The 69,722-nt window shown below is 31.3% G+C and overlaps 7 protein-coding genes and 1 non-coding gene across 11 annotated transcripts; 5 read left to right on the top strand and 3 right to left on the bottom strand.

Moving 5' to 3' along the window:
• Positions 9,046 to 32,447, top strand: LOC109349439 (LAG1 longevity assurance homolog 2-like). 4 transcript variants are annotated; one of them, XM_019590240.1, is made up of 8 exons: positions 9,046 to 9,052; positions 23,597 to 23,603; positions 25,618 to 25,748; positions 29,325 to 29,533; positions 30,179 to 30,334; positions 31,187 to 31,372; positions 31,461 to 31,639; positions 32,159 to 32,447. In XM_019590240.1, the coding sequence occupies exons 3-8, from the start codon at positions 25,632 to 25,634 to the stop codon at positions 32,173 to 32,175; spliced, it is 864 nt and encodes a 287-aa protein (XP_019445785.1). In that variant the 5' UTR covers positions 9,046 to 9,052; positions 23,597 to 23,603; positions 25,618 to 25,631; the 3' UTR covers positions 32,176 to 32,447. The 4 variants fall into 4 exon arrangements, with proteins under 4 accessions (XP_019445785.1, XP_019445786.1, XP_019445784.1 ...); XM_019590241.1 differs by lacking the exons at positions 9,046 to 9,052; positions 23,597 to 23,603 and adding an exon at positions 25,393 to 25,522; XM_019590239.1 differs by lacking the exons at positions 9,046 to 9,052; positions 23,597 to 23,603 and adding an exon at positions 25,393 to 25,526 and having other exon boundaries at positions 25,612 to 25,748.
• Positions 10,944 to 13,708, top strand: LOC109349438 (abscisic acid 8'-hydroxylase 4-like). The gene is made up of 9 exons (XM_019590238.1): positions 10,944 to 11,181; positions 11,279 to 11,603; positions 11,947 to 12,096; positions 12,242 to 12,490; positions 12,606 to 12,695; positions 12,779 to 12,857; positions 12,968 to 13,074; positions 13,202 to 13,320; positions 13,441 to 13,708. Exons 1-9 carry the CDS (start codon positions 10,976 to 10,978, stop codon positions 13,553 to 13,555), a joined length of 1,440 nt encoding a protein of 479 aa, XP_019445783.1. The 5' UTR covers positions 10,944 to 10,975; the 3' UTR covers positions 13,556 to 13,708.
• Positions 34,294 to 35,408, top strand: LOC109349437 (ethylene-responsive transcription factor ERF109-like). The gene is given in 2 exon segments (XM_019590237.1): positions 34,294 to 34,774; positions 34,777 to 35,408. Coding segments are annotated over 2 exon segments (636 nt in total). The 5' UTR covers positions 34,294 to 34,353; the 3' UTR covers positions 34,992 to 35,408.
• Positions 38,069 to 39,232, top strand: LOC109350419 (ethylene-responsive transcription factor ERF109-like; the record flags this gene model as incomplete). Its single annotated transcript, XM_019591656.1, has 1 exon — positions 38,069 to 39,232. A coding segment is annotated over one exon (843 nt), but the record flags the coding sequence as incomplete, so codon positions are not given.
• Positions 41,047 to 43,979, top strand: LOC109349436 (probable LRR receptor-like serine/threonine-protein kinase At1g67720). The gene is made up of 9 exons (XM_019590236.1): positions 41,047 to 41,179; positions 41,606 to 42,146; positions 42,349 to 42,812; positions 42,914 to 43,052; positions 43,236 to 43,307; positions 43,397 to 43,465; positions 43,587 to 43,658; positions 43,766 to 43,829; positions 43,952 to 43,979. The coding sequence occupies exons 1-8, from the start codon at positions 41,098 to 41,100 to the stop codon at positions 43,827 to 43,829; spliced, it is 1,503 nt and encodes a 500-aa protein (XP_019445781.1). The 5' UTR covers positions 41,047 to 41,097; the 3' UTR covers positions 43,952 to 43,979.
• LOC109349435 (pentatricopeptide repeat-containing protein At2g15690-like) lies at positions 45,031 to 47,334 on the bottom strand. The gene has a single exon (XM_019590235.1). The coding sequence runs from the start codon at positions 47,114 to 47,116 to the stop codon at positions 45,296 to 45,298; it is 1,821 nt and encodes a 606-aa protein (XP_019445780.1). The 5' UTR covers positions 47,117 to 47,334; the 3' UTR covers positions 45,031 to 45,295.
• TRNAL-AAG lies at positions 54,063 to 54,143 on the bottom strand. The gene has a single exon. It is a non-coding gene; the product is annotated as a tRNA-Leu (tRNA).
• On the bottom strand, positions 59,082 to 60,478 carry LOC109349434 (cyclin-dependent kinase inhibitor 7-like). The gene is made up of 4 exons (XM_019590234.1): positions 60,143 to 60,478; positions 59,940 to 59,998; positions 59,714 to 59,842; positions 59,082 to 59,623 (listed from the first exon to the last, which is right to left on the bottom strand). Exons 1-4 carry the CDS (start codon positions 60,377 to 60,379, stop codon positions 59,557 to 59,559), a joined length of 492 nt encoding a protein of 163 aa, XP_019445779.1. The 5' UTR covers positions 60,380 to 60,478; the 3' UTR covers positions 59,082 to 59,556.

Here is a 69,722-nt window from a genome sequence, read left to right as displayed (position 1 = left end):
TACCTCGCTTGAGCTAGGACGCCTCGCTTGAGCGAAGATTCGTCGCTTGAGCGAGAAGCATTAGATCCGTCGCTTGAGCGAGAAGCATCAGGTATTTTGTTGCTTTTTCTCTTAGTTGTCGCTGGAGCGACTCTTTTCTCGCTTAAGCGAGACATGCACTCTTCAGAATCTTCATCTTTCTTCTTTTCTTCTCCTCTTTTCTTTATTTATTAACCTGAAACAACAAAAACGCAATAAATTCCTAGATAAAGCACAATTAACTAAGTTATCAGGAATTGTATACAATTATAACATAAATGCATACTAAGTGCCCCACAAATCATGTACAAATTTACTAATTTTTGGCACTTAACAACGACCTCTTCCACAACGCATATTTAACGTAGCGTTGTTGTGTCAACATCTTCAATAGCGCAGATTAAGGATTGATTGCGTATCCAGTTGTTTACTACTTATTTTCATTAACACATCAACAGCGCTACCGAGATGTAGCACTATTGATTAGAATCTAATTGACAGCGCTATCTGAATTATGCACTGTTGAATAGAATCTAATTGACAGCGCAACCGTAGTTATGCGCTGTTAAACTCATTTTCCAAATTAATAGAATATTCGTAGTTATGCGTTGTTAAATTAACATTTTACATAACATGAAAATATTTATACAACATGCATGAAGTTGTCATGAAGTAGATTATTACTATATAATTGTGTTTATTAATACGAAACTGGATAAAATATTAAACATTACATTTTGTTAATTTGTTTTATATTTATTAAATATTGATAATTTGTTTATTAATAATAAGGAATAGTGCAAAAATATTGATAAGTTGTAATAAGGAATGGTGCAAAAATATTAAAGAGACAAAGTACATTATAATGAACTAAATGATTTGGTACATACGAATATAATGAACTAAATGATTTGGTAGAATAGGAAATAATCTTGTCCACAATTTTTTCCTCTACTCCTCCGCACAGATCTTGTACAATAGTTCATTGATTTCCTTTTAAATCAAATGCAGGAAATCAATGAACTATTGTACTTAGGAATTGTTACAGATGATGAAGAAAAATAATTGAAAGAGATCAATGAACTAAATAATTCATTCACTTTTTCCTTTTATTTATTTTCAATTGCAAATCTTTATCTCACGCAAATCTTGTATGACAACTAATTTTCTTCTGAAATCTAGGTCTTTTTTATAAAATCAAAACTTGTTAAAGATCTCTTTGACATGATTCTGAAACAGAAACTCAATTTTTTCCTTAGGTCCTCTATACAATTCTGAGTGTTTTTTTTCTTTTTTACTCTCTGAAGTATTGCTCTTTTTTTCCTACTTTGTGTTTTCTTCCTCTATCTTCATGAATATACTCTTATGGAAACACATACTCTTAGACTCTTAGCTTATTGATGAATTTGAACATTGAGTGACCACAATATTTATAGATGAGCAACCATTAATATTTCAACAAACGAAGAGACGTATAACCACTCAACCATTAATATTTCAACAACTAAGAAATGCATAATTATTCAACCATTAATATTTCAATAACCAAGAAACGCATAATCACTCAACCATTCATATTTCAACAAATGAAAAGATGCATTACTACTCCACCATTCATATTTCAACAAACGAAGAGATGCATTACTATTCCACCATTAATTTCTCAGACGCTTAAAAAGTCGTAAAACATCAACAACGCATAATTAAGCAAGCGTGATTACTATGTCATTTTCAACAGTGTTTCCTTAAATATGCGTTGTTGCATATATTCACATCAACAGCGCTCCCTATCAAATGCGCTATTAAAAATAAATCATTCAAGTCAGTGCTAACGTTACTGATGTTCAACAGCACGTTGTCATAAATGAATGCGTTGTTGAAGTTACACAAATTGACAATGTCTACTTTATTATGCGATATTGATGTTCTTCCGCCTCATTTTCAAGAGTATCGTTCAAAATTGCGTTGTTAAATGACCGTTGTTTATTACGATATCTGGGATAGTAAATTCACTCTTAATGAAATATTTTTCGCATTGTTTTAATTGAAGTACTTCCCCTCTGCTTTAAAAATATATTGTCTAACCATAGAAGAATCATACGTGTCCCCTTACCTTCATGTGGATATAAAGTAAGACCCATATGTGATATGTCATTTTTTGTTCAATGGTTAAAGAATATGCACGTTAATTTATTAACAAAATATTTATCGTGAATAAACCATATTTCTAAACGTCTGCGTGCAATAGCTGGGCTGCTACTTGAATACATGTTTGGCCTCAAAGTAGCTGGTTTAGAGCAATCATATTGGTTGTTTTTAAGGTTCTATTTAATGAAATAAAAATATTTTTACTCTGTTTTTCACTGTGTCCTTCTTAATTCCTGACTTTTGTTCTTAAATAAGAACAATTCTTGGTTGTTTTTAACCAAAGGAAAATGAGGATAGAGGTATATGCTGTGGGGAAAAGGTAAATGTTGTGGGACCCAAACAAGAATAAAAATGATATTTGCCATTGTGAGAAGAAAATGGATGTTGTTTTTATTTTATGGAGAATTGTAATAAATTATAAAATAATGTGCATGACCCAAATAAGAATGATAAAGTTGTTTGCTATGGGAGATGTTGTTAGGCTGCGCATGATTTGCAATAGTTCTATGTTTGGTTTGAACTTTGAACAGCTGCTTTTATATATTTAGCAGTATGCTACTTGATATTGTACTAAGACATTAAGATAAAGTTTGGTTTGATATATTAGGGGCATGTAACGAAATCAGAATTAGAAATGCAAATTTTGAGATAAAATCAATTATAATTAATTAGTTCATGAAACAAATTGAGAGTGATGTATGAGTATAATAAATAGCATTTTTAATTTATATTTATATATATAATGCATTTTATATAGGTGTTCACATAGTCATAAATGTTCGCTAATATACTAGGGTTGGCCATAATTCCATTCAACAGTGATTGGGACATTGTTTGCAATTCTTTAAAATTAAGTTTTTTTGGGTACAATTCTTTAAAAGTAAGTTTGATAAATTGAATTTAACTTTTGATATTTTGTGATTAAAATTATTTTTGATAGTTGAATGAAGTTTGTAGTGTGCCATTCAAATTATTATACATGTAACTATCAAATGGTCATGCAATTTTATTATATTATTTATATTTCATTTAATTTATTATAAAAATGAATATTGATTATTCAATTTGTAAAAAAATAGTAAAATTAATAAATTATAAAAACATATTTCTCACTGAAAATATCACAATTTATATTAATAAAAATAAAACATTTTAAATTAGCACAATTACTAGATATTAAACATCCAATTATATATTAAAATCATAACAATGATTATAATGATAATTATAAGTGATCCCCACTCTAATTATAACGAGTCATAGTATACGAGAAATGATACTTTTCATGGGTGTTATGCGAAGGTTATTGAAAACTCAAACAACGTTTTATTAAATTTTAAGCAAACAATTTTTCACTTTCCTCAAGAAAGCATGGTTTTAAGTTCAAAATCAATTTCTACCAAAAAAAAGTTCAAAATCAATTTACAATGGGAGAACTTTTACAATGTCCAACATATTACAAATATTCTCATAGATGCAATGGGAGATTACTTTTGACCTCCCAACTATACGGCAAATACACACTTCTCTATATTGAAATATTTATGTATTGATATTGTAAATTTTATACACTATTACTTTTATTTAAGAGTTAATGATAATTAAAAATAAATGATGAATGTTATAGTGACGATATAAAAAACTCTTACATTGTCAGTGTATATATATTTTTTCTATTATACGTCCTATTCATTATTACTTTATCTTTTAATTATTATTTATATATTTTTTTAAAGGGAGAAAATTCACTTACTCCACATCTTAACCATTAATTATAGGGAAATTCAATAATTTAAATTAGTAAGTAAATCTAAACCATTGAATTTTTTTAGAATTTATAGATAAGATGTAGAGACTCTCTTATTCAAATATGTATTATTTGTAGGGGTGAAATATTTTAGTTTATACAATTATAAAAAAACAAATGAATGGTGCATGTTATCATTTATAAATATAATTTTTTCACGAGTAAATTACACCGACACCCTATGAGTTTTAGTGAAACTACACAAATCACCCTTTATTTTTCTACCCCTACACAGACTCCCTATTTTTTATACTTTCACTACACTAATCACCCTACATGAGAAATAAATGTAATTTTTTAAACAAAAAAATATGATAAATGCAATTAAGTTAAACAAAACATGGTATATTAGGGAGACAAGTCCAAATAATATATGAGTTGATACCTCTTTATTATTTTTGGTTCGTTACGATATAGTATAAGAGCAATTTAAACAATATTTCTTTAGAATTGTTGATGTATTTTATAAACAAAAATAATAAAGATACATTGATTTGTATATTATTTGGATTTTTCCTCACAATATATCATGTTTTGTTTAACATAATTGCATTTATCACATTTTTTTGTTTAAAATATTATGTTGATTTATCATGCAGGGTGGTCAGTATATGAAAGTATAAAAACTAGGGTAGGTTTATATAGGTGTAAAAAAATAAGGGATGATTTATATAATTTCACTAAAATTCAGGGAAGTGTCAGTGTAATTTACTCTTTTTTATTTCATCTTACATTTTATAAATTCAAAGATACTCATAAAGTGCACAGGTGAAATAGTGGCACATGGTTTGACATGTTATGATCACATGTACCGCTTCTTTAAGTTAGTTAGAAAATTTAATTTTCCGATAAAATAGTTAATTATTTAATTTGGTCAATTAAAAAATATATTTGTAAAATTTTTATATATTGTTAGCTTTTATTTATCATTCATCTTCAATTATGATTAACTTTAAAAAAGTATAAACAGATAATAAATGATGTACTGAATGTATATAAATATTCACTCTGATGATGTGTAAATATCATGTAAAATTTTTTTTTTAATTTTTAAATTATATGTGATAAATAATGTTTATAAAAAAGGTAATGACAATATAAATTATATAACCTATTATGCACTCCTTTCATTTAAAAAAATTATTAAATGAAAATATAATTATTTGAAATTAAAAATGTTCCTTTTATTTTTCTTCCAAAGCCATGTAGGATTATAATAGTTGATTGAAAATATAATGATTAAGGGTTTGACACCGGCATGAGTTATTATTATTCAGGTGCATAATTAGTAATATTATGAGTATGGGTGATGTTAGGACGAGTTAAGACTTGTCCTTATCCGACCATAAATATTATTCGGATCATTTTTTGAATTTGGACTTAACCCTATACCCAAAGCTAATTCAACTTTAATATCGACCGAATCTGTTTTTAAATTTGACATGACCCTAGACCCAATTAAATATAATGCATACTCGTTTTATATAAAATATTCTCAATGTTACTTATTATTATGAATATGTAATTTGACGTATAAAATGATATATATATATATATATATAATTAATAATGTATATATTTTGAGAATCAATGATATTTTCAACTAAAAATGTATCATTACTTTATACACAATTGAATAAAGATAAATACAAACATAATAAGTAAATGATCATGAAACGGATCGGAACGAGTCATGTTTGGTTCCTATTTAGACGCGATCATGATGATCGGGCTATACCAAATAAATGAGTAAGGTGAGGTCATATTCACCCCTAATGAACAAGTACTTGCCCACGGCTAGTGAGGTACCTAAGCACCACCTGCTTCTACATTAACATGTTGTCAATCAAGGAGTGGAAGACTAATATGTTGACACGTGCCGACATAAACCATTTGTAGGTCCACAACCACCTTATATTCCTCTCTCCAGAACCATCCAAGTTGGCATTCTTCATAGTTGTGGGTCCACGACAGAAGTGTCCATCGGATCTGGGAACTCAAACATAGAAACGGCTCTAATGTATGAACTGCAATGCACCGCAGTAGCAATGGTCCCTCTTTTTTCACAAATACAAAATAATCACTCTGCTTCTCCATTTACATTCTTATGCTCTACGTATTTATTTTTGTACATATATATATACTGACATATCTTTCTAGGATATAATAACTTATCATTGTCTCGTTCATGAGGTAGAGAAAAATATGTAATGCATTAATATTCCCCAAAATAAGTATATACATAATAAATCAAAACAGTGATGTATATATAATATAACGATTCTAAGAATGATGCTTCATTCACTAAACTTATTATGAAACAAATTCTAGGAGATAGGTAGATTGAAACCAGGTGTTCTTGTGGCCTCCAACATATGTGGTGTGGAATGGTTAGTGCATCCCTCTTCTTCATCAGAGGGTAGGTATGTCGGTTTGTCTTATCAGTTAAGTAGCCTTCAACTATCTCCACTGCCTTCGAGGCTTACCTAGAAGCATAGGCGGTGATGAACTTCCACAAAGTCATCAACTTGGTATCAGACAGAGATGTAATGCCTACCTCCTTAGAATTTCAAACATGTTTTAATTAAAATAATAGAAAAAATATGTATTAAATAACATAAGAGTTTTATATATATCATTGTTTATTCACTTTTACATTTAATTTTTATTTACTCTTAAAAATGGTAATATAAATGAATAGTGATTGATGTATAACATTGGCAACACATAAATATACACTTGTTGAGCATCCACTTAACACAAATTAAACTCATATTAGATCGAAAAATAAAGAAATAGTTAATGTATTCAAGATAATTATGTATTTACAAAATACCGTCTCAATTCATCCTATTTTATCAAACCCTGGATGTGATATGGTTCTGAAGGATGAACTGTCCCGTTCCAATAGGATTTTATTTTTGAATAAAAATCTGTTTTTTGGTTTATTTCATCTAGTGATACAAGACCTTGTTAGATTTATAAGATGATCAAAATGTCAAGAGTTTGATACCTGATAGGACATTTGTTTCGAGAGACAACTATACACTCCAAAGTAAATTAGTTTCTTACCTAAAAATGGTGGGGATACCCTTGGTACAACAAAAAAACTTACTTTTTTTATGTCACTTCCAATTAATATTCATTCACTGAACTAATCATTTTCGGTGTATATGGTACCCTTCATTTTCAGTGTACATGATGCCCCTTCTAACAAGTGTTGCTTCCAGAAATTGACCTCTTAATATTTTTGTATTTTAAGAACTAACAAATTCTTATATCATTAGACTATTGAATTGTTGGTACATAATAACATTACTTGACACATTATAACTCAGTCATAAAAGAAACGTAACATTTTTATAAAAATCAATTTTATCTATACAAATATACTAAAATTTCAACGTTTTAAAAATAATAATAATTTAAATAATAGAGATAATAGTTGACCTTTATGTTATAATACCATCAAAAAGGTCATATTAATTAAGCGATATAGTAAAAATTATATAAAATATAAGAAATTTTTTAGCGAACGGAATAAGAAGAAGAATTATATAAATAAATAAGGAGGACCTACTAGGTGAAAAGAAACACTGTGTACCATACCATATGATATGACATAAATGACATAGGTGTTGTTGGCTTTGTGCAATATGTGAAATTTACTTATGTAGTGCAATTTGCCAAAAATTTATCATAATAGTGTAAGTTTTGTATTTATGCATTTTTTTTTTATAAATTGGCAATTCCATGGTTGTTTTCCTTTTTTTTGTCTTGGACCCACATAACTCAACAATAGTGGTGGAGTTTCTTTTTTAATATTTCATTTGGAAATCGTCGATGTAGATAAAGTTTTAGGTCTTATTTTAATATATAACTGTTTAGAAAATCATCACTCCAGAAGAAGTATTTCACTTTGCCTTAGTTTTTTATAAATCGGCAATTGTGTTGGAGCTTATATATATATATATATATATATATATATATATATATATATATATATATATATATATATATATATATATATATATATATGAGGTTATACAAAGTGAAATGAATGATCATTAGCAAATACAGAGATTCCCTGATAAAAGTGAAATGAATGATAATATTCAATGTGAAAGAAATCAATGTGATTCCCTTGTTATTAATTGCAATAATAAACATAGAATAATAAACAGTGTGAAGTGCAAAAGATTATATGTATATATTATTAGAATAGAATCAGTCTTAGACATAGAACAAAAGTACAACATTAGACTTAGAACAAAAGATTATATGTATATATTATTAGAATAGAATGAGTTTTATAATGATATATTATTAAGTAAGAAGTGGTTAATTTGTTTAATTCGCACTGATAAGAAGGTTATGTTTAGAATAACAAATTGAGTTAAGAGAACTTATAAGAAGCTTCGTCAATAAGAACTTAAAATCGGCAACCTTATTGCCGATTTCTTTACAATATTTCCAAATTTTGCATTTATATTACTCACTCACTTAACGGTTGCAGATTACACATATATAAAAAAACTCTAACACAACTGCCGATTTATAAAAAAACTAGGACAAAGTGATAAACTCCTTCTGGAGTGACGATGTTTTAAACACTTATATATTAAAATAAGACCTAAAACTTCATCTATATTCACGATTTTTAAATGAAATATTAAAAAAAAAATTCACCACTGTTGCCAAATTATGTGGGTCCAAGAGAAAAAAAGAAGAAAAACAACAATGAGTTGCCGATTTACAAAAAAATGCACCACTTATGTAATAAATACAAAACTTACACTATTGTAATAAATTTCTGATCAAAATACATTACATAAGTAAATTTGCCGCGAATGAATATTTCTCTGTTGTCGTGTCTGGAAGAACACAAAACAAGAAAGTATACAAATACGTAAGAAAGTGAAGTGAGGTTGATTGAAGATTTATATTATATATAATAGGAATATAATAATAGTAATACTAATAAAAAATGAAAAGAGCAATGCTGTTAATTTTATACAAAATATATTACAATATAATTTTATAGAAAGAATAATATATATAATAGGAAAAAATTATCTAGTTATAGATAAAAGGATCAAAGGGGGAAAATGATAATAATATATCTAATTATAGATAAAAGGATCAAAGGGAAAAAACATATCTAGTACATAAATACTCACAAAAGATAACAATATTATGAATAAATTAATATAATAGTAAAATAATAACTAAAACCAAAAAAAATATTTAAAAAATATATTTGATAAAAAAGTCAAAAACCAGATATATATATATATATATATATATATATTGGTTCAGTTATAAAATAATTAATGGATAACTTTTTTAAAAAATAAAACAAAAATTATAAATTTATTACATAAATATTTAATGATTAATTAATCTAAAAGAATCATATCCACTCATACATTTTAAGATATGGGAAAATTCTACTATTATAAAATTAGTACGCACAAAAATTTTAAAAGACAAAAATATAAGGTTATTAATATTATAACATAATCACAACGTTCAAACACCAATATTGTGATACAACAGTTTAATCCATTGTTTACTACTTAAACAACATATTGGTGAAATTAAATACAAATATATATTATATTAACATTTTAGTTAAATTTAATAATTTCATTTTTATATAAAACTATTAGTATGGTTTAACTAAAAATTGATCGATCTTGATCAATTTTAATCAATTTTGATACACAAACTTATTGGTATACATATCGTATTTCTGTGAGGATTGATTCATCATTACAGTGGTCGAACCAGATAAAATTGTCCAGTGTTAGTAACATTGCTAAACCATGGTTTGAATCATTTATATATATTTCATGAAACAACTTTCCTCTTAATCATGATTAGGGGCAGAAATATGCATGGAAGGCCATATTCTGCCTTAAATCTATTTGACCTATATAACATACAGTAATCCTATGCCTAGACTTGACTCTGCATATTTAAACATTTCTAAAGTTTGGACCTAATTTATTTACATGTTTGGGTCTAATCAATAAATATATTTAGCAATAAAGTTTTTAAATAAGTTGACAATCATTTTTCAATAAACTTTATATTCAAATTTCACATATAATATTTTTAAGTATATTATAATTATACAATATAAATATTAATATATAATTAAATATGTCGGGCATATTAAATAATTAAAAGAGCCTTTCCATTTTAGATGTTCTGAAACTTTTTAAACTAAATAAAGTTCTAATCTTTTCAAAAAGTTTTACTCTAATCTAAGTAACAGTATGCCAGCCCACATGCATTACATCCGCTAACACATAAATTTGTATTACTATATAAATGGTTAAAAAAATTAAGTAAATTTTTATATTTAAATTAATAATTTAATAATTAAATATTTTTTGATTAATCATAAACCATATTGAATAATATATTTTTTAGGACAATGTTTAGCCCCGAGACATGTGTCAAGTAAGAGGTGTGACAGGCTGTTTTCACCGCTTATTGCCACATATGTTTTTCCATTGACTATTCTCGCAGTTATCCGTACAGTACTGCTCGATCAAAATCATCAGTAAAACTAAAACGTGGAGAATGATTTCGAAATAATCATTATTTTATATATTCCAATAATTCTTTATCACGTGATGTTTTTTTTATCTTTTTCGTTATTCTAATTTTACTAATGATGTTTTAAATACAAAATATATATTTATATTTTATTTTTATACTGTCAACATATTATTCATTACTTATATATTAATTATTATAGACTTTTAAATAAAAGTAAAACAAACTAATAATAAATAATATGTAACACTATAAAAAAATTTATACTCACCAAAGATAGATATTAAACTTATTAAAAAATATGGAAAGTAGATAAAGACATCTGCCCCATGCCCTTCTTGCCTCTATATAAATCAATCTAACACAGACTCATCACTCATTGACTTGATACTAACAACAACTAGCGAATTCCATCTTTCATTCATTTCCTTTATGGAGATCATTGCTATTCTACTATGCATATCCATCTTTTTCTTAACACTCCTTTGGTTCTACTCATTAGTAAAGAAACACAAGAAATCCCAACACATCACTAAGCCTAAGCTACCCCCTGGCTCAATGGGTTGGCCTTATATAGGAGAGACTCCTCAACTCTATTCTCAAGACCCTAATGTTTTCTTTGTTTCTAAGCAAAAAAGGTTCGTATTTTCTTATATATTTTTCTTTTGCATGGAACTTAATTAAACTTTGGTGGTGGTGCTAACTTAATCATTTTATGCATATGTCAATTACTAGATATGGGGAAATATTTAAAACCCATATACTAGGTTATCCATGTGTGATGCTGACTAGTCCAGAAGCTGCAAGGTTTGTGTTGGTGAGTCATGCTCACTTGTTCAAGCCTACATACCCCAAAAGCAAAGAGAAGCTTATAGGTCCTTCTGCATTGTTCTTTCACCAAGGAAACTACCACAGTCAAATAAGGAAGCTTGTTCAAAAATCACTTTCTCCTGAAACAATCAGAAAGCTCATTCCTGAATTCGAAACTGAAGTCAAATCATGTTTGGAATCGTGGGTTTCCAATGAAAAAGTCATTAACTCTTTGCATGAAATGAAAAAGGTTGGTGTAGTCTCACAAAACTGGTAAATCTTCTTGAAGCATGCATTGTTTGTTACTCGAATTGAAGATCATACTAGAAATTCTCTTACTGCAACCATAACAACAATTTTAAACTTAGTTTTGATATGTTTCTAAGTATGAACTTCATTTTGCGAGTGTCTTTTCTTTGTTACCTAATTAATATGGCAAGAAATGTATTGTGTTATTCAACACTTTTATAGCATGACGTTGAGTTTTGTTTTCATTTACTGGTGGTTCCCTCATAAATTTCTTGTCACTGGGTCCTCTGTTATTGTTGAGTAGTGATTTTTATAACTCATAGCTTCTTTTGACCCTGCAACAGTTCGCTTTCAATATTGGCATCATTTCTTTGTTTGGTCACTTGGACAACAACTATAGGGAGAAGCTTAAGGAGAACTACAACATAGTAGAGAAAGGCTACAATTCTTTCCCAACAAGGATACCAGGAACTGCATACCCCAAAGCACTCTCGGTATGCTAAAGCATCTGATTTAAATGATTTCAAAAACTATATTCTAAGAAAATCATGTGTATGTTAATTAAGTATATATATAAATATACTTTGGGTCTGATTTTATGTCTTTTGTCTGATGAATATTTTTCTAAATGATGTAAAGGCAAGGAAGAGAATTAGAGAGATTATAAGTGAAATAGTATGCAAGAGAAAGGAGCAGATATTAATGGAAAATGATCTATTGGGACACTTGTTGAACTACAAGGATGAAAGGGGACAAATGTTAAGGGATGACCAAATTGCTGATAATGTGATTGGAGTACTATTTGCAGCTCAAGACACTACAGCTAGTGTTCTAACATGGATTCTCAAGTATCTTCATGATGACCAGAAACTTCTTGAAGCAATAAAAGTAAGCTGTTTTTGTCCCAAAAAATAAGATTTCTCATATCCATGTAGGTCATAAGGGTTGAAAATTGAAAATCTGTAACCGTACTAATTAATGACTCATCTGCACTGTATTGCAGTCAGAGCAAACTGCAATATATGAAGCCAATCAAAGAGAGAAGATGCCATTGACTTGGAGTCAAACTAGAAATATGCCAATTACTTATAAGGTATGGTATATAGTACCAAAAAATGCAATGCAAACTTACAAATATTTCTAAAATGGATTTCTTAGAAGGATCTGATGTTGCAGGTAATATTGGAAAGCCTTAGGATGGCAAGCATCATATCTTTTACCTTTAGGGAAGCTGTGATTGATGTAGAATACAAGGGTAAGGATTTGAGACAGAATATTTTTTTAAATTTTTTGGAAGTTGAATTTTCAAAATGTTTTACTATTTCCTACACGATTTCTAAAATGTTCTATTGTCCCATTGTTCAGGATATCTCATACCAAAGGGTTGGAAAGTGATGCCACTATTCAGAAACATCCACCATAATCCAGAATTCTACCCTGCTCCTCACAATTTTGACCCATCAAGGTTTGAGGTAATAACTGCTTAACAAGTTAATGGAGTTGTCCACTATTTAGTCAACTAAATAATTAAATATATAGAAAATAATAGTAAACTGTGTGCTTCTAAGATAATAATATTTTAATTCTGTATGGCTTCAGAATGCTCCAAAGCCCAATACTTTTATGCCATTTGGCAATGGAGTTCACTCTTGTCCTGGAAACCAGCTTGCCAAGTTGAACATGCTGATTTTCATTCATCATTTAGTAACACAATTTAGGTAAAGATCATATCTACTTTCTATTTTTGGGTCAAATTTTGACATGGCTATTCTTTTTCATATTTTATTTTCATCATCAGAATACTCATTTGGTTTGTGTTTAATAATTTTGCTTCGTAGGTGGGAGGTAATGGAACATCAGAATGGAATTCAATATAGCCCATTCCCAGTTCCTCTTCATGGTTTACCAGCAAGATTTTGGAGAAATGAACAGACTCAAGAGATGCTAGGATAAAATTATCCTTCTATCATTTATAATATTAATATAAAAAGATATTGATATTTCTTGCCACCCCAACCTCCTTTTTTATATTGAGGTCAAATACTAGTTGTCTCTCTAGCTAATCTAAGTAACGTCATATTCATATCTATGATATTATTAATGAATCAGAGAGTGTCAGCGATTAAAATGAAGATGTAATCAACTGATGATTTTTGTTTGGGAACTCTATGCTAATGTTCCTATAATCTTTTGTAACTTTGGACTCCTGATTATTCAATAGGTAAAGTTGAAGTTGAAATTGTCATGGGGATCATTTTTATTCAATAGAAATTTGACATATAATTAGACAAAAGTATAAATAAAAAAATATAAAATAATATTTTTATATTATTTGATGGGATATTATTGACTTGAGATATCAAGATATGAAATTTTGGGAATAGATGATCCCCTTCTTTCCTTTGCCCCTCCATTTCAATTCTCAAGTGCCTGTTGGGGAGTTAAACTTGTAAATAATGTAATATTACATTGCAACTATAATATTAAAATGGATTTGGCATTTTGCGTCGTAATCCAACTTATCTAGGCTTAAAAACTAAGTTTCCATATGATCAACTTTTTAGAGCTGCATACCTCCACTCCTATATTTCTAAGTCATTTTTGAGGTTATAGGTTTGGGATAGTTTTCCAAGTTTGTTTATATTAATTGCTTTTATTGCCAAATATAATTATAATTAATTGAAAACACATAATCATTAACAAATTAATTAACTAGAAAATTTATCAATTTTAGAAAGAAAAAAATATAACTATTGAAAATTTTGGTGACACTAACAATATTAATTGTATTTCTTAATTCACATAAATCTGTCTAATGTTCTTATAAATATCATCTGATGTAGTAATTGATATGACACATTTTGCAACTCATTCATTTTCAGCAGGACAACCATAAGTTACTATACAATTTTCTGTTATCGTTGGTTTGTAAAAAGAGTTTAAAATTTGTGCACTGACGGTGTAAAGTTTTTTACACTGTCAGTGCATCATCCACCATTGATTTGTATTACTTTTCTTTGAGAGTCAATGATAATAAATAAATCAATGGTGGATGATTGACTAACAGTGTAAAAAACATTTACAATGTCAGTATATACATATTAAATCATGGAAAAAAAACTCAATTGCACCATAGAACTATGTGGTGTTGTGAAAATTTGATCATATTTGCTAATTCAATCAAAAAACTGGTGATGTCAAACTTGTATAGGACAATAATTATGTTGATCACTCAATCATATTGATCAAAACTATTAAACATAGTCATACCAAATGATATTCAATTGAACCGTACTGGTATACTGGTCGATTTTCATTTAAATTAATCTTTTAATAAAAATGACTTAATTTTTATCAAAATATTGTTATAGAAGATCAAACACACAACAACTACTTTTGTTTATACTTCTAAAATATGGTTTACCACCAAGGCATACATTTTATTCTACCAAATGGTGGTATAAATAAAAATAATTATTATTTAGTTTATTAATTTTTTCAACAGTATAATATTTTTTTATATTTAATTTCATTGACAATCTTTTTTATAATCATCGATATGTAATCTAACAAGTGAAACACTAATCTAACTAAGTGCCCTCACCAATTTGATGACATATTAGTAAGACTTATAAAAAGAAGAGAAAAAATGTATATACTAATAGTTTAAGAGATTTTTATGTTGTGACTACATTATATATCATTCATTTCTAATTATCATCGACTTTTAGATAAAAGTAATATAAATGGGTGATGGATGATGCATTGACTATATATAAATCTTTACATTGTTGGTGTATAGATTTTATACTCTACAACTAATGATTGTGTAATATGCAACTCCCAATGAAGATGCCCTAATAAAACGTGGCTCCATTTGCATGGTTGAATGTTCATATTTCCTCACGTAGGGGTCACGAGCTGTGACTATGAGAAACCCACGTGCTGTCAATTAATTGGGTAGCTAAAAAAGGAGATGCCCTGAGCCAGAGGCATCTGAAACCTTTCAAGGGCGTGAAGCTTGATCATGTTTGGTGGAGGACTGGGACCAAAATAGTACATCAAAATATGATCTGGTTGGAGAAATGAAGGTATTGCCACTTTGCCATGGAATCTAGTAGTGGACTTTCAGTAGTGATTTTCTCAAGGGTAGAGTTCGTGTACAATCAACTATGTCTTTATCATATTTTGTGGTTAAAGAAAACCCAGCGGTTAGTAGTGTTCGTGTGCAATCAACTGCCTTTATCACAGTTCATATTTTGATGCTATAAGTTTGATCCCTACTTGAATTTCTTTCCCTTTCCCTTTTCAAATTTGAAAAAGCTATCTCACAAAAAAAAATTGCACTATCACTAATACTGAACTGCATTAACCTATAATATTATAAAACATTAATACTTTGAAATAACTTCCCTGTTTACTCTCTCCAAGAGAAAAGAGTGCATAAAAAACAAAAAAAACATGATAATGTAATATTATTACCCCTATAAATATAATGATATGATATTTTTTCATTAAATGGAAACACAAAAATAACAACTTTAGTATCAAAGATGATTCTTTTCCATGATGGTTCAGCAATATGAAATAGTGGGAAGTAGCTGAAACACCCAGACTGTTTATGAACCTCCATTCATTATATTTCATTGAACATCTACAGTTTCTATAGAAGAAAGTTCAAAGATACAAGGTCATCTCTATTTTTTTTAAAAGGGAAAAGATGTTTGCCTATAAGATAAAATAATCAAAATGCAAGCTCCATAAGAGTAGAAAGATAAGTATGTTTTACATACATGTAGATGAGATATCCATAATATATGTGAGTTAGTGTAATTACTTAATTCATACACCAGTTACAAGGATCAAATGATACATCATCATTGACCAAAGCTCTTTCTTATTAGTTGGAATCAATAAACTGGATTAAATGACATCACCATAATCTGTCAAAAAATCAAATCCTCTTATAGTCCAATTAGGTTAGAATTACTCTTAATAGTTTCACCTAAAAAAATTCATGGTCTTCCTCTCTCTCATTATGAAATAGCTAAAAATTATAGTTGCCATGGAGAGGATATGATTATAAAATAATACTGATTTCAACATTAATGTTCATATTAGCTAAAATACGGGTTTTTATGATTTGCTACATCAAATAATCAATTTCATTCCAAAGCAGGTTATCCCTGTGAAATACAAATGAGACAACCAAATCTGGAATCACTTCATTATAGCACATGAAACAAGGCAAAATAGAAGACAAGAATCTTGCTTATTGCAGAGCAAAATAAATAAATAAAATCTTGGATGCATGTTCTGTCATCAATGCCCAAGCAGCATTTCATTAAGGTGAAATGACATGAGTTCAGAAAAGACACGAGTGGAAATGTGGAATGTAACACAACTTATCACTGTGCTTTTACATACACCAGATCAGTCTTCTTTCAACTTCATTACAATCAAAATTATTGTACAACCAAGCATTCGCATCGCACTATCGACATCATTCTATAGGATCAATATGTCACTCTTGCCATATCCGCCATTTAATGTTGATGCCATTGTCTCCATCCAACAAGATCAATAAAGGCTATTCATGTTCATAAACATTTCAGAGAAGGAATAGTTAATTGATTGCGGTATGACAAGCAATAATCCAAAATTTTCAACATAACGTTGACAACTTCAGGAACCTTCGAGTTTAATTGAAAACGAAAGGCCTATGAAATTACTAAAAAATGGGTATGATACAAGGCTACAACCCAGAATTACAGGGTTGATGGTACTAGCCCATTAAACAAAAGATGTAAAAGTCTAACTACATACATTACCAATGCTAATTTTAAACTATGACTTCTGAAGAGTAGACATGCACATAGCCCTAGAGGCTTACAATATATTACAAAATTTTCCTTATCTCATTAATTAATTTGTGGTATCTGCATTCTGTCTAAAATTAATGATAAGCATTTTCAATAAAAGTACCATTTCCCCACTAAAAATCAAGGATTAAAAAGTTTAATTTTTTTTAAATTAGCCAAAATTATATTTGCAAAATTATGTCACGGATGTCATATTCTATTGTCTAGGAAACATTCCAACAATACTACAGTAAAAAACTCGAACTGAGAACAAACCATCACATAGTCATGGTGCCAAGTAATCCATATAGCAAGTAAATGATCTGACTGGTTACTTTGAGTTGGAAGTGCAAGAAGATTTAGCAGAAAGGTAATAAAAAAACCATCAGTCTCGGAGATGCAAATAAGATGTTCCAGTTCATCACAGAAAATAAGTGTACAGTTTTCAAAATTTTAAACTGAAACCATGCATATATGTTTGCCATGATGAAGTCCAAAGGACACGGATATCTTCATCAAATGAATGGCAGTGGCTTTAATTTTAGAAATATTGACAATGAAGGCAAGTGAGACCTAAGAACAGGATGCATATATTTCATACAATGGTTTTAAAATATATTAGAGTGACATAAATGCAATTTTATATAACTAATGGTGAAAAATATTAATGTATAAAAAAATCTCAGTGTGTGCATGTGTATATCCCTAGCCATGAGTGGCTCCGCCACTGATGATGGCAGGTAGGTGGCGGTGATGGTTGGGTAGAGGAAGTGGTAGAACTAGAGACAACAACAGTAGTGGTAACATGTTTGTCTCAGCAATGGTGGTTAATTTATGATCATAACTCTTTTTTTACTCTTTAACCGAATATCCCTGAAATAGTTGTGAGAGAACAAGAGTGATAGTTACAAAGTGATGAGTGATGACTGTAGAAGTCAAAACCCTCACAGGCATGGCAAGTAATAACTTCTGTCACAATTAAAATCATTTGTATGTCCTAGTACTTAATTGATAATATATTTTTACTTCTCATTTTTCTATATCGTGACAAAAGAAATTAATGTTTAAATAGAAAAGTATTGAAGAAGAAAATATTTTTTTACCAAAAGTACATTTTTTCTTCTGATGGAGCCTTTCATTTAACATTTTGTTCTCCCAAAAAACCAATTGCCAAAAAAGCTAAAGGTTTCCAGAGAGTTCTCAATAATGTGTTTAATAGTTTGCCTTAGCAGTACTATATATTATTAAGGTTAATATATAGATAACTTAAGCTAATTTTTGCAAACCCATCACATCTGATGTTGAAAACAAACACAATATACACGGAATCAAGGAACAGGGAACAAAGATCAACAGAAAAATGTTTGCCACTAGAAACTACCAAGTACCAACCAACATAATGACTATCACAAAGCATTTATTACGAAAGATTTGGTGTCAACATTGTTCTGCTGTAGAAGCTACCACCAACTTCGAATAACGAGTATTTGACAGTGTTATTGTAGTTGAAGAAGTCATTGCACGAGGAAGAGATCCATCACTTTCGTATCCGACATCATAAATCGCAACTCAATTATACTCCGATTTCTTACGGGAGGAGACAAGGTTGCTTAAGAAAGATACAAAATAATTAAACTAACCTTGAAAATTTAAGCCTAACAATTTGTATTAAATGTTCACTTTTCAATATAGAATAATATCCCTGGTATAAATATTTAAAAGTTTTTTTTATCACTTTTAGAATGTATTTTATACCTTCAATACCAAAATTACATGAATAATAATAAGATTATATGATAATCTGTTATTAGAATTCAAGCAAAAAAGTTATTATGAAATAATAGTATAATAAATTATATATAATCCATACGTGATAAGAAATTATAAGATTTATTTAAAATAATTATAAACATAGTAGTATCCGCCAGACGAAAATATGATAATCATTCTCACGTGAAATTTATTATTTTGGGTATTCTTATAAATGAATTTTTTTTTTTATTCCTAACTTGGCCCATTAATTAATTTTTTTTCTTCCTCATTTGTTACTAATGATATGTTGTCCAATTAATATAGAATGTCGTAAAATATAGTTGGAATGATGAGAAAAGTACAATGGATCAATGGTATAATGTAGGAACAATTAATATGTCTTTAAAAATTAAAAAGGTGCATATATAGATGTTATGATATTAGAGTGAAATAGACATATTATTTTAATCTCTTATTTTATAATGGAAATAATCCTTCTAAGTCACCCTCAATTGTATAATCTCCCCCTTTAACAGTTTTAAGACCTCTCTTATTCTAGTGTGTAATCGATTTATTAATATACCCTTTCCCCTAAAACCTATTAGAAGCCACTTCTTGCTTGTGTATCTTACACCACTCCTCATATCCTGGTTATTCTTGAATGTCACACTAAGAACAGTTATTGATATTCTCATAATTTTAGTTAAAATTTGTTGACATATTTTTTCTTCAATTGATTAATCGAATTAAGAAGTTGGAAAGAAAGAGTTTGTTTACAAAAGTACAATATTTTTCCCAAACATTACAGGTAAGATTGATAGGTTGAGATGAAAAGGGCATATTTTTGTATTGGTCCTTAAATATTAATCAAATTGATTTATTTATTTATTTTAGATTTGTTCCTTGATGTGAAGAAATATGAAATCATACATGTCTAATTTAGACGAGACAACATAAAAACAGGTTTAGGTTAGTCCTAAACAAAAGTAACATCAAAAAATTTCCATTCCCCATTTTACCATATATAATATTACATTATTTAAGTAACTCAATTAATATTGTACTTTATCCTTATACCTCCTGAAGAAAATTCTTCCATGGACCCACAACTAGTTTCTTATATTTTATTTAGTTTCTCTTTATGGCATCCACCTCACCCTTTGTCGCTTACAGCTCTTTAGCATTGCATATTATTGAACATAAGGATAGTGATGCAAATGCTTTAAATGTGTTTGACAATATTATGGAGAAGGTTATAAATTACTCAGGTAATTGGAAAGCAATAGTTATGTTTTGAATCCTCCAATTTACCAACAAAAGAACTATACCATTTGATCCATTTATTTTATTAATAAATTTTTTGAAAGAGCTTAATCCATTTATTTTATTAATAAATTTTTTGAAAGAGTTTAATCCATTTATTTTATTAATAAATTTTTTGAAAGAGCTTAATCCATTTATTTTATTAATAAATTTTTTGAAAGAGCTTAATTGATAAGAACTAAGTAAATAACATTGTTTGGTTGGGTAGTTTTTATTATTATAAAAAACCCATAATAAGTCGTTTGAAGTAATTTATGATTGTCAAAGTCTTATAAGCTATCTCACATCATTACACTTTTGTTCAAATATCACCAACCAGTTTATCAATTGTAAGTTTTAACCTCTAACTTTTCAGTGTTTCAACATATAAGTTTTATCAAGACAACACGTTTATAATTGTATCATCATTTTCTATATCTCTCAGTTCTTTAATTAAGATTATTATAGTTTTAAAATGTTTAACATCATTTTTAAAATAAACTTAGTCGACCAAACATGATAATCAACCATATTACTCATCATATTATTTTGTCTCAGGCAAAATAATTCACTAAAATTTCAACAATTATTTTTCTAATATTATTCATGAGTTAAAGGACTAATTTAAATTATATATCATGAAATCTATATATTCCACAATTAATATTATAGCAAAATAAGATAAAAATACGTTGTACCATCTCATTACATACCAGTGCATTGGAATGTTATTAAAGTGACTGCCGTACATTATTACCCCTTATGAACTCATTGAAGCAAAAAATAATCCTGAACATTATTAAATATTAACCCAGGCACCTTTGGTTTACAAGTTTAAAACCAACGTTAAAACCAGTTGCCTAGTAGTTTCAATTAATTATATTAGAACGTTGCTCAATGTTATGTGCTTGTTGTTGGTTTTACAAATTGAGTTTCTACTCGTCAATGTTCAAAATTGGTCAAGTGCTTGGAATTTGATACTAAAGGAGTTATATTATACTTATACGCTTTTTTATACTCGTACTTATACTTATTTGTGAGTTTCTACTCTGGGCTTCTCATTCTAAATTCAACTCTGGGCTTCGAGGATCTATACCACGAGTCCATCCTTTAGAGGGAAAATAATAGTTTTTGCGATTTGTACTAATATTTTTAGTTGACTATAATTTGTTGGTAAATATAAAGAGACCACGGGTGTTATAAATAATTGTGAAAGGTTGAGCAAAAAGCACTATCGATAACGTCTTTCCTCTTATAAATATAGCTATTTGTATATTCTAAATTCCATCAATCTATATCCCAAACATGCGATGACCACACGAGAAGAGTTTGCTCAATATATTGGTTTCCTGATTAGAACATATTCAATTTTTTTTGTTAACAATATTACGTCGTCCTAAAACTCTAGATATGAAACACTCCCTATTGAATAAAGTAAATATTGGATAAAAATAAATAAAGAATGTTGGTGTTAGTGGCAATAATGGTGGTGTTGTGAGTGTGTTTATGGGAGTGGCTATGGTGATGCGATGATTATTAGTGACAGAGGTGTGAAAATGCATAGCCTACAAAAGCACAAAGTTTATCAGTTAAGGTATCATTTTAGTTACTTTTTATTGAATCCGAGATTTTTAACTCGACCTTATTGAGTTATATTAAAATTGTATTCGGGTAAGGCTTATCCGGACAGATTTGGGCTTCCCACTTCTTCTTATTTTGATCTTTTTTGTGACCTTTGGATTAATAATAAATCTCAAGTAAAAATTATATTCCAAAAAAACTTATAATAAATATTATTTCATGAACTTTGAATAAAAAATAGAGTAACATATAATAAAATGTTTATAAATTATAGTAATGTTATAAGGTTAAGTATTATATTGTTTTTTCTATTTTGCATAGTATTCTTTTAAGCACAGTAACAAACTAGTGTATCAAATCAAACAAAATATATTAAACTATATAGAATTCAGTTTTCATTTTTTAATTGTGTATTTAATTACATTTAACTTTTATAACAAAAACATCTAAAGAAAATAACTTTTACTATCCGGGCGGGTTCGGACTATCCACTTTTCTTTATTTTTTAATTTTTGGGACATTTGGCTTGTTAATAAACTTTAGGTAAAAATTATCTTCCAAAAAAACATAATAAATATTATGTTATGAACTTTGAATAACAAATAGAATATGTCTATAATATAAATATTTATAAATTATAATAATGTTATAAAGTTAAGTAATATATTGTTTTTCCTATTTTGTACAATATCTTTTTAAGCACAATAACAAAATACTAAAAATAGTGTATCAAATCAAACAAAAGACATTAAATCATATAGATTTTACTTTTCATTTCTTAACTGTGTATTTAATTACAATTAACTTCTATAACAAAAACATCTTAAGAAAATAACCTTTACAACAACAAAAGAAGATAACATAATTGTTTACCATAGAGAATTCATTCTAAACTTGAGTCTATATTACCATTATTATAAACCATAGTATAATACTTTGATAATATCCAAATGTCTATATATTAAAGTGAAGTTAGAAATTATATTGTGTTAGAGAGTGAGAGTTCAATAGAAATGAGAGATTTAGTATGAGTTATGTTAAAAATTATATACGTAGACTTGACATCACGTCTCAACTCAAACACAATGCATTATATTTATAAGTTTGGTTGCATTGGACATAACAAATGTGTTAAAAAAAGTTATACATTAATATCAAATAATATATATTTTAAATAAATTAAATATGTTAAAATTTAAATTAATATTTTCAGTAATATGCGGGTCAGGCTGCTACAACCCGCACTCGCTTAGATAGGGTTTGAGCTACAATTTGATGTGCATAAAATATATCCAAACTTTATAGTTCAATATAATTTCCGAACACAATGTGGGCTAGCCCGAATCCGTCCAGGTAGCCCATTTTGACACATTTAATTAGCCATAACAACGGTGATGTAGATTTGGGATGAGTAGGACCGGACCTTATCTGCTCACCCGTAATGATTCAATCATGATCAAATCTGAATATGGCTAGATTTCATTGAGTCTAGGTTCAGGTTCAAAGTAATAACACATCATTAGTTTGGGTCTCATCGGGTTGGGTCTCATTTGTCCTATGATCATTCACTTATTATATTTTTGTGTGTCTCAACTCAATTGTATTCAAAGTAATGATATCTCATTGGTCAAAAATATCATTGATTCTCTATTTTTTCGTGATACATACATGATGAACAAGATATATATATATATATATATATATATATATATATCATTTTATATGTCAAATTACATATTAATAATAATAATAATAATTAATAATGAATTTTTTTATCTAAAATATGTATGCATTATATTTAATTGAATCTAGAGATTGATCCGAATTCAAAGGTTGACCTACCATTATTTTGGGTCTAGAGTCGAATTCAAGTTTAAAAAATTACCCAATCAACATTTAGGACTGGTTAAAGGACAAATTTTTACTCAACCCATCCTATTCTCACCCCATAGTATCATAAGGGTAGTATATTGATAATGATGACAATTATTAGGGTGGTGCCACCTATGGTTTGTGAGTAGGTAATGTTGGTCATCCTAATCCTAATGAAAAAAATTACTTTATATATAGAGATGACAAAACATGTATTGTCTGTGGGTGTGCCCGTGTAGCCTATATTTTTTTGCGAAAAGGACATATAAATTTTACACATTTGCCTGATTCACTCGGCCCATTTTGTCCACCAAATTCACGGATATTTCCGTTGAGCATGCGGCCGGTCCATAAACATAATCTTTAAACTTAATATAAAATATCAATTTTTTTTGTTATTTTTATCTTCAACTACTTTATTTAATTTAGTTTCGTTTATTATATGAGTTTTTTTTTTTATAATTATTCAACAATGTCCGCGAACCTTCGCAAACCCGTTAGCCCATTTTAAAAAGAGTAAGACATTGAATTTTGTTCGTTAAACCAATGCGGTTATGCCCGTAATCCCTAAAAAAATGTAATCTAATATAATTTGTTAAACTTCATATAAAATATCAATTTTTTTTGTTATTTTTATTTTCAACTACTTTATTTAATTTAGTTTAATTTATTATATAATTTTTTTATTTTTTATAATTATTCAACAATGTCCGTGAACCGTTCGCAAGCCCGTTAACCCATTTTAAAAAGAGCAAGACATTGAATTTTGTCCATTAAACCAATGCGGTTATGCCCGCACCCGCTTAAATTTTTGCGGACATTTACAGGCATGGGCTAAATGTGTCGAACAACCCATTTTGTCATCTCTATTTACATATCTCATTCTTTATCCACGATTAATTAGATATTGGCATATACATAAAAAGAGATTTTTTTAAAAATAAAAAGTAAATTTTTTATGTTAATTATTAAAGTTTGATTGGTTCAAGACAAAGAATAATATATGTTTGAAGACATGTAATCTTTGTCTCATCTTTAATAATGATACCTTACTTTTTGTTTTACCAAACCATGTATTAAATGAAAGTAATTATATTTCCATCAAAAAATGGAAAACAAATATAGTTTCCTATTATGTGCCTCATGCCCTCATCCTTCTAAACAAGTGGTTTCTGAATAGGCAGCTTCATAACACCTTAAATATAAACTCCCTTCCTTAATAAATATTATAAAAAATCATTGAAAAATGCAATCTTTCTGATATGGAATAATATTTTGCTTCACGAAAAAAACTGCAATTGGTAGTTGGGAGCATAATATTGGCACGTGGCACGTGTGGGTTGACGAAAGGGTCCCACACAAGACCGGCCAAAGATCTCAGAAACAAAGAAAACTATAAATAAAGCGCAGGAAAGAAAATTATTAAAAACCATTTCTCTTTCTTTTCCAACCAATCTCTTTCTCACACTTTCCCTCCTTTCCTTTTTTCTCTCTCTCATTCAACGCATTCTCTCGTGCAAGAACTCACAAGCCCCATATCCTGAAAAATTAGGTAAAAACCAGATCTCAATGTAACCTCATTACATGAAAATTGTTTCATAACATTTCAATTGTGTGAAAATCTTTTTGTGCTTCTTGCTTTTGCAGTTCAGAATTGTAGCATGGATTCAATTTGGAGCAACGATGATAAACCAGACGCTTGGCATTACTCTATTGCGATCTACTTTGCTTTTGCCTGCTTCGGTGCCAGGTTCTTCCTTGACAGATTCGTCTTTCGCGTAAGATTCTTTGTTCTTGTTTCTTGTTTCTTGTTCACCATCTTTATTTTACTAGTTTACTGAAATTTGTTTAAATTAGTTGAAGGATCTTTAAGTTAACCTGTCAATAAAGCAATTGATGGAGGAAAGTGTTTAATGTAGCACAGTTCTTTGCACGATGGATGCATCAAAGAATCGGTTTATAAAGATTGTATAATGCAATACTGCTCATAATCCTGTATTGTCATATTGATTATGAGTTGTGTCTTCTGCTGATTATATATATATATGCATTTTTTTCAATTCTTGTAGAGAATGATTAATGACTAGCTTGTTTTGTGGTTTCATATTTTGTTAGCTTTAGCAAGAACCTTGCGATTTGGTTTGTTAGTGGACCTTAGTTTAAAATCTTACCAAGGGAACAAGGGGAAGCAAATCAAGAATGACGGTTATTTCCAAAGAATTTTAGAACAGTATATCCCTATTCTCTAACTTACGTGTAAGTCCTACATTGGTTACTAGTTAGTATGAGGTATGAACCATTTTAATAATTTGGGCAACCCCCCTCCCTCTTTGAGCCAGTATGTGAGGAAAGGTACTTTAAATCGTAATGTTTTGCTTTGTCTTGAAGAGACATTGTAACAAATGTGAAGATTTCTGTTCGCTGAATTTGGTTGGAACGAAATGCTGGGGATCTTGTTTGGTATCTTTCGTGAGTAGTGGGTTTGCCCCAATGGACTTACAAAAGCTCCCGAGTATCAATTACCTGGGGTTTGACTCTAGCAAAGACGCTAAAAAGGTTTGGCAATGTGCTCGATTCATGGTTAGTTGGTGCATCTGGTCTGAAAGGAATGCTAGAAACTTTCTAGGTCATTGGGTCTCTCTTGAGTTCATTTTGTATAGAATAGTTTTTGTAGCTTCTTTGCTGTGTTCTGCATATGGCCTTTTAGAGGGTGTCTTTGACTGGTCTACAAAGAGATTTGCATTCTTTGCTGGATGTTCTATGCTTTTAGTTTGTGTCTCTTTGTATTTTTGGATTGCAATTTTTTACCTCTAGTTCCTGAGGATTTCTTATACTCTTGCTTTTATATTGTTCTCTTCTCTCTTAATATTTTCTTTTTTTATCAAATATGAAGAGAAGAAGGATCTACCTTTGTCAATGTAGTGAGCGGAGTGTCAAAAAAGTCATCCAAGTTTCCTTCATTAATTCCTTCATGTACTGATGCAAGTACCATACGTAATGTGATCTCATATTGGCTTTTGAAAGAGCATTTTTGTGAGCTATGGAAAAAGTGTTTTTTGGATCCAATGATGAGTTTATGACTGATATTATTGTCAGAATTCTCACTATTGAAATAAGGAAGGTTGTTAGAACATGTACCCAGAGGCCATGGTATCCATTATCCCACTTTGTTTCCTATGATAGATTGTCCAATAATCATAGACGTTTCCTCATTCATCTAATCACCGTCAATATCCCAAAAGAACTGTTAGTGAGAGACGAGAAGCTATGAAGGTTGAAATGGATGCACCGGAAATGAACAAAACTTTGGAGTTGGTAGAACTGCATAGAGGGAAGATGCTTGTACAATGTAAGGGGTATTCAAGTCAAATATAAGGAAGATGGAACCTTAGAAAGGTATAAGCTATGGTTATTAGTATTAGCTAAGAGGAACACTCAAACATATGGAATTAACTACCTTGAGACTTTTCTCATGTTGCAAAAATGAGCATTGTTAGAATTTATTATTCTGGAAGCTCACTGTGATGGAGGTTGCAGCAATTAGATTTCAAAAATGCTTTCCTTAATGACAACCTTGATGAAGAAATGGAGGCCCCACACTTCCACCTAGGTTTAACTCAGAAAGGCAAGATTTGCAAACTAAGGAAGCGCTCTGTGGACTGAAACAGCCCTAGAGGGCCTGGTTTGGCATGATCTCTACAACGGTGAAGGCGGAGTACAAACAAAACCAAGGTGGTCATACATTCTTTATTAAGCATTCAGCTTCAGGGGGGTTACTGCACTAATTGTCTATGTGGATTACATAGTTGTAACAAGAAATGATTAAGATGGAATGGAGACCCTAAAAAGTTGTTTGTTTAGAGAATTTGAAATTATAGATCTTGGCATGATATTGAGGTTGCCCATTCTCGTAATGGCATTTTCATCTCTCTACAAAAGTATCCCTTGGAGGATATATTGTCCGAAACTGGAAAATTGGGATGTAAACCAGCCCATTGAGCTGAAACATGGGCTAAGTAGATGATGCAACTGTGGACATGGAATATTATTAAAACATAGTTGGGAAGTTAAACCATTTGTCTCATATTAGGCCAGATATAGCTTTATGTGGTGGGGGTGGTAAGTCAGTTCATGCATAGTCCTAAAGAAGCTCACTGTTCAGCTGTTTACAGCATTCTGTAGTAATTGAAAAGAACTCCTAGAAATGGAATTCTATTCGCAAGAGGGAACCTGATGACTTTGGAGGCATATAAAACGCTGACTAGGCTGGAATCTTCTTTACTTGGAGAAGCGAAAAAACAGAATGTTGTTGTAAGGTCAGCAGAATTCCGAGTTATGGCCTTGGGGAGCTCTGAACTCCTAGGCTGAAAATAGTTCTAGATGACCTGCGGATTGAGTGGAACAGACATATTGATATGTACTGTGATAGTCATTAGTCAGCACTCAGCAATACACATTGCTCATAATCTGGTGCAACACGATAGGACAATCATGCTGAAGTAGTAACATACTTAAAAAAGGAGGAGTTGGATAGTGGGACAACTTATACGCCATTTGGACCTTTAAGAAATCAACTTGCAGATGCATTGAGGAAAGTATTTAGTGGTGCTATGTTTCAATCATTTGTTAGCAAATTGGGAATGAATATTATCCACTTACCAACTTGAGGGTGAGTGTCAGAATCCCACTATACAGAATCTTTCCTTCTATAGGAGAGGACAGTGGGTACAATTATGAGCAGCAGTTTTGGAGTTTCCTAGTTTAGATTGCCTTGTACTATATTTAAGAGCACATGCTCTTTTAAAGAATTTATCAGGAAAACATTTTCTGGCAATTTGATTATCGAATTCATTTAATTAGAATATTAATGCACAACCTTAAGACCCGTAATGTTATATGAGACTGAAAATTGGACAGTAAAATATTAACAAGAGAAAAAACTCTATGTAGCGGAGATGATAATGTTGCATTGGATGAGTGGATACACTAAACAAGATAAGATTAGAAATGAATGCATTAGGGAGAAAATTAGAGTAGCTCCTATTGTAAAGAAATGGTGGAATTGCGTCTTAGGTGGTTTGGACATATATGGAGGAAACCATTGAAAGCCCATGTAAGGAAAGTAGATCAAAAGGAGGTTAGTTCAATTTCTAGAGAAAGGAGGAGGCCGGAAAAAATCATAGGTGAAACGATTAGGAACAATTTATAGATCAATATTTTGTCAATAAACATGATTTATGATAGAGCATTATAATTCATTTGATCCAAATACCTGACCTCACCTAGTGAGATTAAGGCTTGGTTGTTGTTTCTTTAGCATATTCCTAATCATTAAATATTTATGTTGCTTACAGAGGCTGGCCATCAGAATGTTGACAAGGGGTAGGACTGCAACGAGGATTACTAAGGAAATGCAAGTAAAGATTGGAAAATGCTCCGAGTCAATGTGGAAGCTGACATATTATGCTACAGCGGAATTTTTCATTCTTAAAACTATCTATCATGAACCCTGGTTCACTGATACGACCTTATACTTCAAAGACTGGCCAAATCATGAGTTGAAGTAAGTAACGTAATAATAATGCATATGTTTGTCATATAATGAATGATATGCATCTGTCTTGTTGACTTGATCTGTTTATTTTTCTTTTCTTAAGGAAGATCTCCTCATGCGCCTTTTTTCATCGTTGAATGTTCTTTACATTTTAAAATGTCTTATACAGTTCAAACCCAAACTGAATCTATAGTTTATAGACTTGGTTTTCTATGCAGCACCTTGTATGGAAGAGAGGAATTTTAGTGTAAGAGAGGTTATTAGAAACTGACAATTGTGCTTTGGTCCTTTTTGGTTTGGAAACTTCAAGAGACCTAAATTTAGTTTTTGGTTTTTATAGACAACCAAGTAAATTGACAATATAAAACAAATTTCAGGAGTTTTGAAGGTAACAAACGGATATATTAATTCCTTCATTAAGCATGTGCACCTGGGTTCAAACCCTGGCAACTATGCTCTCCTCCCTTTTAAAAAAAATGTGTATAAAAATATTAAAAATGAGAAAATATTTCTTCCTCATTTGATACATGCGTCTATACTTGCTTCTGTTAGGGAGGAAATTCCAAGACAATTGTACTCATGTTTGAGTTTTGCTATAAACAGAAGTTTGCAAATTAAAAGTTATATTGCATCCTGTTTCACTTCTTATTGCAGGAGTCCCTTAAAGATTTACTACATGTGTGAATGTGGATTTTACATCTATAGCATTGCTGCTATTCTCACATGGGAGACTCGAAGGAAGGATTTTGGTGTGATGTTTTCTCACCATGTAATTACTGTTTTCCTGATTGGGATCTCATACTTAACTAGGTAATTTCTTAGCCTTATTTTTTAGTTGAACGATTATACCATGCCAGCAACCTTAAATTTGGAACTTAATTACTTATTAGTTTACATAAACATGAAAATCTCATGTGCTGGCTCATATTTGATGCTGATAAGTGATAACTGATTAGTCAACTGAAATCAGTTTGAGTGTTTTTAACTTTTTATATCTGTTAGAGTTTAGGACAGTAATAATATTGTCTCCTAAGTAATATGCATAACTGTAGTTAGTGTGCTTCAAACCAATAAAGTTATAAGTCTGAGTTTGGAACTATTTTCTGTATGGTCCTTTAACCATTGTAGTTTTCTTCACTTCTGTTCTTCAAACTTCTTTAAATTAACTGATAGAGACCTGTTTATTCATGTTTTTCTACAGTGAGCTATGTGATTCAAATGACCACATTTTGTTCTATAGTAAACCTTGCCTTTAGAAAATCCATTTAAATCTAAGTCTTTTCTAATGGTTTCACATATAGTCTTTCTTGGTCTTCCTCTATCTCTAACTATACTATTGATCAATTTATAGAAAAATATGTATTCGGTAAATGTTGTTTCTTCTAACTTCTAGACACCCTTAATTATGTTAGAAACATGGATACAAGTTCTGCTAGTCTTGCGTACTTTTTATGCAAGTGCATGTATTACATTTATAACCTCTATAATGTTAAGGTTGCAACTTTTGATTGATGTGATAAAACTATTCTGACACTGTACAGACCTCAAGACTAGCAGAACCTTTTCCATGTTTTGCTATGTCGCCAGCGATTTAGATAATGAAAAATTCAAAAATCAAGGCAGGGAGTATGGAGAGATAACTTACAAATGCTGCATTTACAGTTTTTTCAGGATTGGCTCCATAATCCTCGCCCTTCATGATGCAAGTGATGTATTCTTGGAAGCTGCCAAGGTTTTCAAATATTCTGGAAGAGAGTTTGGTGCAAGCGTGTGTTTTGGATTCTTTGCAGTTTCATGGCTCCTACTACGGCTAATTTTCTTTCCTTTTTGGGTTATTAGAGCAACAAGGTTTGTCTTAGTTAATTAGTGAACTCATTTGACTGTTTTGTTTCTGGAAGCATTTTCTGATCACCCTTTCTTATCATTGGTTTTCCAGCATTGATCTTCAGAAGTGTTTAAACCTATCAGAGACTTTTCCTATGTTCCTTTACTATACCTTTAATACACTGCTCATAATGCTGCTGATCTTCCATATATACTGGTGGATGCTCATATGTGCAATGATCAATAGACAGCTGAAAAATAGGGGAACAGTTGGTGAAGATATTAGATCAGGTAAGCAAATTTCCACTAAATGTATATATTACTAGTAATAGAGATTTATATATTACTTTTGTTCTGGAACCAGTCCATTGTATGCAATATTCTCTTCCTGTACTGAAATCATAAATGAATAGCTTATGAAAAAATCTGAAGTATAGCTTGCCTGAAGCGCACAGTCTAAGAAGTTGCTTTTGCGTATAAATGTTCACAATTCCTGTATCTCGAGGGAGGTTAATAGTAGTAGCCTCTTCACCCAAAATTAAATGGTTCAGACCTCAGAAGAAAATCTAATATACGGAAATTGGTTTAAATCTAATCTATGACATGCTTATAATTATTCTACTCTGAATCAGTATGCATTGGATTAATTAAATCATGATACTTAATCTCTTGCTGCTACTTTGGAGTAGCATGATTCCTATCACAACTGTATCTGGTTTCTGCATATAGTTTCCAGCATCTACAGATCTTTACTTTTATTTTTGCCTTGGGTAAATATGTGTTTTATTTACTGAAAGTCTCTCTTTGCAGATTCAGATGATGATTGAACAGGTGAAGGATTTTGTTGTGTTTTTTGTTGTGGGTAGTGGTAGCACTGCAGATTTCTAGGAGTTCAATTTGGTTAATAGACCAATTTGGATGAATTTCGCTAGTTTCAAAATTTTAATTCATTACCTAGTAGAAAGGAAGGTGTATTTTTGCTGTATAAATGATAGGCATACTTGTATAATTGTATTTTTGCAAACAAACCCTGAAGGTATTGGGGTTAATGAAAATTAGCGGGATAAAAATTGAGAAAATAACCTCTACACAGTGATTCCATACATGCCCTCACCTTTGACCTGGAACCAATTTTCCATTGAGCTTCAACACCTTTTTCTCTAAAAAAACTGATCCCCCCTTCTTTATGATTTATTCTTTGTTTCTTATTTCTTACTTATTTTGATAAATCTTTAACTTCCGTATAAATGAATGAAGGCAATGATTTCAAAATATTAATATCTTTTTAATAAATATGAGTTACAAATATTTTTATCCATTATTACTTAATATGTATGATTTTGTTATAAATGTCTTGTAGATAAGATGTAAGAAGTATTAAGTTTTCTATGTATAGGTTTTATTTTTGGCTAACCCATGGATGTAAGTAGAAATGTTAAAATATATTACTTTAAATTTAATTGTGATAGATTATTTTGTACTTTTTTAATACTATTAATCATATTATTAAAAATATTCACCTTTTATAATAACTATATTAAATTTTGCGTGTGATAATATATGATTGAATGATCAATCACGGCAATATTACATCAAACTTTAATTCCAATATCACATGTACGGTAGTATTTTTAGAAAAGAATAAATACCAATAAGGTTTGACAGATATTTGATTTTATTTAATTACAGTATAATGAGTTTGACATTTATTATATTTAAAAAAAATATCTTATTAATAGATAGAAAAGAATAAATTTAATTTATTTTAAAAATATATAGGTTGTTAAATTTATATAGCATATATAGGAGTATAAATATGATTTGTTTAAAAAGTTTAAATATAAGTATGTCATATTTAAAAGGTTAATATGATCTATTAGACTATTTAAAAGTTTGTTATGGTATAAGATCTTTAAATTTAAATAGCACAAGTAACATGTCTTTAAATAAACTAATGAAGTGTCTTTCAATAAACATATTTAGTATTGATAATTAAATTATATTTTTGTATAACTTTTTAGATTAAAATTCATATATAATTATATTAATCATATTAAAATAGTGTAATATAAATATTATTTTATAATATAATTAAATTGTCTAACTTATTATGTTTAAACCTTTTAGATGATCTAAAACATCTTATATCTATCTACATATGTTTTTTTAAAAAGTTTGAATTTGACTTATTTAAGAAAAATAAATAAATTAGATAATATGTCATAGTAGATGGTTTGATTTATTTTCTAATTAAGATGAAGATCTCTTTCCATTTTGTCTTGACCATCTCTATATCACCATCAGAATTTGACAAGTAAAAGAAAATTAAAAACTGATTTAACAAACTTCGGGACAAGTTCAATACATTTGTCTCAAAATAATTTCGGCATTTTTCCTTTCATTATTAGTATTATAAAAGTAGAGAGATACTACCTCACCTGAAAATAATTTCGGATATTGGTTTATGAGTTATTATCCATAGAATACCAAGAGTCGTAACATTATTAGCACGTGCATTCATCTCTTTCTCGAGACCATCTACCAGACTGCCACCAAAGCTCTCTGACGTCACTGTTTTCTCTGTTTTGCGATATCCATTACTTAATATCCCACGTGAAGATAATGTCCTTTTCTTCCATGTGAAAAGTGAATCCGTGTGTGATTTGCGTACACAACTGACACTTTCCATGCCACGTCACCTCCAAACCTTATATAAACCTTTCCGATCTTCTCATGGTCAACCATGTCCTCGACCACGTCCTTAGCATATTGTAATGAAATAAAATTGATAAAATTATGAATATTTAATTTTTTTAATTAATATACTATAATAAGATTGATCTAAAATAAAGTTTAGGATGAGATTTGAGTCAAGATTTGGGCAGGATTTCGTACAACATATATTTGTTTCCCAATCTCCGCCCTCTCACTTTCAGTTCCAAATTCAAACACAACAACCTTAAAACTTTGACTCTTTAAGCACCAACACCTCCTTCAAACAAAACATGTCTTATTCTTCACCCCGCCTCACCTCCGAACAAGAACTCTCCGTCATCGTCGCCGCCCTCACCAACGTTATTACCGGTTCCACCACCTCTACATCTGTTGCTACCACCTCCAATTTCATAACTCAATTGTTATCATCTCCAACATCAGCTACCGCAGGAACCACCTTTGACAATCCAATAGTTCCAACACCAAATATTGAAACTTGCCGCGAATGCAACATTGCTGGGAGCTTAGGCTGCAACTACTTCAAAGAAGAGAAAAATCAGAAGAAGTATAGGGGAGTGAGACAGAGGCCATGGGGAAAATGGGCAGCTGAGATTCGAGACCCTAGACGCGCCACACGCGTGTGGCTTGGGACATTCAAAACAGCTGAGGAAGCAGCCAGGGCTTATGATAAAGCTGCCATTGAGTTTCGCGGGCACGAGCGAAACTCAACTTTCCATGGATAGATGAGACAATGACAATGCAAAAAGTAGAGGAAGTGACAAAGGATGTGAATATGAATAAGGTAATGGAAGTGGAAACAATGTTTAGGAATAAAGAAAGTGAATTTTGGGATGGGATTGGAGAACCTGATTTTCAGCAGCTTATGACAATGATGGATTTTGATGGAGATTCCACTCAAGGCTTCTAAGACTAAGTTTTTATTTATTTTTTTGAGGAAATATTTCTTTCGGAAAACACACTCATAAGGGTTTAAGCTCAGCTCATTAAGTTTCTTGCCTCGTAGTATTATCAATCAAGCTCAAGCTGACTCTGGTGGAAACTTTATCTTGAATGATGGTACAAGTTCAAAGGTTTCAAGCAAAAAGAATTGTCACACTATCATTTTGCAATACAACTCCACAAACAGCCTTTTTCTATTGCCATGACCGGTCCATCAGTTAGCGTTGAAATTCATAAGTGGAAATAAATGCAGAATTCTTGGTAGAGATGGAAGGCCAAAAATAAATTGAATTGTCCATACTAATTTCTCATTTTTATACAGTTAGCTCAATGGGCACCGGACTAGTTAGTACTGTCCGAATTATTTTGAGTGTAAAGAGAACAAGAATGATAATTTTGAAAAAAATACATGTTTATTATAATAATAAGAGTTTAAAATCTGTGTACTGAAAGTGTAAATTTTTTTACACTGTCAGCACATCATCCACCATTGATTTGTATTACTTTTGTTTGAGAGTTAATGATGATTAACAAATCAATGGTGGATGATTTACTGACAATGTAAAATACATTCACACTGTCAGTATATACATATTAAATCCTAACAATAATACTATTAATCTTCATTCTTAATTCGGGTAAAATTATTAAAAATGTCCACTAGGTATTGTATTAAAAAAATAACACATGAAACAAGATTCGAAGTCGGTGTGACATCAATTATTCATAGATCACAACATAAGTTGTTGCATTTTGAGTGATTAGTAGTCCATGATGGTAACAAGTTTTTGCTGTAAAGTGAAATTTCAGATTTTGATTGAGAGATGTTATTTTTTTTATTTCCAATGCGATCTTATACTTATAAACCAATATTTTATTGGTTGAAACATGTTATTTGAATATTAGTTATTTCACACATCTATAAGAGATACATATTATTTTTGCATTAACCAAATAATGTATCAAATTACTTTATTTTTTGGTAATTTAATGCAGAGAGCCAGAGAGTACTTTTTATAAATTATAATTTTATTACTAAAATGCCCTCGTTAATTGACATGTGAAAAAATAAACAAGATAAAGGGTAATTTTATAAAATATGAGTGTAAGGAAGTAAAAATAATCAAGTCAAGTTTAAATGGAAAATACTATACCAAAAAATGTATGGTGATGGCTAGTGTTATTAAAATTAGATCATATAGATTGATTTAACCGTTAAATTGATGAATCAGTTCTCATAACAATATAGTACTAATTTTACACAAATAGTTTCTTTAATCTATTAATTAGGAATGACAACATGGCGAGATGAATTGAGTTTGTGTTTACTCAACCTCGAATCCAAAATCCAAAATCCAAAACTCAAACTCAAATTAAGTAGGATAATCTGAACTCGACAGAAATCCACCTGAAACATGTATATATATATATAGGTTCTATAAATATGTTAAATTTATATATATATATATATATAGGTTTTATATATGTATTTATGTATAATTTTATGATTTTACACATAGTAATCGGGTTCAGGGCGGGTTTAGAGTAGGATATCAAGTATACCAAATTCGAAAATTGAATTCGAGTACAACCTGAACCCGATCCTAGTCACATCATATTTTCTCTGTTAACTTTGGGTTAGGATCAAATGGATAGGCACATATTCAATTTTCATTGTCATTCCTAATATTAATTCATCAAACAATTTTTTTATTAAACTCACACAATCACACGTACATGTAAGAGCAAACAGATTGAATAAATAATGAAAAACATGCATTTAACATAACAAAGAAGAGAAAATAAGAAATTCATTATAAAACCTATTAAGAATCTATTCACAAGAGATCAAATATTTAACTCATGTGAGTGACATTTGTTAGAAATAACAACTATATACTTAAAATATATTATTTGTTTATTTATAGATGATGAGATATCCTTCATTAAACAACAACAAAAAAAACCTTTTAAGAATCAACTTCCACAACATTACTAGAAGGAGTTCAACTCCTCTCCAGTACTGGAGAAACCAGTACTGAAATATGAGGTTGAAATTTTTTTAAATAGTTTTTCTTTATTTATAATAAAAAATAACATGTAATTGTAGTCGTTAAAAAAAAAATTGGCCACATGTCATCATCCTATCCAGCACTGGACTCTCAAGTACTGGAGAGGATCCACTTCCAAACCAAAGTGGCCTTTCTTAAATACTTACCGGCCAGCCCGAGTGTCCACATTGGGCATTCATAGGAGGACGAACCGGGCAGGAAAGAAAGTCATCGACGTTTAGCCACTTCTCTATTTGTTACTTACAACTCACCATTGACATGAACTGCGGTCTTGACAAAGCTTTGACCACGTATTCCACTACCTGCTCTTTTAATCGGTCAAAGCTAAAATCCACAAACTCAATCCAAGATTAACATTAATCATATATGCTAATATATTTTACATAAATTTAATTAAAAAATATTAGGATAATTTGTTAATAAAAATATTATGAGGTAACCTTATAAAAATTGATTTTTATATATTTTATTATTGATATAGAACTGTTAACGAATAAGATCGTTTTAAACATCTTATATTAAATAATTGTTACGAAAAAAAGAATGAAGCACAATCTAAAATAAGTTGTAAAATAGGAAAACTTATAAATAAATTATATTTATTATTGTCTTAGTGGTTGACCCTTCTTATTTCTATAAATATCTTAAATTATTTTTTTGTTTCAAACTCTTGAAATAACTTTCTATGATCATGATTAAACATGGTATAGATAAATATAACTTCACATTTTTAATAATTGACCTTGAGGTTTATTGATTGTTATTTACATATAGGTTGTAATTATATATCAATTTACAAATTTAACACACAAAAGATAAAACTTACTAATGATTCCACATTCCACACGTGATATATATTTCTTTACCTAGAGCACCAGCACCATAAACCCCTCCATGTCCTGTCTCCGTTAAATAACCCACGTGAGAAAAGATGAATTTGTCCTTTTCCAAATGAAAACTTATCCGTGTGTGAACGGTGTACACAGCTGTCACTTCCTTGCCACATCATTTCCAAACCGTATATAAACCCTTCGCCCCTCTTGCTTCATTTCCAAATTCAAAGTCAAACACACAACAACAACAACATCACCTGCTAACAACACCAACAAACATGTCTTACTCTTCAACCCGTCTCACCTCCGAACAAGAACTTTCCGTCATCGTCGCCGCCCTCACCAACGTTGTCACTGGTTCCAGTTCTACTTCCCTTCCCACCACTTCAAATTCTATCCCTCAATTCTTCTCACACCATACATCACAATCCACCGGAGGAACCATCTTTGATCAAAGGATAGTTCCGACAGTGAACTTGGGAACATGCAGTGAATGCAACATTGCCGGGTGCTTAGGCTGCAACTTCTTCCCCGAAGAGAAGAAGAAGCAGAAGTGCATCAAGAAGAAGTACAGGGGAGTGAGGCAGAGGCCATGGGGGAAATGGGCTGCAGAGATTCGTGATCCGAGACGCGCAGCGCGTGTGTGGCTCGGAACATTTAACACGGCTGAGGATGCTGCCAGGGCTTATGACAAAGCCGCCATTGAGTTTCGAGGGCCGCGAGCAAAGCTCAATTTTCCATTGATTGATGATTCGCTAAAAGCACAGGGAGAGAAAGAAAGTGAGAATGTAATGGCTGCAGAAGATGAAGTAGTAGTAAAGGATGAGAATTTGAATAAGGGAAAGGATAAGGAAACGTTTGGGAATAAGGAGAGTGAGTTTTGGGATAGAATTGGAGAAGCTGATTTTCAGCAGCTTATGATGATGATGGATTTTGCTGGAGATTCTTCCCACTCTGCTACGGGGAACACTTTCAGTGGATGAGTGATATTATCAGATATTAGTTGATTGAAACCATATACGTAGTTTTGGCAATCAAATGAACTGTGCTTTTAAATTTTTTGGTACATAATTTTTAGTGTCTGTAAAGAATGTACACAAAATGAGCTTATTTTTTCCAAAGCTAACAAAGCTTGCGGTTATAAGCTGTTTTGAGTATATAACATGTATTGGGATATATTCTTCTTCCTCTAGTTTTTATCTCCCTGGTGGAGAAACCTTAAAAAGGAGTTGTAAGTTACTTCGGAGAATAATCTGTTTTGTATAAAATAATGTATTCATATTTTCGGTTTACATTTCAAGTATCCCGTGTTTTGTGGACTTTCCTTTTTTAGCTTAAATAACTAATAAGATAATTATCTCACATTTTATGACACTTTAATTGGATAATACTTATTAGATTAAGTATTGAATATCAGATTTCATCCCATTATCAATCAGATTTAATGAATGTATTTAGAAGTGTTATAATTACACAATCCCACGGGAAAACTTTGCATACTATATTTGCTTAACAGAAAACAGAATAACAATATAAAAACATATGTGAATCTACAACTCATATGTGAATGTAATAACAACGATTTTGCTTAACAGAAAACAGAATAACAATATAAAAACAGGCTAACGCCTAAGAATTTCTAAAAGTGATGTTGCGGCTTGGTAGCATAATCAAATACTATGTCTTAGGATGTGGATTGAGGTTGGAGTTGGACCACACTACTGGTCACCTGAAAGATGCACTATCAAATGAATAAAACTTGTATAAAAATCCAACTAACACGTCATATTTAGAAACCCATATATTTAATTTTGTTAACGTTATCATTTAATAATAAATTTAATTAAAATTAAATTTTTAAGGGCTTATTGATTCATCATCATACAAGTTAAGGGCTTATTGATTCAGATTCTCGTACCAAAGGCTTAAGAAAAGTTACATAGTGGGGCCGCGTAGTATCCACTATGATGCCATGTCTGCAATTTAGAATTGCCAGCTGTAATTCAAGCACGTTTTGTTGTGCACACGTTTTCAATGTGCTTAATTATTGACTTGCTCGTTCTTGCAATTAAAATGCTTAACACGCGTTAATACTTAATAGAGGGAAAAGGTTAGGATAAAGCTTTGATTAATGGCATGACCAAAACTTCGGGACACCTGAACGTAAAAGGAGAGGTTAGTTTGGTGGGGTTGTGTTAGTTGATATTTTATTATTTCCCCTTGATGTAGTGATAATTAATCTTAATCCAATTAGTAAGAGTGAATATTCTGATTCTCTTAAGATTTGATTATATTACATCACCCCAATTTTTTGCATTCAACTATGAATAGAGATCCATTGTCCCGAACAGTGTCTTATTCACTATTTCAAGTCAATCAAATTATTATTTTTGTTTTTAAAAAAATTATTTTATTCATATAATAATATGTAATTGATCCATGATAAATAATGAAACACCGTTGAAAACAAGTAATTTCTGTGGCAATGACACTCCACTGATGGTAAGCAATACTTGTCTATCCCTTTAATTCCTTCCATATGCTAATTTTAACAAGTTCATCTCTTACAAATTAGATAGGTGATTTGAGTTATGTTTTAGTTTATCCCATCCTATCTTGGTGTCTAGTATTTTTTTTGAAGTATATACTTTTTTTGTAATTAGATAGAAGTAGTAAGATTTATTCTATAAACAATGGTATATTTGAGCTTGGATCTTGAGATCTATATCATCTATTATATTAATGACTAAACTAATTGACAAAGTATAAAGTTAGGGGTCAAATTAACATTAACGTTGGGAACTAAGTTAGCTAATGATTTCATTTTTATAACTTCAATACATATATGTGAGCTTTAGTGCTTTAGGAATAAGATACCTGATCCTAGGCATGTAGCCATGAATATTTTGTTTGATATAAATTAAAAATAATAATAACAAGTTAATATTTAAAAAAGATGAAACAAAGGCATGAATGTTCAATCTTGATTTTTCATTTCTTAAGAGAAATCCACTCCGTCAATGTGGCTCAATGTAGTGGGTTTACATGACCAAGTCAAGCCATACTATTTCAATATTTCAGGAGAACCTAGGGACGTGTCATTCTCCACCAATTTCCACAAAACCAAGAAAAAAAGAGAGCTTCTCATGGAGCAATTGCTTATGACAATATGAGTCCTTTCATCTTCCTCATATGGATTGTTATTATCCCTTGCCTTGCCCTCTCCAACCTAGCTAATTCTATCCCTCTTGGTACATCAAAACTATATTATATACAACTATGCTTCAAATTAATTAACCTCACAATCACAACTTAATCCATCAACCAATCTTGCTAATATGATATCGAATTTGCATTAATTTTGATCATGTGCAGTTAATATATGCACACAACTTAAATCTCTTTTCTCTAGGGGATTTAGAGGAATGGTTTTTAGGTAGACATATCCTACCATAGGTGTTTAAATCAAACATTTCCTACCATAGGTGTCCAATGCACGATGACCCTCTTACATGTTTTAAAGCATGTCATGGTAAAAAATTAATGTATAAAATAAGTGTTGATTTGAGTTTGGATATGATAGAAACTAGTTACCTATGGAATTTATAGGATTTGATCAGTAGCACCATTGATGCATAGAAGAGTTTGTAACATGGGTCATTTTTTCATAAACGCAGGGTACTTCATAGACTGTGGGGGCACTAAAGAAGTAACAGTGGACAATATCTTATACATTCCTGATGGGAGCTACACCAATGTTGGCAACAATACCACTATCAATGAACCTAATATATTGCCCACACTGACCACACTGCGTTACTTTCCAGACATATCTGCTAAAAAATATTGCTATACATTGCCTGTGATCAAAGGCAGCAAATACATTGTGAAAACTGTATACTATTATGGAGGTTTTGATGGAGGGAAGCAACCTCCGGTGTTCGATCAAATCATTCAAGGCACAAGATGGAGCATTGTGAACACTACTGAGGATTATGCCAAAGGGCTTAGTTCCTACTATGAGGTTGTGGTGAAGTCGTCCCGGAAGACCTTGAGTGTGTGCTTGGCCAGGAATGCAGACACAGGTAGTTCAAGCCCTTTTATTTCAGCTTTGGAGGTGAAGGATTTGGATGATTTTTTATATAATCCTATTGATTTCACCAAGTATGCCCTTGTAACTGTTGCAAGACATGCATTTGGAGGTGAAGATATCATAAGGTAACAATCAAAATCAAATATACAAAATCTTTATCTGAGAAATTCTTTGATGTTATCTTATATGGGGTATAAGAGTTAAGGGTTTGCAGATACTGCTGATTTATTTGAGTAATATGTATGTTTATACTATAGCAGGAAATGTGAAATCAATTTCACATGATGAGATTTCTGATTATTAAGATGTATATATATGTGAACCTAGTTATCCAGATGACAAATTCAACCGAATCTGGCAACCATTTAAGGATCAGAATCCTGTTGTAGGAAGCCATTCAAGTGTAACTTCTTCAGACTTCTGGAATCTCCCACCTGCTGTAGCATTCACTAAAGGAATTACTACTAGTAGAGGGAAGACACTTGAAATACAGTGGCCTCCATTGTCCCTTCCTAGCACTTACTACTATGTTTCCCTTTATTTTCAAGACAACAGAAGTCCTAGCCCTTATAGCTGGAGAGTCTTTGACATTTCTATTAATGGCCATACCTTTTTCACTGGCCTTAATGCCACAGATAAGGGTGTCACAGTTTATTCTATAAAATGGCCACTTTCTGGTCAAACCAAATTAACCATGACCCCTGCTGGTGGGGAACATGTTGGCCCGGTGATCAATGCCGGAGAGGTTTTTCAGATACTGCCGCTTTCTGGCAGGACTCAAACTATCGACGGTAATTTGATATAATCTTACTAATTTTGCAATTTCTTTGACTGAATTACGATCATAAAAAATACTTGTCCGAATCATTTAGTTGTTTATGGCAATTCATAGTAATTGCAATGGAGGATTTGGCTAGGAGCATTCAGAATCCACCTGCTGATTGGAATGGTGATCCTTGCTTGCCTAAAGGGAATTCATGGATTGGAGTTTCATGCTATCAACACAATCTTGTTGCACGAGTCACCACAGTGTAAGTTCACTAATAAATTACAGCTACAATTAAATTATTAGCAAACAGCTGAACTCTGAACTCTGCTTCTTTCATAAGTAAACGAGAGAACAAAAATGAATCTCATAACTAGTATCACCTTTTCTAGTACCCTTCTTTCTTAATGGTGGAATGACATATTTTGGTTTTCTTGTACATGTGAAGGAACTTAACTAATGTTGGGTTGGCTGGGTCACTATCTCCAAGTATTGGCAATTTATCTTCACTTGTTCATCTGTATGGAACCTCGCCCTCCAATTTTAAAATCCTAAGTGATTCCTTCTTTATTACTACTAAATCATACTACTCTGAATATTTAATTACAGTTGGCTTGGAGGAAATAAAATTTCAGGCACAATCCCTGACATGAGTGGATTGAAGGAGTTACAAACTTTGTATGTAGCCTAAAACATGCCTCATCTTACATTATCCTTAATTTCTGAGGCTTTCTTAAATAATTGCCTATAGCAACCTCATCATTAACTCCCTTTTTGTTTTATCGTTGTTTTAAATTAGGCATTTGGAGAACAACAAACTTGAAGGACCAGTTCATCCATCACTAAAGAAACTCCCAAAATTGCGTGAAATGTAAGCTTTTGCCATTTCATGACAAAAAATAAACACTTTAATGCTTTCCCTCTGTTTTATTAGGCCTTAGTTAACGGATTATATAAATTCCCCACTTGGTTTAACAGAAATCTTCAAAATAACAGTCTTCAAGGGAAAATAACACTAATGCGGAGTGAAGTGAAAGTATAAGTAAGTGCAACACTATACTTTTGTATGTTACTCATATTCAGTACTTGGTTAGTTGGTTAGTTACTTGTAGCTCAAGTTCATACTACTAACCCATAATTGTCTCTGTCTGTATTTAGCTTTAGGGTGACTCCAGAATTCATCTATCACAATGTCTGAGGGAAAGTGATTGAAAATGATGAGTTGGCGCCAAATACAAATCCAATTGTTTCTTTATGGCATTGTTGCCAGGCATCTAATGTAAAAGAAAACTATATGAAGCAAATGCATTATAAACTAGTAATGAATACAGAGAGCAGGTTCAATATACATTAGAATTATGGTTTCCTTTGTTTGAAGGGACTCCGTTAAGGAATAAAAACAAATAAGTTTTATCATAAAGCTAAATACATCAATCACTTTTCAATATATTAAATGGGTAATGAAAATTAGCATTTTCCTTACTTTCATCATTGGTTAGAAGATTATTATGAAAGCAAGATTGGCATGGTTCTGCTAACTAGAATGAAAGACTTGTGATTCATGATTGCTGCTTATCACTGAGAGGCAAAACAAACAAAAGAGAAAAATCAGTGAGGGAAATCCAACATACCGGTGAACACAAGAAACAATGTCTAGGAGTCTTAGCCCTTTTGTGTGGTCTCCGGGATTCAAAAGTTGCTGACAGATTGCAAGGAAGGGAGCTTAATGGGAAGTTAATTAAAAGCCATAGGCCATACCTATAAGGTAAAGGTCCACTAGATTAACAATACATCCTATGATCAGATTCGTATCAAAATGTTAAGAGTATCTTATTTATCTTAGTAAAGTGACATGGTACACTGTCTAATATTTCAAACAAGGAGAGTGGTGTATTTGATAAATTGTTGGAAATGATGTACTTGATAGTTGATATGGATAATTGAAGATTTAGAAGCACCATTTTTGCCCTATAACTTTTTTCAGATGATGACAAGGTTCATAAAAAAATTGCAGAACAAGAAATAAAAAAGGAGTCCATATTGAATTCAGTGATTTCCGCCAACAGCATGCTTTACCCTCTACTAAGTTAATTTATTTCATGCTCTCCACCATTACAAATTCAGAGTTTTCATTTTCTTTCCACATGCTTAGAATAAAATCATAAAGATGAGGAGGAACAGCCATGTGATCTACAGCAGCCGGTGGCAGCTGTTTTAATAGTATGCTAGACCATTATAAAATTTCAAAATTGTGATTTATTGGCAGGGAGTGTGCATAAGTAATTTGGAAGGACAATAGTATTAATTGAACGAATATCTGAACAAGATATAAAGGCGTTCAAAATCAATGTATACAGCATAGTTTATCTTCTATCCTAGCAGTAGAGGAGCTTCCAAGTTCCAAGCACAACATTTGTATCCACTCATCCTGTAACACCATAAGGGGGGCTCTGGGAAGAAAATGAGATATTCATGTTAAGTGTAGAGTAGCTTGGAGTTATATTTCCTTCACCAGTAATCCCCACAAGAGCATTTTCCATCCTTGAAGTGATGAAACCTTTTGTTATCTCTGACAATCAATTCTCTCCCTACAATTCTGGACATGATCTTGATGGCGTTGTGACAGTCACCACATACACGCAGGTTCTTGATGATTCTAAGAGGTGTTCTTGGTGGAGTACTAATAAGACCATATGCAATTGCTAGTCGCTCACTATGATAGAGCAATGCTTGCTCCTTTGCTTCCTGATCAATGTCATGGAGAACATATCTTGTATCAGGAACATATCCGGCTTCCTTCATCCCACTCAGAGCTTTTAGCTTCTCATCATCTTTGTATAAAGTGGGATTCTTATACTCGATGATTCTGTTCTTGCCCTCGAGCATGCTAATTGCAGTATACTTCTTTGGAGGCGGTGTAGGGATCTTATTGGCAACAGCCTTTGATGGGTCAAGACTAACAATTAATTCCTCAACATGGTCTTCAAGATCAATATCTCCATGAATACGAGCATAGTTCTTCAGAATCTCCCAAACAGTGATAGTGGGCTCAAATGGCAACTTCTCGATAAACTCCTCAGCTTCCTTAAGATATCCACTCTGTCCAAGAACATCCAAAAGCCCCATGTAGTGCTCCATCCCTGGTTCAATTCCATACTTACTTTTCATGGACTCAAAATGCAGGTAAGCATCCTCAACAGCCTCTGCACTAGCACAAGCATTTAACACTGCTAGCAAAGTCTCTGAAGTAATTTCCAAACCCAACTCATTCATCTGTTCAAACACTTGCAAGGCCTCATCCCCATTAGTACTATTCGTGTAGCCACGAATCATCAAATGCCAAGAATCCATGTTCCTATTAGGCATATGATCAAACACCCTGCGTGCATCAGTCATACTCTTACAATTCCCATACATCTCAATCACCTTGTTATTGAGCTTATCATCACTCCTATAAGTAGATTGCAGAAAGTAATCATGCACCTTCTTTGCATCCTCGAGAGATTTTGATTTTCCACACAAATCAATCAGAAGATCAAAGCAATTAGAATCAGCTTTGACCCCTTTTTCCAACAACTCAATTGCTTCCTTAACCTTCCCCTCTTGGCACGAACGTGTCAAATCAATGATTGAAGGAGGTAGAGGAGGTGAAGGAGCTGCAATCTGAGCCTGACCTTGAATAGAAGCTTGGTTATTCAACCCATTAGGGTTTTGAAACTGAGGAGGAGGGCGCAATTGGTTAGGGTTTTGACTCGGGCCATTCCACTGGTTAGGGTTCTGGTTGTTCCATCCATCGGGGGCATTGGGTGTAGGAAAGTTTGGTTTCTGAGGTTGAAAATTTTGATTCTGATAAGTGGGTGGACGAAAATTAGGATTTTGAGTAGTGGGTGACTGAAAATTAGGATTTTGAGAAATGGGTGGCTGAAAATTTTGATTTCGATTAGGAGGATAGTTGTTCTGATAATTCAACTGCTCAGGGTTTTGAACATGAGGGTTTTGGTTCTGGTAATTGTGTGAAAACTGATTAGAAGGTGGAGGAGGGTTTCCATGCTGAAAGTGACTCTGGTTTTGAGGAGAATAAGGGTGACGCTGTTGTTGTTGTTGCTGTTGCTGCTGCCATTGGTTGGAGTTAGTGTGAGTTTGAGGGTGAAAGGGAGTGGAATCAGAGGGTGGAGGGAATCTCTGATAATCATTCGCAATTGCAGAGGTACTAAGAGACATGGTCATTGTTTGAGAGCAGTGATTGCCGTAGATGAAGTGTGTTCGTGACTTGAAGAAGGAAGAGAGCATTGCGGTTCGTGCACGCTGAATCAAAGTGAAGGTTGTCATTTTTTCTGGGTGAAATGAGAGAGTAGAGTGATTCTGGAAGAGAAGGAATGAGGAGAAGTAGCAGTTAGGGTCTAAAGATTTTGCGTTGTTTTCGTTTTCTGAGAAGTGAGGTATGATTGGATGCTCCTTTTATTTATTTTGGGCCACACGCTCTATTCCAATTTATTAGGCCCCGTTGCAATTTTTTTCTTCTTTATTAGATGAAAAATCTAAATCTATTTCAATCTAACAGTAGTTAGTGTGCCAACTGTCGCTGGTTTCATTAGTTGTAGTGAAGGTAACCTGTTCAGCAGGTCACGTTCTGTTGATTAGTTACTTTGCTACCCTCTGTTGTAAGTCACCTTGCTTATTCCAGAATCTCTCTACTCTCTCTTTTCTATCTAGCTCATTTTACATTTCTTACATTGCCATATATCTCTTTTACGATTACGAGTTATATCACATGTGCATGAATTTCAGAGACAGTTGTGCTGAATATTTCTACACTGGCTTGGTCAGTGGTAACTTCTGCTTAAAATGATTAGAATATTTCTGCATTCTCTCTTTTTCCTGTGTTTTTATCTCTTTCTCATCTGATTTAATTTTCTGTATTCAGGTCTATGTTCTTAAGCCAAGCTACAAATCAAGGGTACAACCGAAGACAATTGAAAGTTCCATACCAGATAGTGTTTCCACTGATGTGGAGTCAGAGTTAGAAGCCTTTGCTTCTTTGGTTGAAGTAAGTACAATGGTTTGATTGGCAATTTTGTAAACATCCTATATCTCATAAACATAAAAATTCTAAGTCTAAAAAATAAAACTAAGAATATGATTCTTTTAGGAAGGGGATCAAGAAGTATTATTTTATTAAATTTTGTAGAATATTTCTATTTTAGTACATGTATGTATTATTGCTGAACAATTACATTTTTTCTGTCCATTTTATGAAACCCCTTGTTACTGCATTTAATTCTGTTAGAAAAAAGTATAAGATAATCCAAGATCTTGGATTCTTGATCTTGGATTCTTGATCTTGGATTCTTGATCTTGGATTCTTGATCTTGGATTCTTGATCTTGGATTCTTGATCTTGGATTCTTGATCTTGGATTCTTGATCTTGGATTCTTGATCTTGGATTCTTGATCTTGGATTCTTGATCTTGGATTCTTGATCTTGGATTCTTGATCTTGGATTCTTGATCTTGGATTCTTGATCTTGGATTCTTGATCTTGGATTCTTGATCTTGGATTCTTGATCTTGGATTCTTGATCTTGGATTCTTGATCTTGGATTCTTGATCTTGGATTCTTGATCTTGGATTCTTGATCTTGGATTCTTGATCTTGGATTCTTGATCTTGGATTCTTGATCTTGGATTCTTGATCTTGGATTCTTGATCTTGGATTCTTGATCTTGGATTCTTGATCTTGGATTCTTGATCTTGGATTCTTGATCTTGGATTCTTGATCTTGGATTCTTGATCTTGGATTCTTGATCTTGGATTCTTGATCTTGGATTCTTGATCTTGGATTCTTGATCTTGGATTCTTGATCTTGGATTCTTGATCTTGGATTCTTGATCTTGGATTCTTGATCTTGGATTCTTGATCTTGGATTCTTGATCTTGGATTCTTGATCTTGGATTCTTGATCTTGGATTCTTGATCTTGGATTCTTGATCTTGGATTCTTGATCTTGGATTCTTGATCTTGGATTCTTGATCTTGGATTCTTGATCTTGGATTCTTGATCTTGGATTCTTGATCTTGGATTCTTGATCTTGGATTCTTGATCTTGGATTCTTGATCTTGGATTCTTGATCTTGGATTCTTGATCTTGGATTCTTGATCTTGGATTCTTGATCTTGGATTCTTGATCTTGGATTCTTGATCTTGGATTCTTGATCTTGGATTCTTGATCTTGGATTCTTGATCTTGGATTCTTGATCTTGGATTCTTGATCTTGGATTCTTGATCTTGGATTCTTGATCTTGGATTCTTGATCTTGGATTCTTGATCTTGGATTCTTGATCTTGGATTCTTGATCTTGGATTCTTGATCTTGGATTCTTGATCTTGGATTCTTGATCTTGGATTCTTGATCTTGGATTCTTGATCTTGGATTCTTGATCTTGGATTCTTGATCTTGGATTCTTGATCTTGGATTCTTGATCTTGGATTCTTGATCTTGGATTCTTGATCTTGGATTCTTGATCTTGGATTCTTGATCTTGGATTCTTGATCTTGGATTCTTGATCTTGGATTCTTGATCTTGGATTCTTGATCTTGGATTCTTGATCTTGGATTCTTGATCTTGGATTCTTGATCTTGGATTCTTGATCTTGGATTCTTGATCTTGGATTCTTGATCTTGGATTCTTGATCTTGGATTCTTGATCTTGGATTCTTGATCTTGGATTCTTGATCTTGGATTCTTGATCTTGGATTCTTGATCTTGGATTCTTGATCTTGGATTCTTGATCTTGGATTCTTGATCTTGGATTCTTGATCTTGGATTCTTGATCTTGGATTCTTGATCTTGGATTCTTGATCTTGGATTCTTGATCTTGGATTCTTGATCTTGGATTCTTGATCTTGGATTCTTGATCTTGGATTCTTGATCTTGGATTCTTGATCTTGGATTCTTGATCTTGGATTCTTGATCTTGGATTCTTGATCTTGGATTCTTGATCTTGGATTCTTGATCTTGGATTCTTGATCTTGGATTCTTGATCTTGGATTCTTGATCTTGGATTCTTGATCTTGGATTCTTGATCTTGGATTCTTGATCTTGGATTCTTGATCTTGGATTCTTGATCTTGGATTCTTGATCTTGGATTCTTGATCTTGGATTCTTGATCTTGGATTCTTGATCTTGGATTCTTGATCTTGGATTCTTGATCTTGGATTCTTGATCTTGGATTCTTGATCTTGGATTCTTGATCTTGGATTCTTGATCTTGGATTCTTGATCTTGGATTCTTGATCTTGGATTCTTGATCTTGGATTCTTGATCTTGGATTCTTGATCTTGGATTCTTGATCTTGGATTCTTGATCTTGGATTCTTGATCTTGGATTCTTGATCTTGGATTCTTGATCTTGGATTCTTGATCTTGGATTCTTGATCTTGGATTCTTGATCTTGGATTCTTGATCTTGGATTCTTGATCTTGGATTCTTGATCTTGGATTCTTGATCTTGGATTCTTGATCTTGGATTCTTGATCTTGGATTCTTGATCTTGGATTCTTGATCTTGGATTCTTGATCTTGGATTCTTGATCTTGGATTCTTGATCTTGGATTCTTGATCTTGGATTCTTGATCTTGGATTCTTGATCTTGGATTCTTGATCTTGGATTCTTGATCTTGGATTCTTGATCTTGGATTCTTGATCTTGGATTCTTGATCTTGGATTCTTGATCTTGGATTCTTGATCTTGGATTCTTGATCTTGGATTCTTGATCTTGGATTCTTGATCTTGGATTCTTGATCTTGGATTCTTGATCTTGGATTCTTGATCTTGGATTCTTGATCTTGGATTCTTGATCTTGGATTCTTGATCTTGGATTCTTGATCTTGGATTCTTGATCTTGGATTCTTGATCTTGGATTCTTGATCTTGGATTCTTGATCTTGGATTCTTGATCTTGGATTCTTGATCTTGGATTCTTGATCTTGGATTCTTGATCTTGGATTCTTGATCTTGGATTCTTGATCTTGGATTCTTGATCTTGGATTCTTGATCTTGGATTCTTGATCTTGGATTCTTGATCTTGGATTCTTGATCTTGGATTCTTGATCTTGGATTCTTGATCTTGGATTCTTGATCTTGGATTCTTGATCTTGGATTCTTGATCTTGGATTCTTGATCTTGGATTCTTGATCTTGGATTCTTGATCTTGGATTCTTGATCTTGGATTCTTGATCTTGGATTCTTGATCTTGGATTCTTGATCTTGGATTCTTGATCTTGGATTCTTGATCTTGGATTCTTGATCTTGGATTCTTGATCTTGGATTCTTGATCTTGGATTCTTGATCTTGGATTCTTGATCTTGGTTTCTTGATCTTGGTTTCTTGATCTTGGATTCTTGATCTTGGATTCTTGATCTTGGTTTCTTGATCTTGGATTCTTGATCTTGGATTCTTGATCTTGGTTTCTTGATCTTGGATTCTTGATCTTGGATTCTTGATCTTGGATTCTTGATCTTGGTTTCTTGATCTTGGATTCTTGATCTTGGATTCTTGATCTTGGTTTCTTGATCTTGGATTCTTGATCTTGGATTCTTGATCTTGGATTCTTGATCTTGGATTCTTGATCTTGGATTCTTGATCTTGGATTCTTGATCTTGGTTTCTTGATCTTGGATTCTTGATCTTGGATTCTTGATCTTGGATTCTTGATCTTGGATTCTTGATCTTGGATTCTTGATCTTGGATTCTTGATCTTGGATTCTTGATCTTGGATTCTTGATCTTGGTTTCTTGATCTTGGATTCTTGATCTTGGATTCTTGATCTTGGATTCTTGATCTTGGATTCTTGATCTTGGTTTCTTGATCTTGGATTCTTGATCTTGGATTCTTGATCTTGGTTTCTTGATCTTGGATTCTTGATCTTGGATTCTTGATCTTGGTTTCTTGATCTTGGATTCTTGATCTTGGATTCTTGATCTTGGTTTCTTGATCTTGGATTCTTGATCTTGGATTCTTGATCTTGGTTTCTTGATCTTGGTTTCTTGATCTTGGATTCTTGATCTTGGATTCTTGATCTTGGTTTCTTGATCTTGGTTTCTTGATCTTGGATTCTTGATCTTGGATTCTTGATCTTGGATTCTTGATCTTGGATTCTTGATCTTGGATTCTTGATCTTGGATTCTTGATCTTGGTTTCTTGATCTTGGATTCTTGATCTTGGATTCTCGATCTTGGTTTCTCGATCTTGGATTCTTGATCAAGAATCCAAGATCAAGAAACCAAGATTGAGAATTCAAGAATTCAAGATTATGAATGCAAGATCAAGATCAAGATAAGAAGACTTAATTGGCATGTTCTCTTTCAGTTTTGTTCCCTTGCAGAGACTATAGACTTTATTAAGGCTTTTCTATCTTTGTCCATATCTCCCATCAAACGACTAAATGTACCTTTAAGTTGTTTTTCATGGAGCACAATATCCCTTATCTTTAAGCAAAATGAGGTCTATAAGCAAAACATGAATATTATGTGTCATTTATGCAATCAAAGATCCTCCAACCGATACGAGGTAAGCTTGCTTCTGAGCATTCAAGGTGTTTCAAACTCTAGGTATGTAATAATGTTTCTGAGCCTTTTCCTCTTGGTCTTGTTTTGTTGTTTTTTGTTTATGTATAGTTATTGTGGAAGACATATGGTGTATGGTTATGAAAAAAAAGCGAAAGATTAAGAAAGATTTCAGGTGGATATGGGTAGGCTTATTCTCTATTTGCATTAGTAAATGCCTATTAAATGGATGAAGCTATAGAAGTCTAACTTTTACGGTATCAATTTACACATTAAACTCAATTATCTAACCATTATATCACAGGTGGAAGGTACACTCTTAACAATAATGAAAATGTGTAAACTAAAAAATGTTTCAGACAAAAGAAATTGCCTACGGGATAGTTGATAAGACTAAAATTTGATACTGGAAGTTGGAATTGGCGGGAGGAGAATGAAAAAAAATGGAAGGTTTTAGAATTAGATAAATCAGTTTTATATCACTTTACAAGAAAAACGACTGGAAAGAAATATGAATCAAACTATAGGTTGTGGCTATTCCTAAATTTCTCATTATTGATACAATCAAACCTTTGTCACCTTTCACCCTCTCAATGTTACTCTGCGTTTGAAATAATTCGTTGGCTTTTAAGCCTGATGCAACGGCTATACATTCAGGTCTATTAATACTTTACCAAAAGAATTATTCTTGGGCTTTTGTCTCTTTATTGTACCAAAATAAAAGTTATCAAAGGATATGAAATCAAGCAAATTCATCAAAATGCTCACCCTCAATACATCAAAAGCCAAGTTATAGAAAACAAGAAGAAATTCGGAAATTAGCTATACTAAAAAAATTAGTCTCTGAAGTTGATGAGTTATCTTATTCAATCATAATTGCACATGCTAATGGAAGTATTAGAAGTAATTAAGAAGGAATTATCTATGTTCATGTCAAATCCACGGTTTTCGAGCTCTCTATATTCCTGACATAGAACACAAGTTTCACAGCAGAAATGGACTAAGCAGTACACACAAGGAGCCTAGTAACTAATGATGCCCTCAGTTTGGATCAATAAAAGCACGAGTACAAGCATGCAAATAATGAGATAAAAAGCAACAAATATATCTATAAAAATTCATCATCTTTTATTTCTAGATAGCTTCTACTCACATCTTCAAAAACCTCACTTGAATTGTCTTTATTTACTATCTCTGCTATCTGTCCAAAAGTAATGCAAGGGTAGAAGCAAGTAACCACACAATTAACTACACTAATTGGTATGTCACTTGCTTTATGTTTATCAAAAGAAAAAGATGAACCCACATAATCTGTTGGTTCTCACAGTTTCAAGGATCATCAAGACAAAGGCAAAGACATGTTAGCCACCTCTGTGTCCTAATTGGGTACCTCATAGTAGAGGTGAGATACAGAACATCATAAGGTTGTGGAATAACATAACTTGGAAGTGCTGCTGCTAAGACATAACCTGGTTGAACATGAGTTACATATATCTCAGGTTAATTTAGAATATGTGCTACAATTAATATTACTGTAATGGTCTTGTTACCAAGACTTCTTAATTCATAAGTTGCAGGAACTTCATAGAGGGCACACGGCACACCACATTCAAACTACAAGCTAGTCAAGAAAAACCATTATCAATCTGATTATTTTAGTGATTACTTTGCAACCACTGATCTGAATCATGCATGACAACAAATAGAAGGAAAGGAAAAAATAAGTGTTGAGAGTGGGATTTGAACCCACGCCCTTTCGGACCAGAACCTTAATCTGGCGCCTTAGACCAACTCGGCCATCTCAACATGTTGCATAAAATTCACAGATAACATTACTTAATGGTAATAAATGATTACAATTATTAGGACCAAACATTCACCCTAACTCAATCCAACTTCTCCATATTGTGCAGCTATTAACCTCTTACTTTTAACCAACCACAAAAAAAGAGGTTTGGAACTCTTACTGTCATGTATGCACTTCATTGTTCGCCTCAAAATATAATAAATAAAAGAACAGGACTATGGATTCGAACTCACTACGAAGGAGTCAATCGGTCAATAATATAGCACTATAGCTTTTTCTTTCTCCCGGTCTCCTTTCTAAGGAAATGTCTTACTTTCTTAATTGTTGTAAGCTATAAAATATAGATAGGGATACGTATATCGGATATGATACGGATACGTGTATCGGATAGGATATGTCAACACACATTTTTTCTAAAATGTAAGATATGTTCAGGGATAGGCGTATAGATTAATAAAAAATACATAAAATATGATAAAATTATAAGTGTAAATCCTCTTATTCTCTCCTACCCTCTTTCTTCTCCTCTCTGTTAAGAAATAAAGGTACGCACTTTATTTATTTTCTCTATTAATACTCACACATCCTCTTTTCTTTATAAACATACTAAGCGAAAAGAAACTAGAAGTAAGAAAGGTAAGCCTTTTTTCTATTTGCTCTTCACAACATACCTATGGCGGTAGAGACAGTAACACTAAGCACCGGTCGGCGACGTTATGGATCGGAAAGTACCAGCTATTCGAGGGTTAATGTGGTGTGATGGTAAGTTGGTATAATGTGACCTTTAAATAAGTGAGTGTTTATTGAAAACAATACGTGTCTTGATATTTATTTTTATTTTTTTATTTTTTTGGATACTCTATAGACACGTATCCTTCGTGAATCTGAGTGTATTTGTATTGGATACGTGTCGGACACCGACACGCGAAGGTATTTGACGAATCTGTGATTCATAGCTTGTAAGCCTTGCAAAACAATATTCTTTATATAATCGTCTATGTATTAACCTTATTAGTAGAGTTGGACTCGTTTCATACTCATTCTTTATAGGTAATATCATTTTGTAAACATCACTATATCATATTTAAAAACTATAAGTAGGTATCATCATTGTATATTATAGAAATGTCTTTAACCCATTTATATATGGTAGAGCGTCAGTCTTGTAAACTGAAGGTCTATAGTTCGATCCTGCATGAGGGTAACTATTTTGTTAATCAAAATTTTGTGATTTTGTTTTCAAAATATATTTCCAAATTTATAATTGTGATTATGTGACCACAATTTCAAACTTTGTTAACAAGTGATTAAACGATTCAAATAGTTTAACTATATAAGGATTCAAACCCTAAAGAAAGTAGTTAATGAGAAGGAGAACTTCAATATCATTATCATTCATCAGTAAAATTCAAGTGACAAATGATTTTATACATCTAAGGAGATTAAGAAGGAAAAGGTTTTAATTAACTTAGAAGTTAGAACTGGTCTCTCCATTTATGATACTACTTTTGGTATTTGCGCTACAAGTTCGAGTTGTATTTTCTATGGCAGACAATTGCTACATGACATGAGTAAATGTACAATTTACTTACTAGTAAACAACAACTTGCAGTTTAATCTTTGTTACAACAACGCGGGACACAACTTTTGAATTTCAAAATTGGCAATGTGGTCCTTCCTTATGTGCAATCAGCAATCTAATTAAAGCATTAATATTTTTTTTATGAAGAAAAAATGGTAATACAATTACATAGTATATAGAAATATAGAAAGGTCGAATTTAGAACTATTTATCACCTCAATTAAGTTATATGTCGCTTTCCTATATCAGAGGATTAATGTGGTTTGATGGGGAATTATATTACTCGTATCATCCCGGAACATAATAGGAACACTGGTAAGTAAAGATAGAAGATATCATGATATGTGGAGAAAATATAGGCTTAATCTCATAACATTGTAAATGATGCACAAGCTTGTTTTAGCATTTTTCATTTTGTTTCAATCTTCATAACTACATTGCAATTACTTAATTCACTCTATATCTTTTAATATTTGAGGTTATACATATAGTTTAAGAAATTATTAAATGATATTAACATTCCACCAAAATAATATTATTTAATTACATTGGGAACTACCGTGAAAATAAATTGAAAAAAAGAGGAATGAATAAGGATATGGCGGGAAATAAAATATAGATGTATAAGGAGTTTCTAAAATATTATAAAATAATATAATAATATAAAAGCTAAAACATCAACATATATGTATTTTCAAGCTCTTCTATTCATATGATTTACAAATTGGTCAAATGATAACATTGACATAATAAAATTATTAACGAAAGCTTAATATGATTTTGATAAGATTGACATTTTGGCCAAATAAAATAACTAGGCTATATTTAAATACAATTTAAAAATAGTTGTCAATCTAATTTTTTGAGTAATAATATAAAGAGTAAATTACACTAACACCCCCTGAGTTTTAGTGAAATTACATAAACCACCCCTCACTTTTCTAAACTTACTACACAAACCTCCCCTAGTTTTATACTTTCATTACACTGACCACCCTTGTATAATAAATAAGTGTAATTTTTTAAACAAAAAATGTGATAAATGCAATTAAGTTAAACAAAACATGATATATTGTGTAGACAAGTCTAAATAATATACAAATCAATGTATCTTTATTATTTTTGGTTCGTTACACTATATTATAAGAGTGATTTAAACAATATTTCTTTATAATTGTTTATGCATTTTGTAACAAAAAAATAATAAAGATACATTGATTTGTATATTATTTAGACTTGTCTACAATATATCATGTTTTGTTTAACTTAATTGCATTTATCACATTTTTTTGTTTAAAAAATTACACTTATTTATTATACAGGGGTGTTTAGTGTAATGAAAGTATAAAACTATGAGAGGTTTGTGTAAGTTTAGAAAAGTGAGAGATGGTTTGTATAATTTTACTAAAACTCAGGGGTGTCAGTGTAATTTACTCTAATATAAAAAGTTAGAACATCTTCTAGGTGTTTTCTTAGATTTTCCAAGTTTAAATTAAGGAATTTTAAATAACTTAATTACAATATCATGTCCTGTGATAGGAGACACGCATGAAATTCTCAAGATCAATGGTGATTAAAGAGGAAATTATATGTTACCAAAAGTATAAATAATTGTGAAAATCAATGATATAACTTGGGTGACACGTTGATACACAGTAATTCCTTCATTGTAAGCACCACTATGAGTTTTGTAAGCTAAAATAAAGTACTCCTAAGAAGCAAGCATGCATTAACACCTGAAATGAATTCTTTAAGTGCCAATATCATGTAGACCTTAAAATCAATAGATAATACTTATAAAAGTTTCATGATCATGCTATCAAAAAATGCATCTACAAAAAATATTTCTTCATAGTGTATCCAATAAGAATGTAATATAATATTTTTATCGTGTCAATGTAAAGATTTATACATAGTCAATATATTATTCATCATTTATTTGAATTATTATTTTATAGAGAGAATTAACATTGATTAAATATAAATGATAGATGATACAATGATAATGTATAGAACCTATACAGTATCTATAAATACAATTTATTCTCAAGTAATAAGAACAGCTTACATGGGATTTTCATTAACATTGAAACCAATACTTTGTGTATCCTCCATTAATAAGCAACATTCTATCCCTATTGACACCGCTCCCATCACTCTGTCTCTTTCTTACACTTCACCTTCATCTCCCTTCTCTCTAAATTTGTTGTACACTCTATTTTAAAATTGGCATCAGATCCAAAGCAAATTAATTAAACATCACGATATTTCTCCACCACACCACGTGCAAGTCTTCTAGTTTCATCATTTTTGTCTATTGTTTTTAGTTCACTATTATGGGTTTCTTTTAAGAATATCTTTGCATTTTTTAATACGTTACTATTATTGTTATATAAAAAGAAAGTTGAACAATGGAATGCCGGAAGGTGCACATTAGTATCCATGATGACATGGATATGGGTTATGGTGCTTCATTTTGGACACGTGTGTAATGATGAAATCGTACATAGGAGCTATGGCATGGACCCTGCTTCTTTTTCATTTGGTTTAGACGATTCCCTCTGCGCTATGATTTATCACAGCTTTCTTATTCTTCTTCTCTCACTCTGATTCATAACGAATATTATGTCACCTCTATATCCTTTTCTGAGCAACAGTTAAACAATAAGCAAAAGAGAAAAATACTAAAAGCAACCTTCCTTTTGGCCTGTTTGCTCAAACGGATATTCACTATGATGTACAGTATATCTATAGCAGAATTGTTAATTTGCTTAGATAATATATACACATTATTATGATAACCATTATCACGTAATTTGTTAACGTTCCCTTTCAATTAAAGACATGGAATAAGTCCTAATCAATTACTTTGAATCTCTTTCAAAGATCGTTGTACTACATATTTAGAAATTTTAATAATTGAAGATCGCACAATAGACGGTAACGCTTACAAAATGGAGCATATTCTCACATAAACATGTATGTTCAGTCCTGGAAAAAAATATGCGAGAAAATTAAGTTATCATAGTTTCCACTATTTAGCTAGGGTCGCTCTATGAAATTGCAGAGGGCTACTCACTAGTCCTTTTATTTATATATGTTGTATAGGGTACATGTTGGTAGTAGGCATATACCTTTCAATGATTAACCCACCCTCGCAAGAGATGAGGAAGACTTTATGACAGTCATTTCTATATGTTCCAGTCACATGGTCCCTACCCCAAATAGGGGAATCATGGCGTGAGTTGGAAAGGATATTATGGCCTACAGAAAGAAAAAGAAAAAAATTGCCATGCATCAAAAAAAGGTAAATGAAGCTGCGGAAAGCTGAAAAGGAAAACAGCCAAAAGGAAGCTAGAACAAAAGACACTTTTTCATAGAAAATTACTTATACCAAATAACAATTATTACTAATATTCTCTATCCATTAATTATTCTAATAATGAACAGTGAAAACAGCCCTAGGAATTAGCTGAACCACCCTCCTTATTCTGGAAACAGTGAAAGAGACTGTCTGCAATAATGGCAATTAGTTTGTTTCCCATAACATTAACCCAAATTTGAAACAAAGTTCTACTAGTTCTATCTAGAAAAGCCAGCCAGCTTATTGTATGATCCAACAAGAAAACTAAAAAAGAGAAAGCAGTAACGAGCTGTACAAATTAAAACACCACCACCACCATCACAATCTCCTCAATTTCAATTGAACTTGTGTCACATTAGGTTACCCATCAATCACCAACACTAATTTCACTATACTAACTCACTAATCATCACCCAACCCCATTTTCTCTATAAAACTTTTTATTGTCTCTTTTTCTTTCATTCATTCAATTTAGACGAACCCACTCGTACCGACCCTCCATTGGTGTATCAGTTGCGATATCAAAATTGTACCTGCGCACAAAGCAAGGTTGTTACTTAGTTAGGGTTCGGGTACTGAAATATTGGACTCAGTTCAGTGTAAAAAAACTGATAGTTACTTACTTCATTGCAAACCGCTTTTGCTCGTATTTCTCAGCCATTGTAAGAAATTCTTCGATCTCCTCCTTTGGTGCCATCTTCACCGAAGGTGTCATTGTTTCTTCCGAGTCTCCAGAAAACTCACTCAATAAACTGTATACAGATAAAAATAAAAATGCATGTTTCATTGCAAATAGAAATTTATAAACAAACCTGGAATAATAGGCAAAGAATTAGAATATAAACGAACCTAACAGGTTTGAAATTGAGGTGAGTTGAGTCTACGGTTTCAAAACAGTTGCTTTGAATCTGCAATTTAAATTAAATTTGCCAAAATTAAGTATGAAAATTAGAAGCAGAAATTCGAAAACGGTTTGGAAACAACAATTTTTTTTTGAAAAATGCGAAAACGAAAGTATATGGTACTAAATTCGGAATTTTCGAAAATCGAACCTCTGGATCTAACGGCGTCGTATTGAGCTTCTTAAAAACATGACCTTCATCAGCTTGAAGGGTTGAACTGCAGGAAGAAAGCGGAGAACGATCCAAGCGAAATTCACCGGAAACCACAGTGCCGGAAGAATCGACAGATTTTTCCGACGATGAAGAAGTGATTTTTCTCTTCTTAGAGACATTTGAAGGAGCGTCTTCAACCATAGCATCACAGAGTTTAGAGTCACTAGCCTTCATCTTGTTCTGCACGATTTAATGCACACACTCTCTCACTATAACTACGTGTGGGGCTAGTTAGAGAGAGTGAGGGAGAGAACTTAAAAAGAGAGAGTGACAGAGAAGAATATTGATGAGCGCAGTGATAAGATGAACGGTTCAGATATGTTCAATTTATGAATGACGGTGGGGTTCTTTTGTCTCCCTATCTCAACGGTTAGGGGTATAAGGGTAAAATGAGATATATTTAGAATAACCAGCTGTGGTGGACTCCCACTTGTAAGCGTAACTGCTATTCCAGCACTTCTATTCTAGTTCTATACCAGAAAAAAAAGGAACCTTAATGTGTTAAGGTTCAAAATAATTTGTCATCATATATTTGAAGTAAAATTGTATTTTGAATGAAACAAAATATTTTAATTTATCATATTTTATTCTATTTACAAGCAGATATATATTGTATTAATAATCTGTGAAATGTATATTTGAGAAAGTCAACCTAAAATAATTATTAATGAATATATTAATAAAGTTTCAACTTATATTCTTTGTTATAGTTTTGACTTATATTATTCTAGAAAGATTTAAGATAATTTTACTGATGACGAAAGGAGCTAGTTGACACTTATCCTTCTATTACTATATAAATTATCTCCCAAGTCCATTAAAAAACATATATGATATTATTATTTAATCGAATATTATATTTGTTTTTTCATTAAAATGTTGTTGACATATAACCTATTATAGTTGGACATAATTTAACTTATTTTTTTATATCATGAGACATTTTACTTTCAAATAATAAGAATAATGTATATCATCATATTTATATATAAAATATATCACAAGTATATTAAAAATGTGATAATTGTCCTATTTATTCTTTGATCAAATGTTATATTGTTTTTTGTTAAAACATTGTTGATGTATGAACTTATTATAGGTGTATATTATTTATCTTCTTATAACAGAAGATATTTCATCATCTCTCAAACAATTTGACGAACTTAATAAAACATTTGAAAAACTACTTGATCTTAATTTATATGATACAATTTTGATAAACATTATTTTTTTTAGTTTGTACTATCATGGGTTCTCCGTACCTTTTAAATAAAGAATTAATCTCTTTTAAGATGTGTGACTAACTCTCTCAACAAATATTACTCCCAGGAATCAAACCTTAACCTTTTGATCATCCTAAAAATCTCATAGAATCTTACACTATTAGGCTAACATATTATAGATGGTAAACATTACTTTAGGATAATGATTACTTAAAAAAACAAAGCATATCATTTATTAGTTTTTTTATAATAAAAAAGTGTGGATTTCTTGCAAGGACAAAACTCTACCTATCTGCAAACAATATCAGACAAAGCATATCATGTTATGTTTGGTTTTAATATTAAATACTGATAATTTTTTAAGGGAGAACTATAAATCGACATTTATATTTCTCTCATTTATCTTTTATTTAAATTAAAATGTCAATATTTGATATCAATCTTGACATAGATATTACTTATTAAAATCACAACTTATCATATGATCTTATGATATGATATATACAAATTCTTAAAAACCCATAATGTCTATATTTTTATTAAATACACATTTTGAACCCAAAAAAAAATTCCTGCAGAACAGATAACTATGAACTATACATATAAAGTGTTTCATCTGTTTGTTGAAAAAAAGTTTATCACTCCTCTTTACCATGGCATCTTTGGGAGAATTATATTTTTACGGTGTAATTTTATTTCGCTTTCTCTGGGACCACAAACCAGATGTCGACACGATGAAAACGCAAATCTCTTCCTCTGCAGTTTTGAAACAGCCCATGTGGAACGCTTCGTTTGATGATAGTAGTCATACACTACACACAATCAATCTTTGTTTGAGAAACAATGTTAACTTTACGTGTTATAATTACCTCACATAATGGAGATGTAAACCCAGTAGCTTTTATTTAAAGAAAAAATAGAATGGGTAATGATGATTAATACTATTTGATTGTGTGAAGAAAATTAAAAGTAACGTAACTCTTTGAATTTCAAGCAGTTAGTAGTCCACATTGAAGTTTAATAAATCCAAAGCCTTTTTAACTTGATTGACGATTAATCCAGCATTGTATACTTAACCATGAGGTACCAATACTAATTACTAATTAGAAAACAAATATAGTAAAATAACTTATAAGTTTTTAAAACATTAAAAGATTTGAAATAAAACAAAAATAAAAAAAAATGAAAGGGGTAGTGATTGATAAGACATTATTCACAGGATTATGTTAAAAAAAAAGTTAATACGAGCTCGAGGAGTTAGAATTGTTTACTTACAGTTTTAAATACTTCAAAAAATTAGTTCCTTATAAAAAAAAGTGAGAGATACCCTGATAATAAAAATAAATAAAAACTCTAAAGATTAGTTATTATATCCCAATAAGAGAAGCATTTGGCTTTGACTAGTGTTTAGATCTCAAAGTAATATTCTAAAATATCTCATCTTGATTGATCACATTATCCACATTCAAGATAGTGGTTTTTCTCTTTATTCAAATCACCCACATCAACGACGGATGTTTGGTTCAAGTGGTACATGTTTGATTTTCCTTATGTAAGGTCTTAGGTAAGTCTTGTGGATGAAAAAATGTCCGCTAGGAGAGTTAGCTCCACATGCCTGTAGATGTTTCCGATTAGAATCCAATCTAAACAAACTGAATATGATGTCACACAACTAAAAGAGATGTTCAAAATTCTCTACCATTTTTTGTTGGTGCGTTAAAAGTCCACACTTATTTGACGATCAATTATCTTCGATAGTGATCTCTTGATTCATCAGCAACAGATATGCATCTTGGACCGAATACTCACCTAAGGTGTTGTGTTTCCATTGTTTTCTTTCAGTTCTCTATCTTGTGACGGTTTCTTACTTAATAATAATAACCTGAACATTTAGACACGTCTTAGGTTAATAAGCCTTTCACTTTACATTAATATATATTTCACAAAATGATTAATAATATTATCAATTAATTTGAATGGTATGTTAGTAACCTTGATATTTGATTTGCCAAATACATTATTATTGTATACTCTTTCATTTGTATGATGCACCCCAACCTTTTTTTTAATTTGTTAATAGAAATATCAAATCTATCTACAAAATCTAATTACTAAGAAATTAAATCTTGCATGACCTTGACCCCCATAAAAGTCAGGAAGGGGTTGCGTATGTTTGTGACAACTTTATTAATTACCTGCGAGAAGTGGCTAGACTCATCAACAAAATTTTATGGTGGTAAATATGGGTTGGTGATGTAATCTAATTTGTTTCTTTTTTGTATGAAATGTAAATTATGTAGCATATGATATAAATGCAGTAAAGTCTATTAATTACTGAATACCATCAAAATTTATTATATAACTTTTTTTGGTGAAAGTTAAATTTTGTAGATGATATGCATGAGGTAAAGTCCTTTAATCAGCAATGAAGGAGTAATATGAAAGAAATTTTATGGTAATAAACATAAATATATTTGTGTCTAAAATTATATATAATGTATACATTGCATATAAAATATATACTGATTCTAGTTCCTGAATTTTGTTCTTAAAAATTATTAAGACTATATGTGTATATCTATACTAAAACCAATATGTGTTATTAACTCTTTGAATTAATGGGACGGAAAACACTATTTAACAACCACTTAACATGAAGTAATATATATTTTACTTTCAAGAACTATTAGAAGATTAATTAAAATATTTTCTCTCATCTTTGCAACTCTGAACTAACTTTAAAGTATGATACAATTGTCAAACTTTAATAAGTTGTCATCATGTCTCAAAGAAACTCATTTCTTTATTCATTGTAATATCTTGGTCAATATTTTATTTTATTATAGAGCTCAAACTCATTACCAAGAGTTGATGGATTCCTTATTGATTAATCATTAATTCTACAAGCATTTAATCATACCTAATATTCATTCAAATAATGTCTTGAGACATCATGTGTCTGAAATCAAAGTATTATAAATAACATGTTAAATGTTTTGGCTGGGACATGGTGGACTCAAGGGGGAGCGGACCGGAAAGTGTGTGGTACTCACATTTGAGTTGGAGATTGTTGGGTTTATTCAAGTGTGAAGTCCCACATTGGATATGCGGGGAGGAATGAAAGAGTTTATAAGAATGAAAGACTCATGAAACTAATGTCTTAAGGTTTTGATTCAAGACGTGGTGTCTCACTTGTGACTCTTCATTATGTTAATTTCAAGTCTAATCTTAATCATTAAGAATTCTAAGTTGAGTCAGTTCAATGATCATATCCACATATGCTCTAATTTTTAATTAAGGACATTATCATGTAATCTATTTAATTAAATAGCGAATATAATAAAATAAATAATACAATTACTTTAATTATATTTAATGACAAATTGAATATTGGGTATAAATATAGAAATATTAGAATATATTTCAAACATAATATTGTTTGTACATCAATATATGTTAGTCATGGCAGATGTAGGAAAAGAGATAGTAATATGAAAATAAATAGGAGCTCCCTAACACAAAAGGGAAGGGTAAATGGGTAAGTAACAATTAAGTGCAAAATGGTATCCTTTTCCTATAGACATACACCTCTGAAGCACTTTCGTGATTTCATCTAACACAGTCCATGCTTTTGTGGATAAGTTATCAATTTTGGAACCAATATATATATATATATCATTATGTTATGGATAACCCAGCACATAAAAAGAGCAATGTAAATGCCCAATGATCGATGCTTCATAACTGAGATGGCATTATATTATAGAGTCTTTCAATAGTAAGGAAGAAATTGTTGGACTTTATGCTATAGTACTTGGATTAATTGCAAGAATCCAACCTAAAGTAGTTAAAGGTAAAAACAGTAATAAAAGGGCCAATGAACAAAAAATGGGCAAACCCGCAAACCTCGCAGGTCCTAGCATGAGTACTATTTGTATTGAGAGACAAAAGAAAAGACATGTTAGATAAAGTGACAGATGATGATTCCATAATTCACAAACAGGTTCGGATTGGGATTTCCACATATTACCTATGAAAAGATTCAAAAGTAGGACATGCAAACTGCAAAGCAATCTTTTGATTCATTATTCTTCACCATTATTTACTTTCTTCACTTCAATCTAGTATTTCTTAATTTTCATTTTAGCTAGGCGAATATTTGTCTTTCGTCAAACTCAAGGATTTTTTTGGGTCATAGGTTAGCCTTTAAGAGATGAGGAATTTCAGATCCTCCCTAACCATTCCTTCCATAATTTTTCTTAATACTTAATGAAGTTAGTTTAAATGGAAAGCCAAATGTTCAGTATCTTTAGAATAATTTTTTTATATATAGAATTCCATGTTTTAAGTAATTAGGATAACATTTATGCAAATCCAAATCTTAAATACCAAAAGTTTTCTATACATCTACATTAAAAAAATTATTTTTTAGTTTCATACTTTTTATTTTTAATTATGTGTCACTTGTTAATTAGATTAATACACAGATAAAATTCAAGTCCAACAAAAAAATCTTATTTTATGGAACAAAATACATATACAAGAAAATAGATTAGACATAGAGAGTGTTCAATTTTATTAACTTTAAAAATCAACTTAATTTTTATTTTGTACACATTTGTCAAAATCTTACCGGTAATATTAGATTAGACATAGAGAAAGGATATAGAAAATCTTATTTGGTACACCTAATATAACTTCCATCATTATTTTGAGTGACTCACACGTGGCATACATTTTTAATAATAAATGGAGAAAAATTTATATGAAAATACATATACAATCAATAAATTCTTGATAATGCAATACTTTAAATATTTAATTCTAATTAAAATTTAGTTATTAATAATAACAATAAAACTTAAAAATACATTTGAATACATTTGTATCTAAATATGACATGATATATATATATTCTAACCAAGTTTTTTTCTCCTAATGATCCATCATTTTTTACGTAGCTATCCACGCTGATAAATTTCATGTATGCTTCATATAGCTGGTGCCTTAGCATTTCTTTCCGTTCTAACTGTTAACAACGATAATCTAATTAAGATTATTAAACCTTGTTGGAAACCACAATATATCGTTAAAACGAAAATTTGAAGGCGATTGATTGTACCCAAAAAAAAATTGAAGACGAAGCTAAGTGTCTTAATACAAGTGGTATCAACTATCAAGTTTGATATATAATTACTTGGTTATTAGTTATTACAAGCAAAATTACTGTCTTTATTCAAATGTAACATATCAAATATGATAGGGGATTGAAAATCCAAAGGTATTTTCATTCGTTAGTTGTTACTCCCTCCATATTTTCAATCACATCATAATTGTCCAAAACTGAGAGGTGGATGAAAAATTTTGTTGAATTTTTTTGAGTGTAAAGATCACATTGGATATGTGGAGAAAAGTGAAAAAGTTTATAAGTAGAAAAGCTTATAAAACTCATAAGGTTTTTGTTTAAGACGTGGTGTCTCACTTATAACTTTCAACTCTTTCCATACTCCGTAACAATGAAACTTCATGATGGTTGAAGATTGGTCCAACAAATTTATTAACAATGACTTGAAGTGCCTACTGTAGTACTATATTATAGTACTGTCCCCAACATGTAATCAAATCAAGGACCACTTTGGTTTTTTTAATTAAAAAAACCACGAACACTCACTAGTTAACAAAAATAACTAATGTCCAACGAGTTGAGTCCATATGACCTAAGGCTGATAGAATAAGTTCTTAATTTGTCAAAATGTCATATCTCATCCATTTATTGTGATTCTTCTTAATTACTTATCCTTTTTCCACAGCTTTCTAACTTTTATTAGGCTCCCTCATTCCTAATATAAGGTTTAAGAGCAAATGGATATTATTTTGTGTTTGGGAGTTTATATTCACATGATATATATTTTGAATCCATGTTCTATTCCTAACCTTACCTACTTGTGTGTAAAAAAACATCTTAAGCAAAGTTACCCATGTATTGTTTAAAAACAGGTATATAACCTTGCCCACATGGTAAAATTACTTATGTACCATGGGGCTGAAAAAGGAAATTCCATTGTATAGCTATTATTCATCATTCATTTGTATTATTTTTATTTAAAAATCAATAATAATTCAAAATGAACGATAAATAATATAATAACAACATAAAAATCTCTTACAATGTCACCTCATTTTGTCACTGCTGGAGACCGTAGAATTAATGCAATGTGGTTTATTGGGTCTCACGTCATGAAAGCTAGCCTTTTAAGGTACTTTGTTTGCCTAATTTGGTCTTTAAATTGTCCCAAGTGGGATTTCAACCCAATTACATAGACAATAACCCAATAGCAAATTAAAAAACGAAGTTATTACCTTCTTTTTTAGCTGTTAGTCTCATACATTCTATCAATTAAAACTCTCTATTGTAATATCTAATGAAATGAACCATAGTAAATAAACCTTTAGATATCACTTATTTATTTGAACTGATTCCAACACAAATCACATGCAGTGTACACTATTTTATTTTTCCTTCCTAAAACGGCAATGATGTAGAGTTTTTCTCCCGTCATCTCCTTTTCTCTGTTCCTTGTCCAAACAGAACACGCAAGGTTAACGAGGGAATTTAATATTGTCCCCGTGCAGATTTCTGTGAGATAAAATAACGACAAACTCATGAAAATAACAATTCAGCTTCTGCAACTAGATTGAAGGTTTATGTTGCTTTTCCTCAATACGGGCACACACCAATAGGAACATTGATCTTAACCATTTGTTTTTTATAAAAATGAGATGACGGTTAAGATATTATTACCTAGTAATGTTTATACATGTTACTAGTATTTTCTAAGAAATTCATCTACGTCAAGGACTAGTTTGATGATCTTTTCAAAGTTCTTATCTCATTATAATAATTCATATAAAACCTACTCATCATTTTCTTTTTATAATCCTACTTTCTCGCCGCCTCTTTACATTTTAAAGAAAATATTCTTTAATTTGTCTCTGTGTAACATAAGACTAGTTAACATACCGAGAATAATATTTTCGATGGTATAGTATCATTGATATCTGATATCAAACCATACTTAGGCCTTATAATCTTCACCCAAAATTGTTATTGAGTCTGCAAATCAACTAAAATATAAAGCAAAACACAGTTCCATAATCTCTTGCAAATCACAAGACCCTCCCTGATTTTCATTCAGTTATATATGTTTTCCTTTTTCCTACACCACTTAATCGTACAATGCCATTACTTTACATTCAATTTGGTGTCAAGGGCCAAAATGGTTTCTTATATGCCATTGGTGGTGTTTATAAGAAGTAGCATCTCTATGTGTTAAAATAGTTCTGTAATAGTTAATTGATTATTGCTGTTGAAATATGCTTTGTTATTTGAGTTAGTTTTGCATTGAGCTTTTGTTAATTGGTTAGTAGTTTTGTTTATGGTAATTAGTTTTTCTTTCCTTTTTTATATAAAGGATCATAGTAACTTTGTATCATCCTCCATCTAATACACAATTCATTCATTTACTTCAATGTTCTCTCAGAGTGTAACTATGAGATAGGTTTGGGAAAATATGGCACCTTGGTTGTTCACGGCTTATCGGAAAAGAAGTAGGGGCGGCGGCTGGAGGGTTGATTAAGGAGTGTAACTTCAGTTTTAACTCAAGTGTTCAAAAAAAAAAACCATGAATTACCATGTAGAACAGAGTTATAATTTGTTAATAATGAGTATTTAACATGGGATATGTGTATGATTAGAGATAGTTTATTGTTGTTTGGGTGATAGTTGTAGATTTCTGTTGCAATCACCCTCAAAACATTGAGAGTTTCTAAAGGCAATTTAGAATATTTGCAAGGTTAGTTTAGGCCTTTTATACTTTAATCCTTTCACTTTTATCTTTTACTATTCAATCAAAGGATTACAGTTCAAAGCAGGTAATTATACGAATAACAGAGGAAGACCTACAACAGAACAAGTTGATCTGTGCTTTTATTTAGTGGAGTGAGACGTGCTACACTGCTGTTATTAGTGCTACCCTTGTCCACTCTTTAAATAAGTGAGCCTTTCCTTATGTTTATTTCATCCCCTTTCAATTTAGTGATGAATTCATCATCAAATATCCTGATTTTATCCTACTACTAATATCTCTCTTTGTCAGTTAGAATGTGCGGTGCATGGCTACTTTGAAGTAGTTTCTTTACATATACTAGTCATGTATCCACTAACGATGTTAATTGTGTACAACCCAATTCCAGTATTATACTAGCTATATGGTTTTACTTACATGCATGTCATC

This window comes from Lupinus angustifolius, chromosome LG06 (genome assembly GCF_001865875.1).
Source record: "Lupinus angustifolius cultivar Tanjil chromosome LG06, LupAngTanjil_v1.0, whole genome shotgun sequence".
Lineage (NCBI taxonomy): Eukaryota > Viridiplantae > Streptophyta > Magnoliopsida > Fabales > Fabaceae > Lupinus > Lupinus angustifolius.
The sequence above is the reverse complement of the archived record's forward strand: the minus strand, read 5'-3'. Positions and strand labels throughout refer to the sequence as shown.

What these genes read in the sequence shown, in the direction of transcription:
- LOC109349435 (XM_019590235.1), bottom strand. Translation starts at nt 47,116, where the DNA reads ATGACAACCTTCACTTTGATTCAGCGTGCACGAACCGCAATGCTCTCT.
- LOC109349434 (XM_019590234.1), bottom strand. Translation starts at nt 60,379, where the DNA reads ATGAAGGCTAGTGACTCTAAACTCTGTGATGCTATGGTTGAAGACGCT. An exon ending in CGACGCCGTTAGATCCAGAG is followed by an intron (nt 59,999 to 60,142) that starts GTTCGATTTTCG and finishes TTTAAATTGCAG; the next exon opens with ATTCAAAGCAACTGTTTTGA. An exon ending in CTCAATTTCAAACCTGTTAG is followed by an intron (nt 59,843 to 59,939) that starts GTTCGTTTATAT and finishes ATCTGTATACAG; the next exon opens with TTTATTGAGTGAGTTTTCTG.
- LOC109349439 (XM_019590240.1), top strand. Translation starts at nt 25,632, where the DNA reads ATGGATTCAATTTGGAGCAACGATGATAAACCAGACGCTTGGCATTAC. An exon ending in TTGACAGATTCGTCTTTCGC is followed by an intron (nt 25,749 to 29,324) that starts GTAAGATTCTTT and finishes TGTTGCTTACAG; the next exon opens with AGGCTGGCCATCAGAATGTT. An exon ending in TGGGTTATTAGAGCAACAAG is followed by an intron (nt 31,373 to 31,460) that starts GTTTGTCTTAGT and finishes TTGGTTTTCCAG; the next exon opens with CATTGATCTTCAGAAGTGTT.
- LOC109349438 (XM_019590238.1), top strand. Translation starts at nt 10,976, where the DNA reads ATGGAGATCATTGCTATTCTACTATGCATATCCATCTTTTTCTTAACA. An exon ending in CATACCCCAAAGCACTCTCG is followed by an intron (nt 12,097 to 12,241) that starts GTATGCTAAAGC and finishes AATGATGTAAAG; the next exon opens with GCAAGGAAGAGAATTAGAGA. An exon ending in AACTTCTTGAAGCAATAAAA is followed by an intron (nt 12,491 to 12,605) that starts GTAAGCTGTTTT and finishes ACTGTATTGCAG; the next exon opens with TCAGAGCAAACTGCAATATA.
- LOC109349436 (XM_019590236.1), top strand. Translation starts at nt 41,098, where the DNA reads ATGAGTCCTTTCATCTTCCTCATATGGATTGTTATTATCCCTTGCCTT. An exon ending in CAGGACTCAAACTATCGACG is followed by an intron (nt 42,813 to 42,913) that starts GTAATTTGATAT and finishes GGCAATTCATAG; the next exon opens with TAATTGCAATGGAGGATTTG. An exon ending in TTGAAGGAGTTACAAACTTT is followed by an intron (nt 43,466 to 43,586) that starts GTATGTAGCCTA and finishes GTTTTAAATTAG; the next exon opens with GCATTTGGAGAACAACAAAC.